We start from the raw sequence: 72,089 nt of genomic DNA, 5'->3' as shown, positions 1-72,089 counted from the left end.
AAAGGTGATGTATATATACAGTAAGTATTTTATTTTAACCTGAAACATATAAATGTACATTCATGAACCAGACTTCTAATGTGGAGCCAAAGGGTTTTTTGTTTTTTTTTTTTTTTTTTTTTTTTTCACTTTAAGTTCTCTGACTGGAGTTTCAGTACTCTTTTTAACATAAACTATACCCATAATATATATTCTAGAATTTCTAATGTTTATTTTCTTAAAGTAGAGTAAAACATATTTGTACCTTCTAAATAAGCTAAGCACAAAATCCTATTAAAATACATAATTCAGGAATTTATTAAAATTTTAAATATATAGATAAGTTGATAGAATGGCAAAATAAACATCAAATACCCACTGCCTAAATTAAACAACTGTTAACATTTTGTCATATTTACCTTATTTCTCATGCTGTTTTTAGAGCTGCATCTACATCCATTCATCTATCATCCATCTATACATTTTTTTGCTAAATATTTGAAAATAAGTTGCAGACATTATGACACTTCACCCATAAATACATCAGCATGTACCTCCTGAGAATAAGAACATGCCCCTATATCATTTTCACACCCTGAAAAGTAATGGTAACTTTAAAATAACATCTGATATCAAGCATTCAAATTTCCCCAAACATCGTAAGACTGTCTTTTAGAGTCATTTTTTTTTTCTCAATCAAGATTCAGTCTTGGTTCATGCATTGCATTTGATGTTATATTTTTTTGGCTCATAATTTTTTTTGATAGTGACTTTTGGAAGAGTTCAGACCATTTTGTAATATTCTGGATTGAACTGTTTTCTCATGGTACATGGCTTCTCTTCACCCTGTGATATAGTTTGGATATTTGTCCCTTCAAAACCTCATGTCAACATTTGATCCTCAACATTGGAGGTGAAACCTAGTAAGAGGTGTTTGTGTCATGGAGGTGGATCCTTTATGTATGACTTGGTGCTGTCATTGCAGTAATGAGTGAGTTCTCACTATATTAGTTCTCATGAGATCTGATTGTTAAAAAGAGCCTGTCACCTCTTCCCTCTTCTAATATTGGCAGAAGGTGCAGAGGGAGCAGATATGTCACATGGCTCCCTCTCTTGCTATGTGACATGCCTGCTCCCTCTGCACCTTCTACCATGATTAGAAGATTCCTGAAGCCCTCACCAGAATCAGTTGCTGGCACCATGCTTCTTATACAGCCTGCAGAACTGTGAGCCAAATAAACCTCTTTTCGTTATAAATTACCCAGCCTCGGGTATTCCTTTATAGCAACACAATGGTCTAAGACACCCTGAATTCACTGTAAACTGGATTAAGGTTATAAGCTCCAGTAGATTCAGGTTGAATATTTAGGACAGAATTCTTCACTGGGAATGCTATTTACTTCATATGGCACATCTTCTGCAGGTATTTTTGGCAAATAAATATAAGCATTTATCTTAAGTACATACCTAGAAATGAAATTTCTGGGTCATAGTATATACAAATGTACAGTTTTTTTCAAGTGGTCATATCAGTTATCACCCTTCAAATTCATCCTACAAACAGAGTTCCAGTGGTTCCACATCCTCACCAACATTTGAAATTGTCAGTCTAGTAAGTTTGTAATGGTATTGGATTATGATTTCAATTTGCCTTTCCCTGATGACCTTGAGTTTATTGTGTGCTTATTGTTTAATTAGACGTAAAGTGCTTAATTCTTTTGCTCATTTTTAAACTGGCATGTCTATCTTTTTAAATAAGTGATTTGTAAGATTAGACATGAGTCTGATTGTTGGTTATATATACTTTAAATATCTCCAAATCTGTGGTTTGCATTTTCACACACTGAATAGTGCCCTTTAATTTAAGAACATAATTCCTAATTTTAATTTACCCAAATTTATAAATGAATTCCATTTTGTTTAGTGGTTTCATATCCTGTTTCAGAAATCTTTGTCTACCCCAGTTATCATGAAGATATGTTATCTTATAAAAACTATTTTTTTCTTACACACTGAGATTGAAAATCCATCTAGAATTAGTTTTTCTTGAATATGATGTAGACAGGAGTCAATATTATTTTTTCCGTGTGACCAAAGCATTTTACTAAAAAGAGTACCCACTTTCCAGGGCTTTACTATATTCCCTTTGTCATAAATCATGTGTTCATATATGTGTATCTCTATCTGGACTTTATTTTGCTCCATTGGTTTGTCTATTTTTGTCAAGAATGTCATGCTGTTTTAATTACTGTAGCTATAAAACTCTTAACATCTAGTAGTATATGAGGTTTCAACTTGTTCTTCCTCCTTAAGATTGCCTTGGTTGTTGGGGGAGGAGGTTGCCTTTCCATAAAGCAACTTGATAATTTCCAATAAAAGCTACTGGATTTTCATTAAGATTGCATTGAAACTAGCTCATTTTGGGGAGAAGCCATAGTATCTCTCTGTATTTATTTAGATCTTGTTTAATTTCTCTTTATAATGTTTTGTAGTTTTGCTTAATTCACTATTGAATTTAGTATTTGCAGATTACTTGAGATTCTCTAGGTACACAATCATAACATATATGAATAACAGTAATTGCTTCCTTTTGTATTTTTATGCATTTTATTCCTTTTTCTTGCCTTTATTGCACATGCTGGGCCCTCCAATACAATGTTCAATAGTGGTGATACAAAGATGAGATATAATGATGATCAGTAGTATTTCTTCTTCAACCCCAGTCTTAGGAAGAAACTATTCAGTATTTTACCATTGAATATAGAGTTTTCAGTAGATTTATTTTATAGGTGTTTATCAAATTAAGGAAGTTCCCTCTATTTTAGTTTGCTATGAATCTTCTCAAGTTCTGAACTGATATTAAATGTTATCAAATATTTTTCTACATCTATCAGTACGATTATCTGATTTCCCTTCTCTTTTCTATTAACGAACTGAACTTTATTGGTAATTTTCTAATGCCAAATCAATTGTGCTTTTTTGAGAGACAAAAAGCAACCTGGTCTTGTTGTATACTTTTTTTTTTTTGTATATCATTTATTTATATATTTGGTTTAAAATACTATCATGGAACTTTAGATTAAGATGGCAGACAGGAGGCAGGACTAGCTTGCAGCTCCCGCTTGGAGAGGCAGAGCAGCGTGTGGAGACTCATATCACTAACTTTTGTGCCAAGAACTACTGCAGGAACATACCAAGAATACTGAGAGAATCCAAAGCCTTTTGAAGGAACTGGATCACCACAGCAGGCTCGCTGGACACCAAAAAACTGTGAGTCGGCTTGCTTTCTCAACAGGGAGGCTCATGGTCTGGGGAAAGTCCCAGCCGCCTGGAATTAAACTTGGTGCAATTGCGGGGCAGGGGGTGGTGGGGACACAGTGGGAGTGAGGCTGGCTTTTAGGACTGTGGGCTGGATGGGTGCAGTGTGAGGCCTGCGACTTTCCCCCACTTCCCTGGCGACCTGTATGACTCAGCAGAGGGAGGCATAATCCCCTGGGAATATAACACCCTTAGACTAGGAACCACAACCCCACCCCCAGCAGCAGCACAACAAGCCCTACCCAAGGAGAGATTGAGCTCAGACATGCCTATCCCCGCCACGACCTGGTGGTCTTTCTCTACCCACCCTGGTAGCCAAAGACAAAGGTCATAATCTCTTGATGGCTCTATGGCCCTGCCCACCACCTGAGAAACCTGAATACCTAACTAGGTGTCCCTAGGGCAAGTTTGCATCCTCCCTATAGGATTACAACTGATGTGCTCTTGAAAGCACAACCTCCTGGGTGGAGGCCAACGAACATAAAACCAGTGCATTAAACAAAAACACAACCAATGACCCTCACAGAGTCCACTTTGCTTCCCTGCTACCTCCACTGGAGCAGATGCTGGTATCCATGGCTGAAGACCTGAAGATGGATCACATCACAGGACTCTTTGCTGACACTCCCCGGTACCAGCCTGGAGTATGGTAGCTCCGCTGGGTGGCTAGACCCAGAAGAGGAAAAACAATCGCTACAGCTTGGATGTCAGGAAGCCCCATTCTTAGGGGAAAGCAGAGAACACCACATCAAGGGAGTACCCTGTGGGATAAAATAATTTGAATAGCAGCCCTTGAATTCCAGATCTTCCCTCTAACATAGACTACCCAAATGAGAAGAAACTAGAAAAATAATTCTGGCAGTACGACAAAACGAGGTTCTTGAACATCCTCAAAAGATTATACCAGATCACCAGCAATGGATCCAAGCCATGCAAATACACAGAAATTAAATAACCTGCTCCTGAATAATCATTGAGTCAAAAATGAAATCAAGATGGAAATTTAAAAATGCTTTGAACTGAACGACAATAGCGACACAACCTATAAAACCTCTGGAATATAGCAGAGGCAATGCTAAGAGGAAAGTTCATAGCCCTAAACACCTACATCGAAAAGCCTGAAAGAGCACAAACAGGCAATGTAAGGTCACACCTCAAGGAACTAAAGAAACAAGAACCAACCAAACCCAAACCCAGCAGAAGAAAGGAAATAACCAAGATCAGAGTAGAACTAAATGGAATTGAAACCAAAAAAACACACAAGATAAATGAAACAAAAAGCTAGCTCTTTAAAAGGTAAATAAAATTGATAGACCATTAGCAAGATTAACCAAGAAGAGGGAAAATCCAAATAAGCTCAATAATAAACGAAATGGGAGATATTATAAATGACACCACAGAAATACAAAAGATCATTCAAGGCTACTATGAATACCTTTATGCACATAAACTAGAAAACCTAGATGAGGTGGATAAATTCCTGGAAACATAAAACCCTTTAGCATAAATCAGGAAGAATTAGATATCCTGAACAGACCAATAAGAAGCAGTGAGAGTGAAACGGTAATGTAAAAATTACCAACAAAAAAAAGTACAGGTCCAGACAGATTCACAGCAGAATTCTACCAGACAGTCAAAGAAGAATTGGTACCAATTCTATTGACACTATTTCACAAAATAGAGAAAGAGGGAACCCTCCCTAAATCATTCTATGAAGCCAGTATCACCCTAATATGAAAACCAGTAAAGGACATAACCATCAAAGAAAACTACAGACCAATATACCTGATGAAAATAGATGCTAAAATAACTTAACAAAATACTAGTTAACTGAATACAACAACATATCAAAAAGATAATCCACCATGATCAAGTGAGTTTTATACCAAAGATGTAGGGATGGTTTAACATATGCAAATCAATAAATGTGATATAACACATAAACAGAATTAAAAACAAAAATCACATGATCATCTCAATAGATGCAGAAAAAGCATTTGACAAAATCCAGCATCCCTTTATGATTAAAACTCTCAACAAAATCGCCACACAAGGGACATATCTCAATGTAATAAAAGCCATCTATGGCAAACCCACAGCCAACATAATACTGAATGTGGAAAAGGTGAAACCCTTCCCTCTGAGAACTGGAACAAGACAGGGATGCACACTCTCACCACTCCTCTTCAACATAGTACTTGAAGTCCCAGCCAGAGCAATTAGGCTTTGAAAAGTCCTGATATAACAGTTCGTGAGTTCCACATAAATGCAAAAACCTTGAACAAAAGACTAGCTAACTAGATCCAACAGCACATCACAAAGATAATACAACACAATCAATTGGGTTTTATTCCAGGGATGCAAGGTTGGTTCAACATATGCAAATCAATAAATGCAACTCACCACATAAACAGAATTAAAACAAAAACCATACAATCTTATGAATAGATGCAGAAAAAATATTTGATAAAATCTAGCACCACTTAATGATAAAAACCCTTACCAAACTAGGTGTAGTAGGAACATACCTAAAAATAATAAAAATCATATATAAGAAATACACAGCCAACATCATACTCAACAGGGAAAAGTTAAAAGCATTCCCCCTAAGAACTGGAACAAGACAAGGATGCTCACCATTACCACTTCTACTCAACATAGTATGAGAAGTCCTAGCTAGAGCAGTCAGTCAAGAGAAAGAAATAAAAAGCATCCAAATTGAAAAAGAGGAAGTCAAATTATCTGTATTCACAGTTGGTATGATCTTATATCTAGAAAACCCTAAAGAGTCCTCCAAAAGACTTCTATATTTGATCAATGACTTCAGTAAAGTTTCAGAATACAAAATCAATGAACAAAAATTAGTAGCATTTCTATACACCAATAACAATCAAGCTGAAAATCAAATTAGAAATTCAATCCCATTTACAATAGCTGCAAAAAAATAAAATACCTAGTAACACATTTAACCAAGGAGGTGAATGATCTCTTCAAGGAGAACTACAAAACACTGATGAAATAATACACAGATGACACAAACAAATGGAAAAAGATCCCATGCTCATGGATTGGAAGAATCAATATTGTTAACATGACTATACTTCCCAAACCAATCTACAGATTCAACACAGTTCCCATTAAGTTATCAATGTCATTCTTTACAGACTTAGAAAAAAAACTATCCTAAAATTTATATGGAACTGAAAAAGAGCCCAAATAGCCAAAGCAATCCCAAGCAAAAAGAATAAAGCTGGAGCTATCACATTACTTTACTTCAAATTATACTATAAGGCTATAGTAATCAAAACAGCATGGTGCTAGCATAAAAAAAGACACATAGATCAATGGAACAGAATAGAGCACCCAGAAATAAAGCCACATATCTACAGCCAACCAATCTTTGAAAAAGTTGACAAAAATATAAACTGGGAAAAAACACCTTATTCAATAAATGGTGCTGGGAAAATTGGAGAGCCATATGCTGAAGAATGAAACTGGGCCCCTATCTGTCACCATATGCCAAAAACAAGTCAAGATAGATTAAAGAATTAAATATAAGGCTTGAAACTATAAAAACCCTAGAAGAAAACCCAGGAAAAATTCTTCTGGACATTGGTCTAGGCAAAGAATTTATGACTAAGTCCTCAAAAGGAAATGCAACATGACCAAAATGAGACAAATGGGACTTAATTAAACTAAAAAGCTTTTGCAAAACAAAAGAAATAATCAACAGAGTAAACAGACAACCTACAGAATGTCAGAAAATATGTACAGTTTTGCAAGGGATAATATCCAGAATCTACGAGGACCTCAAAACAACTCAAAAAGAAAAAATTTTTAAAAACCCCAATATAAAGTGGGCAAAGGACATGAACAGAGATTTTTCAAAAGAAGACATACAAGTGGCCAAGAAACAAATGAAAAATGCTCAATATCACTAATCATTAGAAAAATGCAAATCAAAATTACAGTGAGATACCATTTCACACCAGTCAGGATAGCTATTATTAAAAAGTCCATAAGCAACAGATGTTGGCAAGGGGAAAAAGAAGCTTATGCACTGGTGGTGGAAATGTAAATTAACACAACATCTATAAAAAACAATATGGAAATTTGTCTAAGAACTAAAAATAGAACTACTCTTCAATCCATCAATCCTGCCACTGGGTATCTACCCAAAGGAAAAGAAATCGTTTTATCAAAAAAGACACCTGCATTCGTACATTTATGACAGCACTAGTCACAATGGCAAAATTGTGGAATCAACCTAAGTGTTTATCAATAGATGATTGGATAAAAAACTGTGAGATATAAATATATATTATATTATATATAAAACATACACACACCATGGAATACTATTGAGCCATAAAAATGAATGAAATTGGCCGGGTGCAGTGGCTCACACCGGTAATCCCAGCACTTTGGGAGGCTGAGACGGGTAGATCACAAGGTCAAGAGATCCAGACCATCCTGGCCAACATGGTGAAACCCTGTCTCTACTGAAAATACAAATATTAGCTAGTGTGGTGGTGGGCACCTGTAGTCCCAGCTACTCGGGAGACTGAGGCAAGAAAATCACTTGAACCCAGGAGGCAGAGGTTGCAGTGAGCCGAGATTGCACCACTGCACTCCAGCCTGGCAACAGAGCAAGACTCTGTCTCAATTAATTAATTAATTAATTAATTAAATGAAATCATGTCTTTTGCAGCAACATGGATGAAACTGGAGGCCATTATCCTTAGTGACATGACTCAGAAACAGAAAGTCAAAAACTACATGCTCTCATTTACAAATGGAAGCTAAATAATGAGTAAACACAGACATACAGAGTGAAACAATACACACTGAAGACTGCAAAAGAAGGGAAAGTGGAAGGGGGATGAGGGATGAAATACTACCTACTGGGTACAATGTACACTATTTGGGTTACACTAAAAGCCCAGACTTCACCACTAGGCAATATATTCATGTAACACAACTGCATTTGTATCCCAGAATCCATAAAAGTATTTATTTTTTATTTTTTATTTTTTAGCAAAAAGAGTTTGTGAGTTCTGCCAGGTAAAGCTCCCATGAGAATAAGAATTTTCATAAGGATATGAATCTTGCCAGGTCTGTGAAGATGCTAATAATGTTCATTTCTATCACAGACAATTGATTTGAAACCCATACTTTTTAATGGAGTGTGCATTTGTATGATTTAGATTGGGTTAATTACAAGAGAAAACCCAACCTAGTAGTTTGAACACACAGGGTTTATTTCCTCATGCAAACATTCCGGGTCAACCATACAAGTCTAGTATTATAATTTCATGAATCTATCAGGAACCTAGGCTTTTTCCACTCACTTTGAGATTCTTACAGCATGGCTCTCATCTTCCTTATTCTAGATGACTGCTGTAGCACCAGTCATTTTGTCCAAATTCCATTCAAAACAAAAAAATAAAAAGGAAGGAGAAGGTAATATTCTTTCATTTTTAGGAATACCTGTGAGATGCTGCACACATCTCTTCTGCTTAAGTCCCATTGGTCATGCTTAGTTAGAAGAGGGATTGGAAGCTTTAATGTTACTCTGGGTAAACTGACTCAAATATGAGAAGTATGTTATTTAGAGACACAGAAAGAATAGATATTGGGTGACAATGAGCAGTGCCTACACAATTTTCTTGTTGGAATAGAGATTCCTCTTGGATTGCACAATAACAACCATATCTAACCTTACTCTAGTGTTTTAACATTCATATTTCATTATGTTATTAGATCCCTACAATAACTCTGGGAAGTATAGAAGGTATTGCGATATCCATAGGGGAACGAGCAAACTCAGTCTCAGCATGTTCAAGTAGCAAGTAAGTGGTAAATTCAGGGTTCAACTGGAGTCTTCTGGTGCTTGCTTCATTATCCAACAGCTCCTTGTAGGCAATAGGTATCAAAAGCAGGTCCCAGACATGCAAAGAGGAGACTAAGACTAGAGTCCTGGCATGATCTGGGCACAGAAGAAGTCCTCAGTAATAGTTAGATCCAAGGCCACTTTGTCATAGGATGAGAAAAAGAAGGAAAGGCATTTCCAGCACAAGAAGACAGGTCATTGTGGAGTCAGTGTATATTGACTCTGAGAAACTATGCTAGAAGCTGTCTCTGGTGTTCTGCCTTAAAGAAAGAGGGGGATTAGGCACACGAACAATCATATCAACAGAGGACTTCCACTTCCACTGCAGGCTGTAACAGGTGTCAACATCCCCACTGGACTGGTGTTACAGAAGGCCAAGTAGGGAGCCAGGACTTTCTTTCTATCAGCCAGTAACAGATTATCTTTCCTCCTGTTATGTCAATGGAGGCCACATAGGGAGACTGGTCCTTTACTTTCAACAGGAGGTAAAAAAGATCCCATCCCATCCTCATGGAGTTGACATCAGAGGAGACCTAGTAGAGAGTCACGGCTTTAATCACTGCTCAGGAGTAATGAGCCACCTTCACTCTCCAGACGGTGTCGGTAGTGACAACGTGAGAAGCAGTAAGGAAGCCCCCTTCCCTTCTCAGATGCGTGGTATCAGCAGAGGCCCGTGGAGAACTTGAACTTTCATCTTCACTCAGTACAAACGAGGAGCCTGTCCCCCTCCAGGTGTCAACATAGACTAAGTAGAGAACCCACGCATTCACTCAGATCTGGCAGTAATAAAGCGCCACCTCTCTATGCTTGCCAGAATAGTTAAAATACAGGAGTTAAACAAGATCTCCAGTCATAACATAATATCCAAAATGTCCAGGTTTTAATAAAAATCACTCATTACACCAAGAATTAGGGAGATCTTAACTTGAACGAGAAAATACAATCAACATATGCCAATATGAGATGACACAGAAGCTAGAACTATCTGACAAGAATTTTAAAACAGCCATTATTAAAAAAAAAAGCTTCAAAGAGCAATTATGAGCAAATGTTTAAAATACAAAGTCTCAGCAAAGAAATAGAAAGTCCCAGAAAGAAAATGAAAGATATAAGGAAAAAACAACAACAACAAAAATTTAGAACTAAAAATGCAATAACTAAAATTATTAATAAAATTAACTAAATAAATACAATTATTAGTAAAAACTCAATGGATGAGCCAAACAAGAGAATGGAGAGAACGAAAGAAAGAATCAGTGAGAACTTGAAAACAGAACAATCAAAATTATCCAACGTGGATGACAGAGATAGCAATAGACTGAAAAAAATTAACAAAGCTTAGAAATATGTGGGAATGTGACAAGAGGTTTAAAATTCATGTCATTTGAGTTCCATAAGGAGAGGAGAAAGAGGGTCAGGCTGAAATAGCATTTGAGAAACAATGGCTGAAAAATTTTCCAAAAGTGGCAAAAAAAATATATATATGTTTGTGTGGATTATATATATATATTTGTAGATATATATATATATAAAATACACACACACATACACCTACAGATTCAAGAAGCTTAGAAAACTTTAAATTGGGAAAATCCAAATAAATCCACGCAAAGACGTATTATAGTCAAGCCTCTGAAAAACAAGAGTAAGAAATATATCTTACAAGCAGACAGAGAGAAACAATGCATTACCTATAAAGAAAAACTATATATAATGACAGTACATTTCCAGGTCATAAAGAAGTGGCACAACAATTTTTAAGTGCTTAAAAAAAAAAAAAAGTGAATTCAACATTCTATATACTAAGAAAATATCCTTCAGGAATCAAGACATTCTCAAATGAAGAAAAAGTAAGAGAATTTATTGTCAACAGAACTACACTAAAAGAATGGCTAAGGGAAGCTCTTTAAACAGAAAGAGATTTACAAAAGAATGAATCTAAGAATATCGGCAAGAAATAAAGAACACAGAAAGGGGAAAAAGATGGGTAGATATAATATATTTTATCTTGAGTTTTCTAAATTGTGCCTGTCAGTTGAAGCAAAAATTATGTCTGATGTGGTTTTCATGTGAAGGAAATATTTAAGACAAGTATATTATAAATAGTGGGAGGGCTAAGGCATATAAAAGGAGATAAAATTTCTCCACGTTCCTCAAACTGATAAAATGTGCACAAATAGTGATTATATATATAACATATTATATAATATGTTATATATGTGATCATATGTTATATGTGACATATGATCACATATGGTGTGATATATATAATCACATATATATGTTATATATATCACATTACATATATATGTAATATAGTACCTAGAGCAGCCACTAAAAATCTGTACAAATATACATACTCAAAAATATTATAAATATGTTAAAGTAACCCACAGGGAAATGAAGACATAGTGACAGAAAACAAAGAGAACAGGCTGGGCGCGGTGGCTCATGCCTGTAATCCCAGCACTTTGGGAGGCTGAGGGGGGCGAATCAAGAGGTCAGGAGATCAAGACCATCCTGGCTAACACGGTGAAACCCCGTCTCTACTAAAAATTTAAAAAAAAAATTAGCCGGGCATGGTGGCGGGCGCCTGTAGTCCCATCTACTCAGGAGGCTGAGGCAGGAGAATGGCGTGAACCCGGGAGGTGGAGATTGCAGTGAGCCAAGATCGCGCCACTGCACTCCAGCATGGGCAACAGAGTGAGACTCCGTCTCAAAAAAAAAAGAGAACAAAGAAAATAACAAAAAATAAAAGACTTACGCTTTAACATAATAATTACATTAAGGGTAAATAGTCTAAATATACAAATTTTTAAAAACAGAGGCTTACAAAATGGATTAACAAAACATGACCCAATTGTATGCTGCCTAATAGAAAACTAATTTCAAATATAATGACATAGGTAGGCTGAACATAAAAGGAGAGGGAAGGATATATTATAAAAATATTAATCGAAAGAAAGCAGGAATGGCTAAGATACTATCAGATAAAGTAGATTTTGGAGCAAAGGAAATTACCAGGGACATAGAGTGACATTACATAATGTTAAAAACGTTAAGCCACCAAGCAGACATAGCTATCCTAAACCCACATACAGCCAACTCGTTTTTAACAAAGGTGCAGTTCAATAAAGGAAGGATAGTCTCTTTAACAAATGGTGCTGGAGCAATTCGATATCCATGGACAAAAAAAAAATTATGTAACCTGAAACTTAACACCTTATAAAAATTAACTCAAAATTGATCATAGATTTAAAACATAAAATTATAGAACTTTTGAAAGAAAACATAGGAGGAAAATTTTTAGGGCTTGGAGCTTTGTGAAGAGCTCTTAGCTACGACACCAAAAGCCTGATCCATAAAATAAAAAATTGATAATTTGGACTTCATCAAAATTAATAACTGTTGCTCTGTGAAAGACCCTGCCAAGGATGCTGAATAACTCAGACAAGGCTCACAAGCATGGATCAGCTCGGGGCACCAACCAGGAATGCATGCTGCAGCAAACCAGAAAACAGTTCAGGTAAAGGATGATGAACGCTGAAGAGGACCCAGATCAAGTCAAGATTAAATGTCTTTTTAGCTACTACCATAACCAGAAATTCATTGATTCCTTATTACATATTCATATTAAGAAATAAAACTAGGAAATGGCTTTCTGTCATCATACCATCAAGCATCATTTTCATTTCAAGAAGCCAAAGTAAGTTTAAGGTTTCAGTGTAGAAAAGAAGAAAGGAGGAAAAAAAAAATCCATTTGGCTTCTGAAGCAGAAGCAGACATGCACCATCATTCCTGCCCCTTAAGCTTTTGCCTGGAATGCAGGGTCCTGGGAGGAACTGAGTGCACAGATGATATCTGAAATGAATCATTTAAATGAAAACCCTTCAGAAGTTGACTTTGTTAAAACCAGTTCAGAAGGTTGTGGAGAGAAAGCCTATAATTAGTTTTTCTATAGTAACAGACTCTTTCTATTTTCTGTAAATATCAGTTGCCATATTTATACATTTGTAATTAAGTTACATTTTAATCCTAAACTTACTCCCTGTTACATTTTAATCCTAAATGTACTCCCTATACAGGAACTATTTAACTAGACCACTTCACACAAAACAAGTGTCCAACAGAAAGTATAAATGGATTTGAAGGAGGAGTAGGAGTGGGGAGGAGAGGAGAGTATAGAAAGTATGAAGCAGGGAATAGAAGATTGTGGTAGGGACTATTTTAACTCCAGTTAAACCCTTCCTTCCAACCAAAACATAAATTATTTAGCACCTATTATGTGGCAGTCACTAGAGATGTAAAGATGATACTATATTTCTTATTAAAAGAAAGTGAGATATTTTCCTTCAGCTGTTACCTGTTTTTTAAAAAGAAAAATGTTAGAGCTTTACGGTCAAGAATAATAATCAGTTACCTAACACTTGCTCTATGCCAGACAAAGTGTCAGCCCTTTCATTTGATCATCCAGTAGTGCATGCAAGGTAATAATTATTCGGCCAGGCGACGCGGCTCACGCCTGTAATCCCAGCACTTTGGGAAGCCAAGGCGGGTGGATCACGAGGTCAGGAGATCGAGACCATCCTGGCTAACACGGTGAAACCCCATCTCTACTAAAAATACAGAAAATTAGCCAGGTGTGGTGGCGGGCGCCTGTAGTCCCAGCTACTTGGGAGGCTGAGGCAGGAGAATGGCGTGAACCTGGGAGGTGGAGCTTGCAGTGAGCCGAGATTGTGCCACTGCACTCCAGCCTGGGTGACAGAGCGAGACTCCATTTCAAAAAAAAAAAATTATTCTCCCCATTTTACAGACAAGGAAATGGCAAATCAGGAAGGAAAAGTAGCCTGCCCAGACTTTGAAACCTAGGACTGTCTGAATGCAAAGCTCATATGAAGGGATCTTGTCTTGAGCTTTTCTGTATACCCCATAACTTATAGCATATACATCCATAAAGGCCTCCGTATTAGTCAGGATTCCCTAGAGGGACAGAACTAATAGGATATATATGGCAGTTTATTAAGTATTATCTTACACAATCACAAGGTCCCAGAGCAGGTTGTCTGTAAGCTTGAGGAGCAAAGAGAGCTAGTCTGAGTCTCAAAACTGAAGAACTTGGAGTCCTGTGTTTAAGGGCAGGAAGCATCCAGCACAGGAGAAAGATGCAGGTTGGGTGGTTAGACCAGTCTCGCCTTTTCACATTTTTCTGCCTGCTTAATATTCCCTGGCAGCTGATTAGATGGGGCCCACCTGATTAAGGGTGGGTCTGCCTTTCCCAGCCGGCTGACTCCAATGTTAATCTCCTTTGGCAACACCCTCTCAGGCACACCCAGGATCAATACTTTGTATCCTTCAATCCAGTCAAGTTGACACTCAGTATTAACCATCGCAAGTCCACGCCTAGTCAATGTGAACCCATGCACATCTCCTGAGATCATATATAGTCTTCAAATAAAGAAAAGAATAAGGTCATAATCATGCCTAACATAATACAACTATCCTTCCTACAGCCAGAAACACACCAATCTCCAACCCAAATACTATTACATAAAGTTAACGATACTTAAATGCTGATGTGAAGTCAATAAATCTTATGTCACATGATAAAGGAGAAAGGAAATAAAAGAAAGATATTTTCTTAGTACAAGTATATACATGCACAAACATATTTTTAACAAAAGAAAGAGAAAATACTCATGACAATTACAGTCCTCATTTCTGCAGCTGGTCACATGGTCGTAGCTGGTATTGATGACTACCTTTTTCTACTACCCATTCTGTATTCCCTTTGCCTTCAGTAATCACCTCAGCAGGTTGTGGCTTCTTTCCTGGTGGAGTGACCCAAACCTTCATTCCTGAAGAGTCTGGGCCATTTTAGTCCTGCCTGCATTGGGCTATTGTAGTTTCCCGTTGGCCTTAATCACAAGACATGGTAATGCTAAAAGATGCCCTAATGGATCTCCTGTATTCCATGCATACTCTTCCTTACCTCCATTGTGGAATAGTAGACTGATTTCATCTTGATAGTCCAGGTCAGTCACCACAGTCAATATTGTAACTCCCTTCCTAGCCTGTTGACTTAAAGATAGGATGAGCCTGAAATGTCCAGGTGGCAATCTTAACTTCCAGTTTAACACAATCATTGTTGTATCTCCTTATTGCAGTGTTCATCTCTCTGGAACTAAGACCTCTATGCCAGCAGAACATAATGTCGCAGGAGCAGCAAGCAAAAATTTTGCTAGTGGATCACTAGGGGTGATGGTGAGTGGTGCCACTTCCACTTCCACCCCCTGATTCTTGGACCCATGAATCCTGGCTATGGGAGAAACAGCACCATATATTGGATGCTGATTCAGTGCATACATAGCCTTTCTGGAGAACTTTGCCTCAGCCCTGCAAAGTATTGTCACCTAGTTGGCATTGTAATCACGACTTCAAAAGGCCATTCCAGCATTCTATCAATCCAGCAGATTCAGGATGATGGGGAATATGGTAAGACCAGTGAATTCCATGAGCATGAGCCCACTGCTGCACTTCTTCAGCCATAAAGTGAGTGCCTTTGTCAGAAGCAATGCTATGTGGAATGCCATAACAGTGGATAAGGCATTCCATGAGTCCATGGATGGTAGTCTTGGCAGAAACATTGCATGCAGGATAGGCAAACCCATATCCGAAGTGAGTGTCTATTCCAGTGAGGACAAACCTCTGCCCTTTTCATGATGGAAGAGGTCTAATAAAATCAACTTGCCACCAGGTAGCTGGCTGATCACCCCGAGGAATGGCACCATATTGAGGGCTCGGTATTGGTCTCTGCTGCTGGCAATCGGGCACTCAGCAGTGGCCATAGCCAGCTCAGCTTTGGTGAGTAGAAGTCCATGTTGCTGAGCCCATGTGTGACCTCCATCCCTGCCACCATGGCTACTTTGTTCATGGGCCCATTGGGCGATGACAGGGTGGCTGGGGAAGGAGGTTGAGTGGTGTCCACAGAATGGGTCATCTTATTCACTTCATTATTAAAATCCTCCTCTGCTGAGGTCATGCATTGGTGAGCACTCACATGGGATACAAGTATCTTCACAGCTTTTGACCAGTCAGTAAAGTTCACCTACATACGTCTTCCCCAAGTTTCTTTGTCACCAATTTTCCAATCATGCTTCTCCAAGTCCCTGGCCATCCAGGCAAACCATTGGCTACATCCCATGAATCAGCAGTATATAATTGCACATCTGGCCATTTCTCCTTCCATGCAAAGTGTACAACCAGGTGCACTGCTCAAAGTTCTGCTCACTGGGAAGATTTCCCTTCACTGCTGTCCTTCAGGAATGTCCTGGAAAGGGGCTGTAGTGCTGCAGCTGTCCACCTTCTGGTGGTGACCGCATATTGTGTAGAACCATCTGTGAACCAGGCTCTAGTCTTCTCTTCCTCTGTCAACTGATCATAGGGAACGCCCCATGAGGGCTTCGGTGCAGGCTCAGGGAGAGAAGGCAGGGTGGCAGAAGTGGAGACATGGGCATTTGAGCCACTTCCTCATGTAACTTGCTTGTGCCTTCAGGACCTTCTCAAGCCCAGTCATGTATACACCACTTCCACTGGCTGATGGAATGCTGTTGTGCATGACCCACTTTATGGCTAGATGGGTCAGAAAGCACCCAGTTCGTGACAGGCAGTTCAAGTCACATGGTGACTTGATGACTCATTGTCAAATGTTCAATTTCCACCAAAGCCCAGTAACAGGCCAAGAGTTGTCTCTTCCGCAGAAGATGGCAGGGCCTTCCTCCAAAATCCTATAGGCTTCTGCTGTGATTCACCTATAGGGGCCTGCCAAAGGCTCCAGACAGCATCTCTATCTTCCACTGACACGTCAGGCACCATTGGATCTGCTGGTTCATGTGGCCCAAATGGCAGAGCAGCTTGCACAGCAGCCTGGACCTGTTGCAGAGACTTCTTCTGTTCTGGATCCCGCTCAAAATTAGCAGCCTTTCAGGTCACTCGATAAATGAGAAATGTGTTGCCTCCAAATTCCAAATAGACCCACTAGGCATTGTGCCTTTTTCTTGGTTGCAGGAGGGGCCAAATGCAGTAGCTTATCCTTCAACTTAGAAGGAATATCTCAACAGGTCCCACACCATTGTACCCCTAAAAATTTTACTGAGGTAGAAGATCCCCGAATTTTAGTCAGATTTATTTCCCATTCTCTGGCACACAAATATCTCACCAATAAGTCCAGTGTGTTTGCTACTTCTTGCCACTGGTTCCAATAAGCATAATGTCATTAATGTAATGGACCAAATGATACCTTGTGGAAGCAAAATATGATCAAATTCTCTCTGAATAAGATTATGACACAAAGCCAGAGGGTCGATATACCCCTAAGGTAGGACAGTAAAGGTACATTGCTGGCCTTGCCAGCTAAAGGCAAATTGCCTCTGGTGGGCCTTATGGACAGGAATGGAGAAAAAGGCATCTGTCAAGCCAATGGCTGCATACCAGGTACCAGGAGATGAGTTAATTTGCTCAATCAATGAAAACACATCTGGTACAGCAGCTGCAGCTGAAGTCGCCACTTGGTTAAGCTTACAATAATCCACTGTTATTCTCCGAGATCCATCTGTCTTTCGCACAGGCCAAGTGGGAGAGTTGAATGGGGATGTGGTGGGAATCACCACCCCTGAGTCTTTCAAGTCCTTGATGGTGATGCCAGTCTCCGCAATTCCTCCAGGCATGTGATATTGTTTTTGATTCACTATTTTTCTAGGTAGAGGCTATTCTAATAGCTTCCATTTGGCCTCTCCCACCATAATAGCCCTCACACTACCAGTCAGGGAGCCAATTTGGGGGTTATGCCAGCTGCTAAGTATGTCTATTGCAATTATGCATTCTGGCACTGGAGAAATGACCACAAGATGAGTCCAGGGACCCAATGAACCTACTGTAAATAGGACCTGAGCTAAAACTCAGTTAATTACCTGACCTCCATAAGCCCCTATTTTAACTGGAGGATAACAACGATGTTTTGGGTCCCCTGCAATAAACATCAGCTCAGAGACAGTGTCCAGTAATCCCCCAAATCGCTGACCATTTCTCTTTTCTCAATGCATGGTTACCCTGGTGATAGGCTGGAGGTCTCCTTGAGAAAAGATGGGAGAAACATTCACTGCATAAATTGTCTGTAATGTAGTGAGGTCCTTCCTCAAGGGAACCCAGCCTCCCCTTCATTCAAGGGGGTTCTGGGTCTGTAAACTGGCTCAAGTCTGGAAATTGATTGAGGGGCCATGATTCTCTGTTTTTATAATCCAAATTAGTCTTTTGTCCATTCAGCCTAGAAGTTTTCTGTTTGTATAAATTAAGTAGGAATTCAGTAGGCTTCCTATCAATTTCACTTCTAGGAACACCGTGAATGATTAGCCAATGCCAGAACTCTACATGAGGCAGACTATTCTGATTGCCACTTTGCCTCTGCTGTCCATTATGGTAGCTATGCCTACCTTGCCTTTGATGGTTGAGTGCCACTACTTGGCCCCTGCCACCTTGGGATCCAATTATTCCCATTGTATTTAAATTTTGTAGTTTGAATGACTATGGTTCCCACGGTTAGATCTGACATACAGAGAAGAACAATTACAGGGCTCTTCAAAGATGCAAGTGCTGTCCTCACAAATCTATTTCACAAGGCATCAATCAAGGGCATATCTTTTGGACCCTCCCAGCCGGGATAAGTAGGTCTAAAGTGACTAATCCACTCCATCATCTTAATCTCCCTAAGCCTTTGGATCCCTTCCTCTACATTAAACCAAGGGAGATCAGGCATTCCCAGCTCACTCACAGTGGGCCATCTTCTAATCCATCTAGTTCATATTTCAGCCAACCAAGTAAATAAACTATTAGAAGCTTTTTTGACTTGCTGAGCTGCAACATTAAATGCAGGGTCCCTACTTAGTGGGTCCAAATCAATAAATTCAGCCTGATTCAACTCTATGTTCCTTCCACTATTATCCCACACCCTTAGTATTCATTCCCATGCCTGTTCTCCAGATTTCTGTGTATATAAATTAGAAAACTCAAGCAGTTCTTTTGGAGTGTAGTGCACCTCCTCATGGGTCATACTCTCAACCTCACCTCTGCGGGCCTGCTGGAACTTTAGTCTAGTTATAAGTCTAGAAGCAAACAGGGGTGTTGGCACATTATTTTGCCTGGCAACTCCCTCAGGGGAGGCCAGCACTGTTGCCTCAGACAGCACAGAGTTTATCTCCTCAGACAAAGGTGGAAAGGATGATGGCAGCATGGGTCGGGGAGGGGATGTTGCCACTACTAGGAATGGGGAAGCTGTTCCTTCTGGCAAAAAAGATTCATCAGCATTTACAAACTTAGTGTCTTCAGCTTCATCAAGGTCCTCCCACATGTCCCCATTCCAAGTTGCAGGGTCCCATTCTTTTCCAATCAGTGCCCTCACCTTAACAGTAGACACCTGACAAGGCTGTGTATGCACCTTTTGTTGCAGGTCAGTCACTTGCATGGTAAGAGCTTGTGTCTGTTTTTCCACAATTTCAACTCTTTCTCTATAGGCAATAGACTCTCACTTAGGGCAATCTTAGCATATTTGAGGCTCAGTATCTGCTTCTGAAGCTGGTAGAACGAATCCCTGAGTTCATCATTTTCTTTTATCACTTTGTCCACTGAACTTAGGGGTAACCAACAAGCTTCATTATGTTCCTTGGTTCTCCACACATGGCCAAAGGTATTATGTATAGAGTCAGTAAACTTCTTGCCTCTCATGAGCATCAAATGCGTTTATTTTGCATAACTCTCTAAACAGTTCATGCCAAGGACTATCAGTGTACTCCATATTATTAGAAGTCAAGTCCTTAGCATTTTTGGGTCTAATCATATTAAGAAGCCAACTCCAGAAACCCCAAAACCAATAAGAGAACTCCATCCTTAATATTCTGTTCCTCTAAAACCACTCCTGGTACCATAATCTGTTTTAGTAAGGGTTCCCTAGGAGGGTAGAACTAATAGGATATACACACGCGCGCACGCGCGCACACACACACACACACACATATATATATCCTATTAGTTTATTGAGTATTAACTTACACAATCACAAGTTTCCACAATAGGCTGTCTGCAAGCTTGAGGAGCAAGGAGAGTCAGTCCAAGTCTCAAAACTGAAGAACTTGGAGTCCTATGTTTAAGGGCAGGAAGCATCCAGCATGGGAGAAAGATGTAGGCTGGGAGGCTAGGTCAGTCTTGCTTTTTCACATTTTCCTGCCTGCTTTATATTTCCTGGAAGCTGATTAGATGGGGCCCACCAGATTAAGGGTGCATCTGCCTTTCCCAGCCCATTGATTCAAATGTTAATCTTTAGCAACACCCTCAGAAACACACCCAGGATCAATACTTTGCATCCTTTAATCCAATCAAGTTGACACAGTATTAACCATCACAACAGCCTCTTAAAACTCTACACTAGAGAAATCTTCCAAATTCCATGAGTAGCCATATTTGCTGAGTGCTGGGGACTTATTAAGGTTCCAGCCTGAACGGAAAATTGCAAAGGGCAAGAGAGTCAGAGCTGAGAGAAGCCACCCTCCTTCCTAGTAGTTACCACCTTTGTAATCCCAATGGCTACTGAGAGTCTCCCCTGCATCAGCTCACCCAATCTTCCCAGCAGTCCTATGTGGTAGGTGCTGCTATTTCCATTTTATGAACAAGGGAACCAAGGTCCAGGGACCTTGGCTAACTTGCTGAAGTTGCTCAAAGAGTAAGTATCAAACTCTGGGCTTAAAGAGAGAGAGTATGGTTCAGCGCTTAAGTTCTTTACCCTGATGTTAACGTTGCTTCACATTTAACCATTCACCTGACTACAGGGTGCAAGCCTTCACCAGCATGATCTCATTAATCCTGACAACAACCCTAAAAAAGTCAGTTCTACATTTCTTCCTTTTTATAGTAGAAAATTAAAGCTGACTAAGGTCAGGCGATAAGCTGGAGGTTCCAAGGCAGCAAGTGTCAAAACCAAAATGTGAAGCCACATTTGTCCTCTGAGCCTGGCATTTAGACCACTTCAAAATCCTACTTCCCCATGTATAGAGATTATCCCAGAGCCGTTAGGTGACTCAAGTGCTTAAGACTTAATTTGCAAGGAACGAGAGGCAATAATGTCTTCCTTGACGTGTTTATTTGTTAGGATCCTGATGTGGGGTACTATTGCCTGGCTATGTCCTGGCACTTAGGAAAGGGGCCACCTGTTCAGCTCAGCATATTATGTGTTGTGTGATCACGCCCTTTCTGCTATGTGTGAGACATGCACATGACCCCTCCCACTAAGCCTGAAAGGCAATCTGGCTTGGTGGAAAGTACATGATACTTGGAGTTGGTCACTCAAATTTAAGAACAAAGCTAGATTTCTTTTGCTCACTGCTGTAAATCATAATAGATAAACCCTTATATTCTAGAACAAGACTGCCTCGGTTCAAATCTGCTCACAACTTACTCCCTTTCCACTCTGCCTCTCTGTGACTCAGTTTCTTCATCTGTAAAAAGTGGTTGATAATAATAGCATGTTTATCTCATGGTTATGAAAACATAAAAAAAAAACATGTGCAAAGCCCTGGGGACAACCCTGGCCCGGGGGAACCGCTGGCACTGAATGCCCCTCCAGTCTTTATATGGCCCCTGGAAAGTAGTGCTTGCTCAGTGCGTATTTCTAAAATGTGGGAATTAACCAGAGCCTGTTTCCTCAGCTATAGAGGAGAAGCTACGTCTACCTTCCTCCTGCAGCTGGCTTTTGAAGATTGCCCCAGTGAAGCATTAGAAAAGCAGCTGGGACCTTACCTGATGTGTAGTTGGTGCCCAGCAAGCTTTCAATGACCCACTTATGATTTCAGCCTCAACTTACTTTTCAGCAAAGTGGGCAGCCTCATGAATCCTCCCTGGTGTAATAATGGAGGTCAAAATGGCTGTGTAAGCAATGAAATTTTGTACAAATGTAACTAACATCCCCCACCCCTTCCTTCTCCACTAGCACCACTCCCCTCCGATCACTCCCTCCCTCCCTTTCCGGTTGGAAACTGCCCTTCTGTTTCCTGCTGCTTCCTTGCTTCTCCCACCCTCTGTTATTCCCTAGCTGCTCCTGGCCCCTCCTGCCCGCCCAGGACAGATCCTCCAGGCCCAAGAAACCTTCCAACTCCTCTCCCCTTGCCCACTGAGCTGCTGGCAGGAAGCCCTTCCCTTCTCTCTCCCCACCCTGTTCCCTTTGGTAACACCCTGTATACATGGGGATTATTGCTCTTGGCAGCAGGTGTCCAGTTGTCAAAGAGATAGATTGGTCTTGGCCAGGAGGAGGTGGGAAGGCAGGTAAGGAAATGAGACCCAAATGGAAAAGATCCCTTGGCCAGGAACTTTAAGAAACGAGGAGGGTGTGAATGGAAGCCTCTGAACCCAGAAGGGTGCGAGAAAGCAAATTACAGATATTTATCTGGGGTAATCTAGATTCACCAAGGCCCAACTTTTTACCCAGACCACCAACTACAAGCAGGATCAAAAAAGGTGCCAAGCTAGAGAGTAAGGGGGAAAAGCAAAGGTAAAAGATCACCTACCCAGAAGATTCATTTCTAATTACTTTTGCATTTGCATTTTCTGCTTGCAAAATATAGTGTAGGATTGTCATGAAGATTAAATTAGTTAATTACTGTAAGAATAAGGACAGTGCCTGGCACATAAGTAAGTACCATGCAAGTATTAGCTAATTGTGTTGTTTTTATCATCAGTCATAATAATAATGCATCAAAAGTTCTGAACATGGAGATCACAGATTTTGAAGTCAGAGAGACTAGGTCTTAAATTCTACCTCGTCCACTTCTTGGCTCTGAAAGCTTGGCCCAAGGACAACTTCTCTGTGCCTCAGTTACCTGGTCTTTGACATTATAGCAATAATACCTTCTTTGCCTTGCCTCGGATGGCCCCTGAGAGCTATTTCCTCTCTACCTGCGTCTAAGTTGGAGAAATACAATTAGAGGAGACGTGACCTTGTACAGTAACATTCCTGCCCATTGTCCAGAGTCTGTGGGAGTCCAGGGCAGCTTCCAGGACATGAGCCATCTCTCCCTGACAGAGGGGGTGAGGGAAGAGTAAGATTGTCAGAAAGATGAGTAGGAAGGGGTCAGTAAGCATGCAGTGTGGCTCTGGGTTCTGGAAAGAACAGAATTTGGAATCAGAATATCCAGGTCAAATGGCTCTACCATTCACCAGTTGTGTGGTTTTGGGCATATGATTTGGTCTTCTTGAGCCCCAGCATTTTGGAGGGAATCAAATGAAGAAGTATATATAAGCCTGGAGAATTAGTCAGGACTCTCTTGTGGGCAGGGGACAGAAACAATCTCAAACTAGGTTAAACAAAATAAGGGACTGCATTGACCCAAGCAAGAGTCTGACTGAGGCCGAGTTGCCAAGTCCAAATTACCAGGTTCCCTGCCCCCTTTGCTGAGCCCTTCCTCTAACTTACTTTCCTACAGTCCTGAGTTCACTCTCCCTCACTCCGTTTTGTTCTATGTCAGTCCTCAGTTGTTGCCTTCACAGAGTTTATTCAATTTCCTTTCGCTGAAGCTCTGTTTACTTTTGAAGATGCATGCTTTCATTCCACACACCCCACCTCCACCCTCCATAAACTTGGTTCCATGGAAAAGGCAAAACATGGAAATAGAAACCTCATAAACCCCTTGGCCAATACTTTGGCAGATTTTCTTAGAGTTTTCAAACCCTAACCTCTGGTCATTTGCAAAGTTTATTCTTCCAGGAGGTCAAGCTACACGCAGTGGATGTATATTTTGAGTCCAAATTCCTGAGGGCACCTTTTAGTAACTAACATTTAAACATCATCTTTTTAGGAAGTTTCTGGAAGGACAATCAGATGCAGGCTAAGAGATATGACATACCACTTGTGACCCCAGATTCCACTCTGGAAACTTGACCTCAGTCTCCCTGTTGAGCCCTTTTCACTTTTACTTCCTAGTCCATGCCTGACCCACTCCTACCCCAAAAAGCACACTATGCAAATAAATCCTGTGTTTCTAGCCATGAAAAGCTATTCCAGGTTCTCCAAACATAGCATGTGTCCTCACCCCTATCCCAATGGGAAACTGATTCATCCTTCAACTCCTAGCTCAAGCACATCCCCCAGGAACATTTGTCCCTTTTCTCTGGTCTCAGGACACTTTGACTAAACATATTGTACTGTGGCCATTTGTTTGTCTGCTTTTCTTTCTGATTATGAACCTTCAGGGTCAGAAACTATCTTAGTCATCTACTTCCCGCAGCACCTGGTGGAGTACCTGGTACACAATAGATGCTCAAGGAATGTGTGAAAAATGAAATGCTGGAAAGTCTGGGAGGTTATTTCATGTGAATGGGCCTCATATCTCATTTAAGAGCTACTGGTGGAGCTGTCATATTCTTCTTATCTACTGCTGTGTAACAAAACTCCCCAATATGCAGTCACTTAAAACAACAATCATTTTATTATCCCTTTCAGTGTCTGTGAGTTAGGAATTCAGGAAAGTCTTGGCTGGGGGCTCTGGCTCACGATCTCTTCCTTTGGTTACAGTCTGACAGTGGGTGAAGCCGGAACAAGGCCATGCCAGAGCAGCTGGTAGGTAGAGAGGCTGCAGCATAGGTTAGCATCCCTCTTTGTGGAGTCTCCAGTCCTCTCCATATTGTCTCTCTCCGTTGGCTACTTGGCTTCCTGGCAGCATGGCGGTCTCAGGGCAGTTGGCCTTCTTGTATGAAGACTGGAGATTTCAAGGGTGAATGTTTCGGTGAGCAAGGCAGAATCTGAACCACCATGTATGGCCTAGATGCAGAAGTCACCTAGTGTCACTTCCACTGCTCTCTGTTGGTCAAAACAGTCACCAAAGCCTGTCCAGTTTCAAGGCAAGGGGACACAGACCTCTCTCTGGGAAGAGTGTTACAGAATTTGCAAATGTATTTTAAAACTGCTGCACTTAAATGCAATGTGGACAACAAAAGGACATCAATGGAAAAACTGGTGAAACTGAATAAAGTCTAGAATTCAGTTAATAGTAGTGTATAAATGCTAATTTCTTAGTTTTGATAAATACACCATGGCAGTGTAAAGGATTATGGGAAATTGGATACTAGGTATGTGAGAATGATTTGTTCTATCTTTGCAACTTTTCTATAAGCTTAAAATTATTAGGAAAAAATTTAATTTAGGCCAGGTGCAGTGGCTCATGCCTGTAATCCCAGCCAAGGATTTAGGAGGCCAAGGCAGGAGGACTGCTTGAGCCCAGGATGTAGAGGCTGCAGCGAGCTATGATTGCACCACTGCACTTCAGCCTGGGTGACAGTGAGACCCTGTCTCATAAAAAATAATAATTTTAAAAGAGAATGCTCGTCAGGCGCGGTGGCTCCTACCTGTAATCCCAGCACTTTGGGAGGCCGATGGGGGTGGATCATGAGGTCAGGAGATCGAGATCATCCTGGCTAACAAAGTGAAACCCCATCTCTACTAAAAATACAAAAAGAAATTAGCTGGGCGTGGTGGCGGGCGCCTGTAGTCCCAGCTACTGGGGAGGCTGAGGCAGGAGAATGGCGTGAACCCAGGAGGCGGAGCTTGCAGTGAGCCAAGATTGTGCCACTGCACTCCAGCCTGGGTGACAGAGCGAGACTCCATCTCAAAAAAAAAAAAAAGAAGAGAATGCTATATTTATCCTACTTCCTACTCTGAGTACTAATAGAGAGTTAAGTGGTCTTAAAGAAACTGTGTACATGCTGTCACTAAGAACCAATTCTGGTAAGCTCTCCTATTCCACTCAAGCAGGATTTGACACTGCTTTCTTTCTGCCACTGGTATATACCTCTACATTTGCACTAACCACAATGTTCTATAATCGTCTACCTACATTCCCATCTCCCTACTAGATGCTGTGTTCTCTGAAAGACATTTTCTTACATGTACTTCTTGTCCACAGTGCCCAGGACACTGTCAAAATAATATAGTAGTTTGAACCACGTGAAAAAAATGCCAGTTTTGTGGCTCAAAAAGAGTTGCATAGTAGCAATTAATCTATAAACAAAATGGAATGGAATGGAATTTATTTATATTATTCCATGCTTTTGCTCAAAGGAAATAACAGAGTCCAACATCCCTGAAAAAAGAACTCTTCCAAAACAATAAATATTGACCCATGTTTTTCACTGGGAATTCCACAAAGACCTTAGGGTTTCTTACCCATTGGCTTCTGGAGTCCTCTCTACTGTCGTTTCCGGAGCCAACGCCTGTGCTGGACTGAGAAAGCCTGCCTTGCTCTAGTAGGCCAACAGCCAGAGGCTGTGGGGCCTCCAGACTCAGACACAAACATGCAGGGTGGGTCCCTGATAGCAGGGTATCCAGGCCCAGCAGGAAGGCAGCCAGGGCACTGCTGAACAAGGGGCTGCAGGAAGAGGAGGAAGGAGGAAGTCCTCTTGGCGACAAGCCCCACCCCTTTTCCATGTCCCAGGAGGTTAAGCAGATGTCATCAGATAAATTTTTCCAAGCCTGAATGGAGGCTCTAATTGAATTCAAACAGGATCTCATCACTGCCACTTTCTTTCTTCCCTTTTCTCATTGTAAACTTAAACTTAAGAGTCATGGCAGCAGCCCTGGAATAGTTTCAGGTTGTGTGTCACCCTGCCAAGCCCATGTGAACAAGAAATGGCCACCAAAAGGACCAAGGCAATTCAACAGACTCAAGCCTGCTGCACAAATTCTTCAAGGATGGAACTGAGACATGGCCTCAGGCACATCCAAGGGGAGAAGGTGGGGATCAGGGCTTGGTGGCCAAAGGAGTCCTGCCAGCATGATGGTTTCCAACTTGTTGCTGAACCAGATCCAGAAATGTGTTGCCTGTTTCTCTGTTTATGAATTATCCTTCCCTGAACAGAACAGCTGGGGCATTTTGTTTTCCATTCTTTAAACATGGCTGGGTTTAGTCCTTTCCAATTTCTTGTTCTCCATAGTTTAACACACAAGGCAATAAAATACAGAGCCATTTTCTGTGGTATTTAGTTAATGATGCAGTATCTGGCAGCCTCTCCTCCCTCACCAAAGCCATCCTTGGGAAAAGTTCTCATTCAAACACTCAAGAAGTTGTTTTTAAGCAGTGAATCCCAAGACTTAAACATTTTTGGGCAATCTGGTTCTTATTTTAGCTGAAACTGGTTTATTCTCCTCAGAACAAAAGAATGCCAACAATTCGGCGGTCCTTCACGCTGCTACGTCACCAGCCAGAGCCTTCCTGAGCTCTGAGAAACAGCGCAGTGTGGCTTCTGGAGATTGGAAATAGAGAGGACTCCTGATGGTTTTTTCTAGGCATATGTTTTTAATTGATCTCATTCTTTATTCTATGGAACATCCAGCCGGGAGTATATTGAGCTCAACATACATCACTGCTGAGAGCGTCTGGGGCCAGATGCAATCCCAGAGTTGCGAACCACCTTCCAAAGGCAACAGGGATGTGGTCAATACAAGGTGAACAGGGAAGGCTTTTTTGTTCAATATGAGGAATGCAAGATTGGATCAAGGGTTTAGATGCAAAAGAACCTGCTTGAAGAGCAGCCCTACAGTCTGTCCTTATCTGGAGACCACAGGCATCACATGTGATCGGTAACATCACTGAGAAATCTACCTGATGATCCATTAAAAAGAGTGGGAGTCCCCAAGACTTCTGGATTTTATCACAAACCCCAAATGGGCCTGCCGTTTATCATGATATCTCAGTCTTTGGGAAGTATATCTCTTGACGGAAGAATTCTTACTGTTTTAGGCCCCTGTCCTACAGAAGATGACCCATTGTGAGTCACTTTATTTAGCCTCATCCTAACTTTGACTTTTTTCCTCCCCTCTTCTTCCCTCATTCGGTTGGCTGACACATAATTATGTTGTACTTAGATGTGTGCCTGATTATTTTGGGGTGCTGGAGGATACAGCAATGTATCTGTCAGGATGTGCTAAGTTATGTCGCAGTAACAAACAATGTCAGGAACCTAATGTCTTAAAACAACAAAGGTTTATTCTCCTTGAGAGTTTTTGGAGGGCTCTGATCTCACAAAATCCTTAGGCAGAAAACCAGGCTGATAGAACGTCCAGAATTTCTGGAACGTCGATGGCTGCCGTTGAGGGCAGGAGGATTTCAGGCAGTCAAAAGGCATGAGCACATGAGGGAGTTTCTGGGAGAGGTTCCTCTAATTGTGTGGTCAGTTAGGCCTCTCGGACGGGGTGACTGTGAATTAAGCCATGGAGTATGAGAAGGAGGTAGACTTGGGAGGATCTGGCGGAAGAGCATTCCAAGAGGGAGCATCAGTGTCAAGGCCTTGTATTAGAAGCAGGCTTGTTCACAACCCGTGAACACGGCCAGTGTAGCTGGACCATGGTGAGTGATGGAGAAAGCAATGGAAGATGTAGCCTGCAAGGTGACAGAGACCAGACTCTGCTGAACGTCACAGACCAGGGCAGGGAGTTAGAGCTGTTTTCAAACTCTTTATTTTGTCTGTATATTTAATCTCAGCAAGCGAAGCCCATCTTAGCTTCTAGGGAGATCAAGCCCTTGCAGAGCTTGGCCCTCTGCTGAAATGTCCTCCTCCATCGTTCCTCACTCAACTCACTCCAGTGTCACTCCCTCCAGGAATCTTCCCTAACACCTCAGTCTGATGAAACGCCTCAGTGCACAGGTACTATTAATTATGTGTTTGCTCTGCACAACTCCCCACTCCATGACACAAGTTCCTTGGGGGCAGAAACCAAGTCCCTAGCTATAGTGTTGGACTATGGTAGGTCCTGAACTGATGGTTATGAAAGAATGAATGAATGAATGAATGAATGAATGCATACATGCATGAATGATTATGCTCTTGCACCTTGTGACATTAGGCAGTATATGGAATACAGGTAAGTGGTAAAATGCTACATACCTATCATCATTACCACTGCATGACCTAGACAAGGGCATACCTTAGAGAGAGTTTGATGAAGACTCTCGAAATTGATTCAGAAGAGGCCTAGCTTACTTCAAGAAAACAACATAGAAGACATCTAAAAGCAGGAAGGTAAAAAGGATATGTTGATATATATTCTATGTACCAATAGGCATAATCTATTCTGTTCACATTGTCTCATTTAATTTTCACAATACCCCTACAAGGTAGAAAACTAAGACTCAGAGAAAAATTAATAACGTACTAGAGACCCACATAGTAGATGCTCTATAAACATTTGCTGCTATTATTATAATCAGCATTATTATTATTATTATTACTGAAAGCGGGGAGGAGTTTAGGGCAGTATATTCCACACAAGGGGAACAATATGTTCAAAGCAGAGATCCCAAGTCAGGAGTGCTCCAAAAACAGGGAGGAGGCCCCTCGGGCAGAAACCCTTCGGCTCTTAGGAAGTCTGGGATCCTTCTAAGAGATGCTGATGAATACCACAGACCTACTCCCCAGAAATGTGTACATACACACAAAGTTCGTACAGTTCTTCAAATTTACAGACACACAAAAGCTCATCCATGAATTTCAGAATAATGAATATTAGTAATTTCATACGAATTATCTCATTTAATCCTTAGAGCAACCCTAAGAGTTAACCACTACTGTAATTTCCTCCTTTACAGACCAGGAAACTAAGCCTGAGGAGTTAGGTAACTGCCATAGATCACACAAAGTATGAGAGTAAGAAATAGTGCCAGGATTTGAACCACACTGGCTCTAGAGGAAGTGCACTGCCCCCCACCACACCATGCCTCGAAAGTCCCAGCCTCCTTGCAGCCTACTGAGCTCCCCTCCCTCCTGCATCCAAAGAAGAGACTTGCTCTTTCAAGAACAGATTCTGACCAATCAAACAAGTGTGGGCCACCAATATGGTTTGGTTCTGTGTCCCACCCAAATCTCACCTTGAATTATAATAATCCCCATATGTCATGGGAGGGACCCAGTGGGAGGTCCTTGAATCATGGGGGTGGGTCATTCCAGTGCTGCTCTCCTGATAGTGGATAAGTGTCATGAGATCTGATGGTTTTATAAAGGGGAGTTCCCCTGAACATGTTGTAAGATGTGCCTGCCACCATGTAAGATGTCCCTTTGCTCTTCCTTCCTCCCCAGCCATGTGGAACTGTGAGTCCATTAAACCTCTTTCCTTTATAAATTACCCACTCTTGGTTATGTCTTATTAGCAGTGTGAGAATAGACTATTATAGCCGCCTATTCCTCTCACCTGGCATCTTGAAACCAAGGTTTCTTCCCAGCATGACTGAAAACACAAACCACTTATTCCTACAAACATCCTGGCTCAGAAGCAATCTGTTCCAGAGTAAAACCCATGCAAACCCTTCGGAAGAATGAGCTGCCTCATTCAAGCGGAAACTTCCTCTCCATCAGCCTCCTCACCCCCTCTTTGGAGGAATGTGCAGAAATTCCTTTTCCACCTCAGGATATCAGATATACCCAGGGCTTAAGCCCTCACCCACACTACACATTCAGTTATGCTCCCAATCCTTCTCCATTAAGCCCCGCAGTATAACAGAATGATGGAGAGGAGAGGCCGAGAACTCAGGGAAGGTCTTACACCAGCAGAGACAGGTAGCATGCCCACAATTAATTATATACATTTATTGGAGAGCTGGTAAGCAAATCAATGTCATTGATGATTTATTTTCTAATTTGCTTTGAGTATGCACCTCATTAATCAATAACAGAATATGGCATTAAAGCATTGGTGTTAACTGTCAGCAAAAGGCAGCGTACCAATTCTTTTAATTAAAAGAATGTGTGTGGTGAATATGTCCATGTGTTATATTAGATATGGTACGTTCTAAAATTGCTTTTTCACATCAAAAGCAATGCTAGGAGTTTGGAAGAAAACAAAGAACTGTAAATTCACAGTAAGCAGCAAGAGTCCTGGCATTCCTGGGTAATGTATGGTAATTTGACACGTAGCCTCACCCAACAGCATTCTGGGAACAGAGATAATGTTCTCTGGTTCCAGGCCAGACTGAATGAATTCAGAATAAGAGCCATGGCTGTCACTCCATCAGAAAGACATAGAAAACAATGAGATGAGGCATCTTACCCTTTTAGGTACCAGACAAAATTGATTCTATGTTTCCCAAGGAAGAATATATGGGATGTAGAAATTAAGCGTTTACCCAAAATTAAGACAGTCATGGTTAGCAATGTTTTCCCTCTCCCCCAAAGTTCTGAGGATTAGATAATTTTCCTAGGTAAGAAGTCAACAAAAATTAGTATTAAAAATTACACTGCTTACCTGGATGAGGAAAAAAGAAGCCATTGCAATATAGGATGAATTTTTATTTCAGACTTGCCTGTGAATACCATGTTATTAAAATGGATGGCAAAGGGAAGAAATATACTTTTAAAAGAGGAAGCTTATTATGTTTGTGTAGGGACATCCATGTCTCAAGGAGAATATAGACTGCTAGCCAATTAGTACTTCCAGCCTACACGTAATCAAGCTTCCACAAAGAAGCTGTGGGTGAGAGATTCTATGGGTGACTGGGTGTGAATACAGGCTTCGTCAAGTAGATAAGGGGTGAAATTCTGACTCAACTAAATAGCAGTTGTGTGAACTGGACCTGAGCACTGTAATCTCCCGCTGTATCAGTTTTTGTAAATGTGAAAGATGCAAAGGGCATAAGAAAAGCTATAATTTATAGGACAGTTGTAGGACGATAAAAGATGTTGCTTGCAAATAAATTAGCAGGCATGGTTATGCCTTGACGCATATTTATGCCCATTAAATGGTAAAAACAAAAGAAAATACAAGAAAACAAACCTACAAAAATCAAGAAGGGGGCAGGGAAGGGAGAAATGATGCACCTTGCAAAGCCACACCACAGAGGTAATAAATTAGTGTGCATGCCTGAAGATAGAGAAATTTATTGGAGTTGTTGGATTGGAAGAAAGTGGGATGGTAGAGGTAGGGAGTGGTGACTAAGGGAAAGAGATCAGGGGAGGGAATGAAATTGCTGCATAGTGGCTGTGTGACCTTGGGCTGGTCGCATCCCATCTCGAGCCTCAGTTTCTAGGCAGTAAAAAGGAAGTTTTGGGCTAGATCATCCCTGTGTCATTTTTGTGTCCCTCCTAGCTCCAAAGGTCTAGGAGTTTGTCAGCCAGAGATCACAGTAAGTGGAGAACTTCCTGGCCTCCCAAGATAATGTGTTTGTGGTGCCCCGTGTTTAGGTCAGTGTTAGCCACTCATTTCTTAGACTAGATTCCTTTCTCACTCCTCAAATCAACACTATAAACGGGCCAGGAGGACCAGAAACATGCTGTTCTCGAGTTAGAATAGATGCTGTATTTGGTTTCTTTACTGATCAAGGCATCTGAGACCCATTTGTATGTGTTGTGTGTGGTAGAGTAGGGGGCACAGAGGGAAGGGAGAAAGTCCACAGTCAACCTTGCAGGGTTGTCTCATTATTCTCAGAGTTTCGGGGGTCATATGTCCTACTTCCATGTCAGACAGTCCTGCGAAGTGTGTGACCCTGGATAAGGCACATAGCCCTTCTGTGTCTGTTTCCTCATCTGTAAAACAAGGTTACCAATACCTACGTCATAAATTATATGGAGCATAGAGGATGTTTATTGTGTAATATACCCAGTACCCCCTTTTATAAGACTTCCTCCTGCATTTCATCTTCTGGTTAGTAGGAAAACTACCTTGTTTAAGGTGACATCCCCCTGCTACACAGCAATGCATCCGTTCAGGTTAGCCCCCAACCCAAATTGGGCCACTCACAGCTCTTCTCCTGGGATTTAGAAACTGTAACAATGATTTGTAAATCTTGAGTGATGCTGGCTATCGGTTTCTGGCCACATGGCCTAGAGAAGCAAAGGAGATTAGTCTGCTGAGACTGAAACAGATGCATGACCACACAGAGAGGACTAGGGACAAGAGATAGAGACCTAAACTGGCATTACGTCTTTTACTCCAGTCATTCTTGAAGCTCAGCAGTTTTCCTCGCCTTGGGTTTCATGAGTTATTCAGTAGCATTATGTCCTTTGTATGCTAGTTCAAATTGGATACCTGTCATTTTTAACTATATTGTCCTTAATCTGAGGATGAAGTGAAATAACACAGGAACGCACCTAGTATACAGTAGGGGTTCCACTAATGTTAGCTCCTTTTCCCTCCTCTCTTCTGGTTACTCCATGGGTTGTAGAAATGGGAGGCTCTAATAAATATTCAGCAACTAGCTATGCCTCTGTTCCCTCACACATTCTTTGCACCAGGTGCTGTTGAGAATGGCAAGAAGAAAAAAAATAAGAGAGAATGACAAGAAAAAGTAGGTAAGGCAAGAGAGGTAGCTGGCAGGGACTTCTTAAGAAACCACCTTGCCTCCCCTAACTCCTTGTTCACACTCTTCTCTCTGATTGGAATGCCCTCGTTACCTTCAATCGCTCTCTGTCTAGGGAAGATCTCTCATCTTTCTGAGGAACATGGCACCCTCCCCAAGAAGTGATTTATGTTTCCTTCGATAGATATGCTTCCTCTCCGATTTTCCCCCACAGCAGGTTGCATTTCTCTTCTGGCACTTGCTTCATCCTAACTTGTGCTATAACCCTGCCCTCTAGACACCCCCTCTAGGGTCCAAGCCAATGTATCCAACCACTGGCTCCATGGCAAACCTGGAACTCGCGATGCTCCCTGCAGAGTATAGTGGTTAATTGCTGGAGAGAGACAATCTGCTCCATCATGCACCATCATGGATGAACTTGGGCAAGTTACATAATTCCTCTCTGCTTCAGTTTTCTCTTTATGTTAGAGATGGAGATAATAGTATTCACAGTTGGATCAGTCCCCTAATAAGGCTCTGGGGATGCTCTAATTCTTTCCTTTGTGGCACATAGAACAAACGTAATGAAGTCGTTAACTAGGATTAACATTTTAGTACATACCTTCTCTGTTAGAATATGAGCTCCACTGAAACAGACACCTCATCTACATCATTTGCTGCTTTATTCCAAGTTTCTAGGACTTTGTTGTGTGGGTGGAGAAATGAATGAATCAATGAACACATGAATGAATTAAATACTCATCATAGTCTCCTGATAGATGGTTATTCCCTGGAGGAAGAATTGCATCTTTCTTATCTTTCTGTCTCTCACAGTGCCTAATGTGTAATAGGCATTGGACATGAAAGAGCGTCAAGTTGATAGGCCAGATCCCTAGAAGGGCATGTACACCAGGGAGACCTCTCTCCATAAATCCTCAGTGTGTTTCAAAGGTAGATCAATTGTCTTTCTGTTGCTTTTGTCTCAGCTTCTGCACCCATGGAAGCAGAGTTAATTGTCCTGTGACATGCCAACGCTACATCACCAGACCTCAGCCTGTCAGTTTAGTACCTGGGGCAAACCTTGTCTAGTTCCTATGACCTCACTGAGCAAAATGATGGGGCAGGGTGGACCCCACCCTCAATTTACCTCACTGGTATGAACACACAGCAGACATCAGAGTTTGGATCGTCCTTGCTAATTCAGTGGAGTTGCTGCCTCAGCCACACTCACAGGGTTTTATAAAAGATATTTGTGTTGACTTACACTATAGGCCAATGCTTCCAGCAAACCCACCCCAGGCATACTGAATCTGGGAGTCTGGACTGAAAGTACATGGATGTTAAAATTTGAGGTCTCTTAAAATTTTGAATCTGCCAGATCCAAAGGATTTGGAAGTAAGTTGCTGTTGATTATTCTCTTATATAACTATATAAAGTACTGAACTTGAGACCTTCAGAAAGCTTAAAAGATTTCATAAATACAAAGGTATAAATACATGACTGTAGATACACTTTCATTGAAATATGCATTCATTGTCTATCAGTATAAAACATGGGGCTATATGTGACCAGGAACACAAATACAGATATGAATATGAAACAAACCCAACTCCCAATGATCCTGCTGACAAACAGCAGAAACGGTATCATAATAACTTTTATCAATCAAAGTGTTTCTCCACACATATGACAGAAAACACTAATTCATATTGGCTTTAGTAATTTGAAACCATAGGAGCAAGTCCAAAGGTGGGGTAAATTTCAGGTTGGGGTGATTTTGTGGCTGACAATATCATGGAGAACCCAGATCCCTTCTATTGCTCTACTCTGCATCTTCAGTGTTGGCTCTGTCCTTAGTCTGGGAAGTTATCTAAGTCCTCTCTGCCAGTTCCAGATGGAACATGTCAGGACACGACAATTTCCAGAGGCAAAAATGAGGCTATCTCTTCTGTTTTCTCCTCACAGAAGAAAGGATACCTTTCCCATCTATTTCTTTTAGAAAGTCTCCTTTCCCATCTATTGTCCACATCTGGGTGACATTCCTCTCCCTACATCAATGACTGATAAAATGGTTATGGGACAACTGTGGTGAGGATGAGGATTTATTCCTGAGGCTATAGATGTGGTCAGTGTTCCCAGAATCATGTGGGAGAGATAGAGATCAAAACATAATCGACGGTCTGGAAGTCAGCAAAAACAGGGTGGATAGATGGCAAGAGGGCAACCAGCAATATCTGCTAAAATATTTAACACTAGCCTGGCAATGAACAGTATACAAATCATTTTCATACACATGATCACTTGAATATAAATTCCATAAGCTCAGGAATTTTTGTATGTTTTGTTCTAGGAAGTATCTCAAATATATAGAAAGTCTCTGGCACATAGTAGGTACTCAAGAAATATTTGTTGAATGAATGAAATCCTAGCTGCATCATTGCACCCTCATTTTACAAATGTGGAAACAGAAGTGGAGAAAAGTTATGAGGATTAGCCAGTCACCTAGCTATCAAGTGTGAAAGAAAGATCTGAACTTGTATTTGCCAGGCTCCAAATCCAATGCTTATTTGAATCACTTTGGCCTAGCTCTCTTATTTAATAAGAGGTATAGATAAAGTGTTTTGGAATTTCCAAAGACGTGGGTATTAATTCTTACTGGGAAAGCGTTTAGGTTGGTGCAAATGTAATTGTGGTTTTTGCCATTAAGAGTAATGGTAAAACCCGCAATTACGTTTCCACCAACCTAATAGAAGACTTCATGGAGAAGGCATGAGTAATTTCTACATGGAGTTCTAAATGCCCATTCATATGGATAATAACAACACAACTCTTCCTGAGTGGGATCAAATCCAAAACTCTAACTTTCAATGTAATGATTACAAGCACATAACTTGTATATGAGCATAATATAAGAATTTTTCACATTTTTATTTTAAATCTTTGTGTTATTTTTGGCTACTATATTTAATAGAAACTGCTGGATTTCATCAGCTTCCACCTTGGTATGTCAATATTTACCTGAAGTTATAATGTGAAATTGGCCTCATCATCTGGAATGGTGTGCCTGGGCCACTTCATTCATGAATACAGTATTCAGCAATTATTTACTGAGCACGCTGTGGGTCATGCAACGTTCTAAATGCAAAGACATAGCAGAAAACAACACTGACCAAGCATCTGCTTATATGCTATGACAGGTAGTGGTGTGAGCACTGAAGGGAAATGAAGCAGTGGAAAGGGATAGAGTTCCAGATAAATGAAATGGGGAATCAGAGGAGAGAATGCTTTTTTATACACAATGATTACAGACTTACAGCCTTTCAGCTAAGGTAGCATTTAGCAGATCTGAGTGAAGTCAGGGAGTGAACTCAGCAGACAGTGGGGTGAAGAACATTCCAGAATGAAAGAACAGGAAGCGCTAAGTTCCTAAGGCAGGAGAATGCCTGATGTGTTTGAGGAAGAATGAGGAGGTCAGTGAGGACAGAAGAGACAAGGGGGTAGAATGACAGCAGAAGGTGAGAGGCTCCCAAAGCACCTGGATGAAGTTTCACAGGCCTTGCAGGCAAGTCTGTGAGAGGGATGGTGGAGGAGTGTACATGCTCCTGCAAAGCTGCTTCACTGAATTCCATCTAGGGGAAGAGACACAGCAGCAAAGGCCATCACATAATATCCACATACACGAATGAAGTCACCCCCAGCTCAGCCCATGAGAGAAGTCATGGGACACAGTGGTTATCAGGCTGAACTTGGGGTCAGAATGGCCTGCTACGGAATCCAGTTTTCATCATGTACTTGCTATCACATACTGGTATGGTCTGAATCTTTTCCCAAATTTCATGTGTTAGAAACTTAATCCCCAATGCAACAGTATGTAAAGGTGAGGCTTTTGCGGAACTGTTTAGGTCATGGGGGCTCCAACCACATGAATGGATTAATACTGCCAGAAAAAGGGCTTGCAACAGTGACGTTCTCTCTCCCTTGCTGTTCTGCCATGTGAGGACACAGAGTTCGCCCCTTTTTGACCCTTCTACCTTCCACCATGAGATGACACAGCAAGAAAGTCCCCATCAAATGCAGAGGACTTGATCATGGACTTCTCAGCCTCCAGAACTGTAAGAGAATAAGTTTCTGGTCTTTATAAATTATCCAGTCTGTGGTATTCTGTTATAGCAACACCAGATGGACTAAGACACACACTTTGTCCCTGGGAAAATTATGTAAACTCTCTGAGTCTCAAGTTTTTCATCTTAAAATGCAATTGTCGTACCTACCTTACCTTGTTGCGAGGACTCAGCAAAATAATGCATGCAAGCAATTAAAAGAATGTCTGGCACTTAGTAATTGTTCAATTAAAGCTCATTGTTGCATTGCTATTACCATTATTATTACTGTCATTATTTGTTTGTTTTTATTCAGCATAACAGACACACTCACTAGGTTAGGATCTCCCCAAGCCAGGCTAAATACTCAAAACCAAAAGCAGTCTTCTCAGCAACCTAAACCACTTGCACTTGCAGAAACAGCAACTATATTCTTTAGTGAAGGTCTGGCAGCTGCACAAGGCAGCTGAGAATCTGGCATCCCTTCATGTCAAAGAGCACAGACCAGTCTGCCAGAGGCTGGGGTGGAGGGGGAAGAAGAACAAAGCATCCTCTTTCACAGCCCTTAGATACTGCCTGGGAGGCCACACCTAATAAGTGCTTTCAGGTCTCTCTTTCTCAGCATCCTGAGAGCAGACTGTTTTCCCTACTGGTTCTTCAAGGAGCCAAATATGACTCATCCAGACTGCACACCTGGGCCTGTGGTTTGGGCCATGGCAGAGGGCAAAGGAGGGGAGAGCTGCTGTCAAGCCTGGGATGGGTGTGGAAAACCTTGATCTGAGTCAAGGGACACTACAGCCCCAAGGCTACATGACTGCAAAGTCCTCTTGCCTCCCTACCACAATAAAGGGGGAGCCATTTGCCTTTCTTAAACTGGCTCCAACAAGCTTCATGTTGGGGAGGAGAATGACCATGTCCCCGGAGCAATCAGGGTATCAGGCAGGAGGGAACAGAGGATGGGGCAGGTATTACAGACACAGAAGGGCTGGGCTCTGAAGGATTGCTCTTTGGCAACATGTTGAGGCAACGTGGAGGCAGAGAAAGGTGTCTGTGCTACTTCCTCTATGACTGAAATAAATGAAAGCAAATATATTTTGTTGCCATTGCACCATACAGTTTAAAAGCACATTTCTTGGGCAGTCTTTTATTAAAACCTTACTTACTGTGCATCAGACAACCCAAATAATTCCCCTACTCTTCTCCCCAGTGGGGACTACCGTTCCTGCTACATTAAGGCTCAGTCCTTCCCTGGTCTGAAGCCAATCCTGACTCCTGGTGGTTTCCTTTTAATCAACTTTAACAAATATCTGAGACCTCCTGTGACAGCCAGGCACAGGCCAGGCAGCAGGGATTCAAACGTGCAGAAAATATGAGCCTCTGTTTTCAAATATTTTGTAGTCTGTCCTCACTCCTTACAGCTGCACTCCTCCAACCCCACAAACCCACACCGCCCCATCCAGTAGAGTATAATGTTAAGCTCTGAAGTCAACTTTAACACTATCACTTATCAGTCATGTGACCTTAGGCAGGAAATGTGTTCTCTGAGAAACTGTTTTATCATCTGTGAAGTGGGAATAATGACTCTTGGCCTGCCTACCTCAGCATGGTTGCTGTGGATTCTTTGAGACAACAATCACCAAATACTTTTAAAAGAAACATTATACAAAAGCCAGATGCTAAAAAGGGCTTGCAATTCCTCAGGTGGCATGAATAGCAAACACGTGGAGGCTTCAGGCATGATGGGATGCCCTCTCCATTAGGAGGCACCAATGTGAAGGCTCTAGAAACCCACAGGATCCTTCTCAGCTTTATTCCAAAGTTAAAATTAAATTCTCTGGCCACACTCAATGGACTAAAAGACCATCTAGAACCAAAGCTAGTAGCCCCAAACACCCACGTGGCTTCCTTCCTGGCTCTCCTCAAGTGGCTTGTTTTTACTGGAACTCAGTTTCCTCTTCCTGCCTGGAAAACTTTGTTTATAGAAATTAGCTCTTAAAGGAAAGCAAAAAAGAAACTTTTTTCCACAAACCAATCTTGGATTTTCACCAGGTTGCAGTTCTAACCTTAACCAAAATAGACTGTGACTGAACATTTGTGCTTGGGGGACTCCATTCCCCATTTGTCTCCCCAGGAGATAACGTGCTTCGTGATTATCAGCAAAAAGCAAGCTGCATGGATGCCTCCACGGGAAAAAAAATAGAGAAAAATTATTTTTGGAAACTCCATCCTCACTACACTTATCTTTTACTACTAAGTTCCCCCAGGCTATTCTCTGCCACCTTATCCTTGTCTAGAAGTTTGGAGATCTCTCCATTGCTTCTGCTCATCCAAATCAAACATTCCTTCAATCCTTACCCTTTTACCTCAAATTGACCCATCCCTACCTTATGGTCCTCGAAATAGATCCTCAGCCTTTAATTTCCTCACATGTAGTATGAGGATAGCAAAAGCAGCACTAGCCTGTACTGCCAGAGCACTATTTGCCACATCCTAATTCATTTCATCCTTGAAAGGAGGGGCAGCAATGCCTACCTTCGTTTTACAGATGAAGACACTGAGTCACATGGACATGGAGCAGCAAGAACTCTCATTCATTGCTGGTGAAAATGCAAAATGGTACAGCTATTCTGGGAAACAGTTGGAAAGTGTATTGGTCTGCCATAAAAAACTGCCTGAGACTGAGTAATTTATGAAGGAAAGAGGTTTAATTAAGGAAAGATATATAACAGTTCTGCATGGCTTGGGAGGCCACAGGAAACTTACAATCATGGTGGAAGGTGAAGGGGAAACAAGGCAGCAGGAAGAAGAAGTGCTGAGCCAAGGGGGAAGAGCCCCTTATAAAACCATCAGATCTCATGAGAACTCACTCACTATCATGGGAACAGCATGGGGAAAATTACCCACAATTCAATTACCTCCACCTGGTGTCTCCCTTGACATGTGGGGATTATGGGGATTACAATTCAAGATGAGATTTGGGTGGGGACACAAAGCCTAACCGTATCAGACAGTTTCTTACAAAACTAACTATACTCTCACTATACAACCCAGAAATTATCTCCTTGATATTTACCTAAATGAATCAAAAATTTATGTCCACACAAAAGTATGCACAGGTATGTTTATATTCACTTTACTCATAATTGTCAAAACCCAGAAGCAACCAAGATGTCTTCAGTGGGTGAATGGAAAAACTGTCATCCATCCAGACAATGGAATGTTATTCAGCACTAAAAAGAAATGAGCTATCAAGCCATGAAAAGACATGGATAAAATTTAGATGTATATTACTAACTGAAAGAAGCCAATCTGGAAAGTCTACATGCTGTATGAGTCCAACTCTATGACATTCTGGAAAAGGCAAAACTTCTGTTATGGCAACTAGGAATGTTTAAAATGGTAGTTGCTCTATTAGCTGGGTCCTTGGGCAGAGCCTCCCTTCAGGCTACAATAAACACGCAGCATGAGCAAAGAAATGACATGTTAGTGTGTTTTAAGCCAGTTTAGAAAAGAGCTTGACAATTTCTTAAATATTAAGCACACACTTACCATACAATTTTGCTTATCCACACACATATGTGTACTTTTTTTTTTTTTTTTGAGATGGAGTCTCGCTCTGTCTCTCAGGCTGGAGTGCAGTGACGCGATCTTGGCTCACTGCAAACTCCGCCTCCCAGGTTCACGCCATTCTCCTACCTCAGCCTCCCGAGTAGCTGGGACTACAGGTGCCCACCACCACACCTGGCTAATTTTTTGTATGTTTAGTAGACACGGGGTTTCACTGTGTTAGCCAAGATGGATTAATCCAAGAGAAATGGAAATATACGTCTATGAAATGTGTTGTATACAAATGTTCATAACTGCTTCATTTGTGATAAGGTTTGGCTCTGTGTCCCCACCCAAATCACATGTTGAACTGTAATCCCTAGTGTTGGGGAGGAACCTGGTGGGAGGTGATTGAATCATGGGAGCAGACTTCCCCCTTGCTGTTCTTGTGATAAGAGTTCTCACGAGATCTCTTGAGTGTGTGTATCACATTCTCCTTCATGCTCTCTGTCTCCTGCTCCACCATGGTAAGATGTGTTGCTTCTCCTTTGCCTTCCGCCATGATTGTAAGTTTCCTGAGGCCCCCCAACCATACTTCCCACACAACCTGTGTAACTGTGAGTCAATTAAACTCCTTTCCTTCATAAATTACCCAGTCTCAGGTAGTTCTTTATAGCAGTGTGAGAACAGACTAATACAATTTGTAATATCCAAAAACTGGGAACAACTTAAAATGTTCATCAACAGATGAACAGATAAGTGAATATTGGTATAGCCATACAATGGAATGTACTACTTAGCAGTAAAAATGAAGGAACTACTGATACATCCTCCAACATGAACGAATTATACTGAGTGAAAGAAAACAGACAACAAGAGTATCTACTGTATGATTTCATTTATGTAAAATTTGAAACAATGTGAACTAATGTATAATGGCAGAAAACAGATCAGTGATTGCTTGGGAAAGGGGGAATGAGTGTTGAGGGGCCTACAAAGAGGGACAAGGAAACTTGTGTGGCTATGAGTTCGTTTATTTTTTTTCTTTGTTCCCTTGAATAATATGTGGTTTGCTGTATTATGTCAATTATACCTCAGTGAAACTTGGGGAAAAATCAGGAAACTAACTAAACAGGCAGCGCTGAAATGATTAACATAGATTTTCAAATAACTTGGGCTGAAATTAGAGCCCTACCATCACCTTGAGAAGATTTTGTCCTCCTCTACCACCCTTCTAAATTCCCCTCATTCTCACCACCACCTTTTCCGGCTGTGGTATCTTAGTGGTGTCATGACCTTGGTACTCCTTCCCAAGGCTTCCTTAGTCCTAGTCACCATGCACCTTTCAGGCCTGAGTTGTTGTAACATCAATTTACCATTCAGGACAAGCTACATAACTTGAAGGGCTCAGTGGAAAATAAAAAGATGGGTCTACCTTAGTCCACTACGGAGGGATGCTATAACAAAATACCGTAAACTGGGTGGATTACAAACACCAGAAATGTGTATTGTACAGTTATGGAGGCTGAGAAGTCCAAGATTAAGGTACATCTTAGTCTGTTTTGTGTTGCTACAACAGAATACCATGGACTGGGTAATTTATAATAAATAGAAATTTATTAGCTCACCATTCTGGAGACTAGGAAGTCTACATCAATGTGCCAGCATCTGACAAGGGATGTCTTGCTATGTCATCCTATGGCAAAAGGTCCAAGAAACACAAAAGGGCCAAACTTACCCTTTATGTTTGGGTAAGTTATATTTACCCTTTATATTATAATGGCCATAATCCCACCCATGAGAGTTCTGCCTCATGGCCCAATCACACTTTCAACAGTGTTATAATGGCAACTAAATTTCAGCATGAGTTTTGGAAGAGACAAACATCCAAACCATAGCCAGGTGTCAACAGGTTTGGTGTCTGATGAAGGCTTGCTTCCTGGTTCATAAATGTCACTGTAACTCACATGGCAGGGATGAGGAAGATCTTTTAGGTCTTTTATATCAGGGCACTAACGACATTCATGAGGAATTTGCCCTCATGACCTAATCACTTCCCCAAGGTCTACTTCCTAAAACCTTCACCTTGGGGATTAGAATTTCAACATATGAATTTTTGACAGACACAAACATTCAGACCATAGCTGAACTCCTTGGGAAAAAAAAAAAACCTAAGAATTTCAAGATGGCTGGAGCAGAATGTTAAACCAAGTGTGAGGCCCTTTCAAGCATGGGGTCCCATGTAACTGCACTGGCCACAGGCTCCTGAAGTCAGCTCTATTTATAGTTACAATTCTGCAAGAGAGGACCAAGGGACACCCACACTGATCTGGGTTCCCCATGTATTCTTTCCCATTCCTATTACTTAACAGCAGCCCCACCTTCTCCTAATGATTAGGGTCAATAGCCTTGCAGAACAGTGACCTCTCTTTTCACTTGCTGGGACTCATACTCAAGGAGCTCAAAGTGCCCTGGTGAAAAGCCATAACTAATAATTCACTGGGGCTCTTGCTCTGTCTTCTAGTGAAAGTCCACCGTTTTTGGGACTATAATCTTCAACCCTGAAAAGCCCAAAGCTAGAGAGGTAAGAAGCACAAAGTCCCCCAGTGGGTTGTTGGATGTAATGGTAAGTGGGAACACTCATTATCTTCCCATGGTTCCCATTTGTTCTTCCTGTTGGGAAGGTGGTGACATATAAAGTTCATTGAGTCAAAGAGTGTGCCACATCCAAGGGGATGGACCACATCTTCACAGACAGTTGGCTCTTGGCTGGCCCTTTAGCTCTCCTTTTAGCAGGTGGTCCCACTGCTCAACTAGGCTAACATCTTTCCTGTGGTGGGTGTGTGTGGTTAGTGGCCTACTACCATATCTCTTCTGCTGCAAAGTAGATCTTACAGGCTTGAGGGACTGCCAGCTGGTAGATCAAAATCTGTGCTTAAACCTAGATAGTGGTGATGAGTAAGGCTTTGCCAGGTGGAAAGACAAACTCATACCAAGAATACACATCCATTTCGATGAGAAGAAACCAGTGGTCCTTCAACATAGGTTTGAAGGGGGCCAATCCAATGTTCTCAACTTGCCACCACATGGTCAGTTTGTCCCCTCAAAAAATAGCTCCACATGGGACTTTGCCTGGCCATTTTGCCTACCTGTCTATTTAGCGTTCTTCCATGGGGAATGCTTTCTGATGATGTTAATCTGTGACACAAAGACCTTCACACTTCATGCTCACCTCCATGTTTTCTTCCATAAGCCTCTATGCCAGGCCTCCTTGTCCCCAATCTTTCAATTGTTTTCCCTTCAGGCTCCTGACCACACAGCCAGGCAATTTGCCAGTCTCCATGAGTTCATCTATTTTATAACCTCTGGCCATTTCTCTTTCCATACAAAGTAGATGAACATGTTTGCCCCCTACAAAGCTCTGCCGATTGGGAAATTTCTCCTCTCTCCACAGTCTTTTAGGGCAGAGGTCCCCAGCCCTAGGCCCACAGACCAGTACCAGGCTGCACAGCAAGGAATGAGTGGTGGGCAAGTGAGTGAAGCTGCATCTGTATTTATAAGTGCTCCCCATCACTCATATTACTGCCTGAGCTCCACCTCCTGTCAGATCAGCAGTGGTATTAGATTCTCATAGGAGAGTGAATCCTATTGTGAACTGTACATGTGAGGGATCTAGGTTGCATGCTCCTTATGAGAATCTAATGCCTAATGATCTATCACTGTCTCCCATCACCCCAAGATGGGACCATCTAGTTGCAGGAAAACCAGCTCAGGGTTCCCACTGATTCTACATTATGGTGAGTGGTATAATTATTTTATTATATATTACAATGTAATAATTATAGAAATAAAGTACACAATAAAGGTTATGCACTTAAATCATCCCCAAACCATCGGAAAATGGAAAAACTGTCTTCCACTAAACTAGTGCCAAAAAGGTTGGGGACCACTGTTTGAAGGCCACCCTTGAGTAAGGCTATAGTGTAGTGACATGCGCTTTTGCTTTTTCACACATGCTGAGCCAATCTCACTAATAATTCAACTTGGATTCTTCCCTCCTCCTTTAGCTGATTAAAGCCTTTCCCCACCCAATCATGGCCTTGAGGTAACAGAGAGGACATTGTTACAACGGTGGTCCATGCCATGGGGGTCTGGACTACCTGTTCCTACAACTTGCTTATGCCATCTACCCTTCTTTGTGCTCTACCTTGACTTTACAACTTCCATCTTATGATGGATCATTGCTAGGCTCACTCACAATTATGACTTGGTACATCTGACAAGACCCAACTCATGACAGACAATTGAAGCCTCATGATCACCTGGCGTTCCATATGATCCAACATTCTGTTTCTATGAGTGTTGAGTGGCAAGCCAGGAGTTGTCTCTTCAAAAGCTACATGATTATCTGCTGCAGATGGCATGGCCTTGCTCCATAACCCCAGATACCTGTGTTGTAGTTCCATCAATAGGGTTTGGTATAAATTCTACATTGTAACTTTTCCCTCCATGGATACTTAAAAAACTCTGGAGTCTACTGGATCATAGGTCCCAAGGGTAGGGATTCTCATACCATAGCCTGGACCTACTGCCAAGCCTTCTTCTATCCACAGCCCATTCAAAGCCTTTGGCATCAGCCAGTATATGGACTAGAGCAGCATCCCTAAGTATAGAATATGCTGCCTCCAAAACCCAAAGAGATTCACTAGGCTTTGTGCTCTCTTCTTTGTAATAAGAGGTTCAGTGTGCAACAATGTGTCTTTTACTTTGAAAAGGATACCCCAGCGTATATAATACACTGGATATCTAAAAACTGTATGGCTGTGTCAGACCCTGGAGCTGAGCAGGGTTTATCTACCACCTCCAGGAGCACATGGATCTTACCAAAGTCTCTGGTGCTCAGCCACCTCTTGCTCCTACAGCCCAATCAACATAATGTCATGGATGTAACAGATCAATTTATGACCTGGCCTCTGTATGCCCAACCCTAACACAGAGGGTGTGATGACCCTTCTGTCACAAAGTGTTCAGACACTCTGTTCAATCCTTCTCCAATGTCTTAGTGGCCCCCTCTCCCCAGTGCTATGGGTTGAACTGTATTCCCCAAAAAGATATATTGAAGTCCTACCCCCAGTACTTCAGAATATGACCTTATTTAGAAATAGGTTCACTGCAGATGTAATTAGTTATGATGAGGTCACACTGGAGTTGAGTGGACCTTTAATCTAATGTGACAGGCATCCTTATAAGGAGGAAAAATTGGGCACAGACACAGAGGAAAGACAGTCACTTGAAGATGGAGAAAGAAATAGGAGCAATGCTGTCACAATCCGAAAAATACCTGGGGCAACCAAAGCTAGAGGAGGCAAGGAAGGATCCTCCTAAGGAGAATTCAAAGGGAGCATGGCCCTGCTAACAACTTAATTTTGGACTGCTAGCCTCCAGAACTTGAACCAATAAATTTCCACTGTTTTAAGCCATCCAGTTTGTAGTACTTTGTTCCAGCAGCTCTAGGAAAGTAATATACCAACTAAAGGCTCACAAATGCCTTTAGGCAATAAATGATGACTCATTATCACTTCATGTGGTGGCAGGGCCTATCCTCTTGGGTACATGGACACCTCTTCAGTCAATGTGTGCTGGGTCTGAAACTGGCTAAATTCTAAAAAATGGATGAGGGATCGACTTCATTTAACTCTACTTACAAGCCTAGTAGCCAGAAATTGAGGTAGAAAGAGATCCTGAGGGGTGACTTTCAAGGAAGATGCATCCATATCATGTCCCAGCATGAGGCATAGGGATGCCAGCTCTTAATAGGGTAAGGTAATGGCCTACTTCTGCAGGCTTAGAAGGTTCAGAGAAGTCCAGGAAGTACAAATCCTGAGAGGAATCCACTCAGTTGTCTCCCCGTCCTATGTCAGGGTCCTAGTTTTCTCTCAAAATGGGCTCAGACTGGCATAACAGTCAGTGTATACCTTGGTTGGGTGTTTAACTTTCTTTAAAGTTCAGCTACTTAACTATCAATTTCTGGTTTGGTCTTCTGCTTTCTCCATCCTCCCATGCAGGAAAAGAGAAATTCTTTGTCTGCAACCAAAGAGGTCCTTTGGCTTTCACTCCTGGATTTCAGTTGCCTATTACATGTCCTTCACTGTTCATTATCTTTCTGTAGCTAATCAGTGGCACTTAGCAATTCTCATCCAATATCATTATCTTTATAGCAAATGCTCCCTCCATGTATCTCAAGCACCTGACACAAATGTTGGTGCATCTGTATCCACTGACACCTACCCCAATTCACTACCAGTAAAAGTTTTAACAACTGGACTCCCACTCTACGCCAATGTTATCTTTGCTCCACCTACTACTGATGATGGGGTCCTCACTGCCAGTTAGTTTGAGTGATTCGGTTTTGAAACCCTGTCATAGCTCTTGTTTTCTAAGATGACTTTTAGTAGCAACTATGGCAATTGCGTTCTCCTGAAGTGGACAATGGGACAATGTTTGGCAAACAAGATCTGTATTAGGGATCAATCGTGTTAAAGGAAGTGGGAGGACACAGAATTGGTCAGAGGGGATAGTTAAATAAGGATGCAAAATTCATCAAAGCCTTGACCAACCTATCAGAGACCTCTAGAGAAAATTTTCCAACCATAATTGTCTCAAAATGGGCCAAAATGGCCAGGTCTTTTTATCCCTACTTTGTCCAATTACCGGGTATGGGAAGCCTCAGGAAGACCATGATATCAAGTGAGGCATGTCTTTGTAGTTAAGGCAGGCCTTGAGGGAGCAGATGGCTAGACACTATCTGCTGACTGGACTTCATGCAGTTGAGCAACAAATCCTCTCTTAAAAGGGATTCTGGGAAGCACATCTCCATGTCTACCACAAAAGCCTCAGCTACCACGTAAGCAATTTGAGTGTCCTGAGGTCACCATGCTGTAAGGAAGCCCAAAGTAGTGCATGCCAACAGATCACATGAAAAGAATCTGAGACTACAGGAAAAGAGAGTCGTTTGGCTAGCTCCCAGCTGTCCTAGTCCTCCATTGTTTCAGATTCTACCACTGTCAGATTGCAATCGCATGAGTCCCCAAGATGGAACTACTTAGGCTTTCCTGAATTCCTGACCTCCTCAAAATCTTATTCTTATTACTGCTGGGGCTTTGTTTTTGTTGTTGTTGGTGGTGGTGGTGATTTTCTGTCTCTCTATCTCCTTTCTCTTTTCATAGTGCTCCACATACATGTATATCAGGTCATTTGATATTGTTCCATAGCTCACTGGTGCTGGGTTCATTTTCTTTTCTCTCTCTGTTATTTTATTTGTGATAACTTCTGTTGCTGTGTCTTCCACTTCATTAATACTTCTTTTCTGCAATGTCTAATGGGCTGTTAATCTTAACTAGTGTATTTTTCATTTCAGGTATTTTATTTTTCATGTCAATACATTGGATTGGGGTCTTGTTTATACCTTACACTATTCTTTTTGATCATGTTCATTTTTCTCTACTTTCTCCATCATATGGAATGTATTTATAATAGCAGTTTTAACATATTTGTCTACTAATTTTATCATCAGTATCATTTTTGGATTATCTTCTATAAATTGATTTTTTTCCTCATCATGGGTCATATTTTCTCACTTCTTTGTATGCCTGGTATTTTTTATTGGACACTAGACATTGTGAATTTTACATCATTGAATGATAGATTTCTTTTTTGGGTATGCTTTAAATAATTTGGGACTTTTTCTGAGATGCAGTTAAGTTACTTGGAAACAGTTCTATTTTCTCAAGGATTAGTCTTTAGGTTTTCAGGAAGAACCAGAAGAGCCTGTTGTCTGGAGTTATTTGGCCCCAAATACTAAAGCAATACTCTTCTGATGACTTTACATGATGCTCTACATGTTTAGAGGCCTTTCCACTCTGCTTAGTGGAAACACGAACTATTCCCAGACCTCAGGCCTCCTGTGTGCTACAAGAATTATTCCACATGTCTTTCTAGTGCTTCTTTTCTCAGTCCCTATACTTTCCTCACACACATGCTCAGAACACCTAGAGGGAAACACATCAGAGACTAGAGGGAAACCCTCTTCTGATCCCCAAAGTGCACTTATTCTCTCACCAACCCCCACCTCATCTCCAGGACTCTCTGCCCCAAGAATTCCATCTGCCTTGGTCTCGCTGAACTCCCAACTCTCATTTCTCAACTCAAGAAGACTCCTGGGCTCGGTGTCAGCTTCTACTCCCTATGCTTCCCCCTGAAATCTTTTTCCAGGCAGTAATTTAGGAAAATCATTAATTTTTCTTCTCTCAGAGATCACTGTCCTGAGTTGCCTGCTGTCCAATGTCATGCACTACCATTGTTTCACAATTTTATCTGTTTTTTAGTTGCTTAACATGATAAGCTAAATCCAATACCTCTTAGTCCATTATGACCAAAGGTAAAAGTCCTCTCATTGTTACTTCAATGCTCTTCTTTTACCTTTCTGTGTCACACAATTAGTACTTGGGTTGGCCTCAATGCAATCAGGCTACTTTCTGTATGAGAGTCAGAGCTAGGAGCCATGCAGAGACCCAAATGTTCTGCCTGCCTAGTTTCTCATGTATCATTAACAGCTCATATTTTGCATGTTCTTGGACATGTATTCCATAGTGGAACTTTTGGCCAAAGGCACTGAAAGCAACATAACCTATACCAACTATAGGTTACAAAATATTTTCAGGTTCTGGCATAGCACACATACTTAGCCCTTGTTCTTATTGCATCAGTGAAGAAAGATGTATGACCTTTTTTGCTCATCGTTTTTCATGAACCCAGCTCTCCTATATAAGCCTATGCTTCACGTGTGTGTGTAGTAGATTGTGGGGGTAGGGGAAGTGTATATACATGTGCATGCTGGGGCTGGGGAGATAGTTGGCAGGAAATCAAGGCAAAAATTTTCATGCCACCTACCATTTTGTAATCTACCTTATGACTTGCACAATGTGTCAAATGACTTCAAATACATTGTGACCTTTAATCTTCACAGTTACCCTGGAAAATGAGTGCAATTCTTATGCTCATTTAACAGATGAAGAACCTGAGTTCAAGGGCAAGTTCCTCCAGGTCATTCAGTAGATCTGTGATGAAGCCAAGTTTTGAACACCTATTTATCTCTCTTAAAAGACTTACGCTCTTGATTACTATCCTCCTCTGGATTTTAAACTTTTACTTCCCATATTGCCTAGAAGGATGGTAAAAATATACCTGGGTCTATATCAATGCTTTTGTCACTACTGAATGGTTAAGATAGATTATTGTCAAACATATTTAAAAGTAATTGTGTTCTTAGCACTTCACTCAATCACAGTGTCTATCACATAATAAATGTTTAATAAATATTTTTGTTTTAACATGCAACATGGCAACTATCTAAGGAAAACATACTACTATAGAGTGTGACTTCATTCAAGTTTGATAGTAGGTTGCATTTTTGTATACCTGTTTGCAAGTTTTTTTTTGTTTTGTTTTTGTTTTTTTGCCTCTTTTAATATAGCTTGCTGTTTTCATTATAAGGAGAGAGAAAGCATAGCTGAGTGAGAAAAAAAATACTTTTTTTGAACATTTCTTTCTTAACCATGGCAGTCTAATTACTTAGCCCAAGAGGCAATAACTTCACTATCACCTCTGCACAGATCAAATGTAAAGTAATTCTGAGAGAACAAACAGTCTCCTGAGTGTGAACAAATCCAGGACAAGGAGAAGGGAAGTGAATCTTGTTTTTGCCTCTCTAGTGTCCATTCACCTTTATCATATTATCTTAGTCTGTTTTGTGCTGCTATAACAGAATACCACAAACTGGGTAACCTATAACAAACAGCTATTGATTGGCTCACAGTTCTGGAGGCTGGGAAGTCCAATATCAAGGTGCCAGCATCTGGCAAGGGCCTTCTTGCTACATCATAACATAGCAGAAGGGCAAAGAAAGGGCAAGAGAGAAAGAGCAGGAGGGGTCAAACCTACTCCTATGATAACAAACCCACTCCTGAACCCAGTTCTGGGGTAACAGTGTTAGACCACTAATGAAGGCAGAACCCTCATGACCTTAACACCTCTTAAAGGTCCCACCTCTTAATACTGTTACAATGGCAACTAAATTTCAACATGAGTTTTGGAGGGGACAATCATTCAAATCAGAGCACCTGTCAAGGATATTCTAATTGTTTCATGGAGAACTAGCCCTCCCCCACTCTCAATTTATAGCTTCCTGGAAGGTCACCCCATCCTCTGTCACCAACATCCCAAGATCCGGAAGTAGGCATGTGGCCCTAATATGACCTTTTGATTTATTACCCAGCCGCGTGGCACAGTGAATTATTCTGTAAGGATTTGTTTCATTTTATGGTTTTGCTTTGTTTTCCTTTGTTTTTGAGATGGAGTCTTGCTCTATCACCCAGGCTGGAGTACAGTGGTGTGAACTCGGCTCACTGCAACCTCCACCTCCCGGATTCAAGTGATCCTCCCACCTCAGCCTCCGTGTAGGTGGGGTTACTGACGTGTGCTACCACGCCTGGCTTATTTTTGTATTTTTAGTAGAAACAGGGTCTCATCATGTTGGCCAGGCTGGTCTCAAACTCCTGACCTCAAGTGATCTGCCTGCCTTGGCCTCCCAAAGTTTTGAGATTACAGGTGTGAGCCACCATGGCCAGCCTCATTTTGCTTTATCAGAGCTAGGCCAATATGACTTAATCCTGAAACCATCAGTGAAAATAGTAGAAAAGGAGCATTTTTTTTTTTTCTGGAGTGGAATCTTATAAGAGGGAAGCCTGGAGCTGCTAACAGCCATCTAGTCACTCCAAGAGGGAGCTGGCCTGAGAAAGTCACCAATGCAGAGAAAAGTTGTGATTTCTAATGCTACCATTTAGGCCCATGAGAATGGGGGAGGGTTAGTTCTCCTTAAAACAATAGAATGTCCTTGACAGGTGCTATGGCTTGTCCCCTTCAAGACCTATGTTGAAATTTAGTTGCCATGGTAATAGTATTGAGAGATGGGGTCTTTCAGAGGTTCCACCCTCATGAGTGGACTAACACTATCTACTCAAAGTTATTTAGGTACCCTAACAAATTTCCTTTTATGCTCAAACCAGTTTGAGTTTCTATCATTTGCAACCCAATAATCCTAAAGAGAAGAGAACCAAGATTTATCAACAACACCTACTATGTCCTTCTTGCCTTGGGAACATCTTATTTAATTATCACAACATTCTTAAAAAGTATATATTAGTCTTCCCCATTTTACAATTAAGAAAACTAAGACCCACAAAAGTCAAGAAACTGGGCACACAAAACTAGAAAGTATCTGAAGTTGGATTCAATCCTATGTCTTCCTGGCTCTAAAACCTAGGTCCTTCCACAACTGAATACAGCAGGAGCAAATCTTTGTGATAAATGGCCCTTTCCAGTGAGGTGTGTGGAAACCACACTAAACAAAGGAGACTGATTCTTTTTTTTTCTTTTTTTGCCTGGCTCACCATACCTTTCAGCATGATCTTGAGCATATTTCTTCTCTGAATCTGAGGGTTTTGTTTGTTTTTGCTTTTGTTTTTTGGTATATGAAACTATAGGGTTCAGAATAGATGATCCATTTCCAAGTTCTTTTCAGCCCTAAAAATGTACAATGTCAATTCTTGACTATTTTCTTGAAATTCCCAAGTTAGGTACTAGAAGAACCACACATCGAAGCAAGCCAATAGGCAAAGATTCCCTCAGCAAATCTTCTCTCCTAATTTGGGCAAATGGGTGAGGTATGTGTAATTAAAACTGCAAAAATAACAAGCTTTCAGCCAAGCTCTACTCTTACTTAACCATACTCTTGGGGGTTGATTTTAGGAGAAGCAGCGGATGTAGAACCCAGGGTGGAATTTGGCCTGATATGTGGATTCTTATAACTTCCAAATGATGTAAGTGCACTTATTTGAGAGACTGAGAAAGTGCTGAGTTTAGTCTATTCACCTCCATAAAGAAAAACTGGAAACCACTGGACTTGGGCCAGCGTCGACCAATGTTATAAAGCTAAGAACACTTTTGGCAGGGCAAAGCCATTCGGGGATGATCATACCTAATTGATGTCGATTTATGGTGTGACCTTTCCTTCTGATTAATGGTTTGTTCTAAGATAGAGAATACCAGCCCCATTCTTGCAACTGGCTCAGAGAAAATGGAACTGCTAAAGTTTCAGCATCTGTTGATCCCAGAACCACTGAGGTTGTAGAAATTGCAGCTACGAGGGGTCGATGAGTTAAATTCTCATTCAGGAGAGAGTCGGAAAACTATTGAAAAAATTATCAAGATAATGCAACTTGAAATAGAGTTTTGGTTCTAATTATCCAGATAATGACTTTTCTTTCCCGTGTGTGTTTGCCAGAGAATTGGCCTCTGTGAGGGGTTCTAGGCAGAGTTTTGATTATATTAAGATAGTGTATGATCAGGGGGCCCAAGAATAGTAACATTCTACCCAGACCCAGTCACCTTTTCCCACAGGGACTTCCTAAGAAGACAGAGTATAGTGGGTTACAGTGGAGTGGGCTCAAGAGTCAGGAGGTTCAAGCTCTTGCTCCATCACTCACCAGCAAAAAAACTTTGGGCAATTTTTTCCATCTGGACAAAAAGGAACAATAATGATACTTTCTTACAGGTTTGTTAGGAAGATTAAGTAAGTTAACTCATGCAAAGTACTCACTGTTGACCAAATAGCAGGCACTCAATAAATGTGAGTTATTAACACTGACGATCCTATGCACTTAAGAAATAAGATCAAATGAAAACAAGATACAACTTCATTTTTCAGGACCAATGACTGGTATAACGAATGTGGAATTCTGGTAACAATAAGGACAGCTTGCAACTTAGTCTAAGTATCTGCAAGAGCCTCTACCTCCCAACTGAAACTCTTGTTTGTTACCACCATATGATTTTAGGGACCAGAGTTTTCATGAGGCCATTTAAAAAAAAGCATTCAAAAAAAAAAGCAAAAGACAAGGACAAAGTAGTCAGACACCAAGAGACCTTGTCTCAGCCTAGTGATACCACATCACAGTGGCAACAAGAAGCAGAAAAGAGGGGAGACACACAAGTACTTGACATTTAAAACACAATGGCAATATCCATTAGTAAATATGGCTCAGTTTATATCCTAGAATTCAGCCAATCAGGAAAGCAACTCCTTCTCATGTAAAGAAGGACAGAGAAGGATCAGGAAAAGCAACAGAAAGGGAGTTAGACAGCCTTTCCCCACCCAAAACCCCCTGGCTTCAGTGATTCTCAAAATGTGGTGGGTGAACCATCTGCATCAGACTCACCTGAGATGCAAATTCCTGGACTTTCCACAAACACACTGAAACTGAACCTCTGGGGTGGAGATCAAGAGTCTGCATCTTGGGCCATGTGCAGTGACTCACACTTGTAATCCCAGCACTGTGGGAGGCAAGTGGATCCCTTGAGGTCACGAGTTTGAGACCAGCCTGGCCAACATGGCAAAACCTGTCTCAACTGAAAATGCAAAAAACAACAACAGCAACAAAAAATTAGCCAGACATGGTGGCAAGGGCCTGTACTCCCAGCTACTGAGGAAGCTGAGGAAAGAGAATCGTTTGAACCCGGGAGGTGGAGGTTGCAGAGAGCCAAGGTCGCGCCACTGCAGTCTTGCCTGGGTGAGAGCAAGACTCTGCCTCAAAAATCAGAATCTGCATCTTACAATTTCCCCAAGTGAACTATGAGAACCATTTGTCTAATTCCTAATTCACTGTGAAGTCAATGAACAGTGGAGGCAGTACTGTAGTGAGGGAGGGGCTAAAGATCTGGCAGCCACTCCCTGCAGTCAGGGTGGAAACAGCCCTGGGCAGCTCGCTCGGGTGTTCAGCCATCAGAGCATCTGGACACCTCAGAGGGATTGCCTGCATCTCTCTTTCCTCATCTGTGACCATAGAGAGGCAGCTCTCTCCTGACCCTTTCACGCTGTTTTTGTGAACATAAAGTGAGCTGATGTGTAAAAAAGCTTTTAAAACTTATATAACCTAAGGAATTATTTATTCCTATGAATTCAGAAATAACCAGCCTTCCCTACTTCCCCTGTAGTTATGGGGAATCAGAGGTTTGTGTTTTCCTCTCAACAGGCTCTCCACAAAGATTATATTCACCAGATAATTGCAGACTTCATTCTATTCAACTTGTGGATCCAGTCCCAGGATGGATGCCCATAACTAATGGGCAAAAACACTTTTAAAGAAAAATCTATCTTCTCTCCCTTAATGTTATTAAAAGTCACTGCAATTTGATGCTACAGACTTCCATCTTGAGCTCCAGGCTTGGGTATTTCCACCTGGATATGCCTCTGCTCAACCCTGCAACCTATGTGTGACCCAGAATGAACTGCTACGTTTTCATCCCAAATAACTGGTTTCCTCCTCTTGAGTTCCTCATTCTGAGGAATGGCCTCGCCATCTTCCAGCACCTCTAACTCAAGAATCCATTGTCAACTTGGGCCCCTCTAGATCCAGTCACTCTCTCCCTGGAGTTTCTTGCTTACATAATCTTTCTTTTCTTATCCTTCCACTACTGTCTTCATTATGGCCCCCATCTATCACCACTTTGGCTCAGGTACCTGGCTGTGCAGCAGTAAAAATGTAAAGTAAGGTCTAGAATGTCTGCTCAGAGCTGAGTTGTTCTCACATAAGTGAGCCTTACATAAAAACAAAAGACATCATCTATTTGGATGGGTATGTGCTTGATGGCTAACAAGACTGGGGAGAGGATTTTAGAGCTCTCCTCGCTACGGAAGCTCTGCTCTGCTTCCACACTTAAGGAAGCTTCCAGCACAGATTGAGAGCAACATCTGTCCTGGGAATTCTGAGATGCACTGAGTGATTTGGCTTGTTTATTCACCATCACTGCATCCTTTCCTGAAAATAAACTACATTCCACAGAGATCTTTGGGGTTAGATTCTTGTCCATGACAACTCTCTAAGGATTCAAAACAGGAAGCCAGCAGGAGCTGGTGCACAAGGGAATCCTTGAGCCCCTATGCTAGCCCTGGCCCGCCTCCTTCTGGACTTCTGGTTGTGGAAGATGAGAAACTCCCTTACTTTAAGCCATCACTGGTCAACTTTTCTGTTGCTTGCAACCAAATGTGACCTTGTCTGAGAGTGAAAAGATGGAGCTGAAACTTAAGCCCAAATCTGTCTGACTGGTCACACATATTCTCATAACTGCTTCTCATACTCTATTCTGTGGCTTATCTGAGGCAACAGCTGTGCAAATGGAGAAGGAAAAAATGATATGTCCTAACATGCCAGAGAAGGTTCAAGCTAGCAGCTGATATTCTGCAGCCCCTGCTTCCAGGTTTCCAACCCGGATGACTACTCTGAGAGGCACCATCCACAGCCAGCCAACCGCAACTTTAGGATAACTTTAAGCATTCTGGGAGATAATTCTGCCACGTTTGGGGAATGGGGTTAGAATAAGACCCTGATTTGGTTTTTACAGCCTGCCAGGGGCTATTCCTTTCCTTTGACCACTTCTTGGGCTGTTAAACCTCCAGCTTGGCCTCAGGAAATTTTATGAAACCAGAACCTCCATAACTGAAGGCACAGCCTCCATCAACATTTGAATCAGATGGCCCTTCCACTCTGGGTGACAGAAAGGAAAGCTCTTTGCCTTATGCCCTGTGCCCTAGGAAACCAGCAACCCTCATCTATTGTGATCAGTGTTTGTATCTTGTAACTAGAAAAAATGGATACAAACAAAAACATAAGGTGGGGAGTTTTGTACTAATCAGAACCTTGCTCCCGATCATCCCTAAGGCATTAGAATGAAAGAATATAGCAGAGGAAAAGTGGGCTAGAGGGAGCTGGTGGGGGAGAGCAGCCAGCTAACAGCAAAGGAATGCACCATCAGCTTTGATCAGGTTTGACAGGGCATCCGTCCTCTGCAGCAGGTCCCATTCTCCAGTGTTTACATTTGTCACATCTCTTTTCCTTCCAAACAAAGGATGCTTGACAGTCTGAGTGGGTAATTTGCAAGGTACCAGAGCTCCTCAGCCATGCATACACATACATTTTCCGATGGGTTGAGGGCAAGTGGAGGGCAGCAGCTACATTTTGAAGACAATGAGGCCAATACCCCTGAAATGTGCCCAGTGCAAAAATAACATCTTGCAAGCCTTTATCTTCATTGTGCAAAACTAAATTAATGACTCTTTCACCCAGTATGGAGGCCAGCATGTATCAGAGCCCAGGACTTCAAGAATGAGGCTCAAAATATATATGCAGGAAAATTTAGTGATTTTGACTCTCTGCCCAGACTAATATACTTCTTAAAGTTTGCAAAATTTTCGTTTCAGTTTCGGTTGTCTATTATGCAACTTATCTATTGCATGAAAAATGGGTTTTCATTTCTCCCCTCAGGTGTTTGGAGCACTTAGGGATCTGCCTCCATGTCTTGTACTAGAGCTAAGAAGGGCTACATGTGAATGTGCATGCACATGCCTGCATGAGTGAACTTTGACTGCCTGACGAGCATGGGGTACAAGGCACCACTGAACTTTGCATTCTTGATTAGAGTTTTGGCTACAACCGCTGGGCCTGATTCAGTTGATTTCAGTTTTGCAAATACCTTCAAACTGTTGATCAGCTACATTTTTGCTTCTAAGCAGACCCACCATAGGAATACCAAACAAACTCCCTTAGTTTAGCCAATCAGCATATTTACTGGAAACTGAACAATTATTGTCCTGAGTACACACAAGACATGACCAAGACAGGACACAGGCCTGTAAGGTATGACAGTATAAGAGAGACAAAATAAGGCAGGGAGTCTTCAATGGGCCTTCATAGACTGTTAGAATAGGAACAAATGAGTATTGTGGCTTACGAACCCTGATATGGTTTGGCTGTGTCCCCACCCAAATGACACCATGAATTGTAGCTCTCATAATTCCCATGTGTTATGGAAGGGACACAGTGGGAAATAATTGAAACCTGGGAACAATTTCACCCATACTGTTCTTGTGGCAGTAAATAAGTCTCACGAGATCTGATGGTTTTATAAAGGGTTTCGCCTTTTTCTTGACTCTCATTCTCTCTTGCCTGCCGCCATGTAAAACATGTCTTTTGCCTTCAGTCATGATTGTAAGGCCTCCTCAGTCATGTGGAACTGTGAGTCCATTAAACCTCTTTTTCTTTACCCAGTCTCAGGTATGTCTTTATCAGCAGTATGAAAATAAACTAATAAAAACCCCTAAATTTGAATGAAGTTTTATGTATACATGCATGTGTGAATTTTTCCTGAGAATGACTCTTTATCTTGTACCAGATTCATGAAAGGATCTGGGAGACAGTAAAATGCTATGAGAGAGAGTACTGCCTAGTGGGCTCTGGAGATAGCTGGCATGCTTGAGCAAGAGATTGAATCTCAGTAAACCTTGGTTTCCGCATTTGTGAAATAAGGACAACAATATGAACTCGCAATGATTACATTTTAAAATGCTGACCAGGTATAGTGGCTGAAGCTTGTAATCCCAGCACTTTGGGAAGCCAGGACAGATGGATTGTTTGAGCCCAGGAGTTTGAGACCAGCCTGGACAACATGTCTCTACAAAAAATACAAATACAAAAAATTAGCCAGGTGTGGTACACATGCCTGTAGTCCCAGTTACTTGGGAGGCTGAAGTGGAAGGATCCCTTGAGCTTGGGAGGCAGAGGTTGCAGTGAGCCAAGATTGCACCACTGTACTCTAGCCTGGGCAACAAACCCTGCCTTGAAAAAAAAAAAATTAGCATGGTACTCGAAATATAGTAGGCCATCAGTACATGTGAATATGTGAGCTATCATAAGAAAAGAGGCAAAGATAAAGAAGGAGAAAATAAAGCATTGGTGCAGTACATTTTCTAGGAAATACCATACTTTGTGGGTCCCAAGTGCTCTGTGGCTTAGGAAATCAAAGAAGGCTGCTTGGATGAAGTGAGGTAGGATTTTGCCCTTAAATAACAAAGAGGGTATAGATTGGCAGAATGAGTGAGTGTTAGGGTTAGAGCTAGAGTGGGGTAAAGGTTAGAAATAAGGACAGAAATAGGGTTAAGAATTTGGTTTAAGGATACATTCAGGTTTAGTTTTACAATTAGAGATTAACTTTAAGGAAGCAGTAATATTGTCACACAGAGAATTAGGACAGTCTAGCCAAATACACGGTGGGAAGGAGAATTGACTAGGGCAGATGGCCCATGGTGCTTAAAAGTGAGTGATAAATTAGACAGCGAGAGTCTTGAATCAAATCCAGCAGTTTCTCCAGAGTGTTGGGATACAGCAAGCTCCATCACACACTGGCCTTTTGATGTAGGGTTGCACAAGGCAATCCAGGTTAATGCCATGTGCTCGTTAATACAAGGACCATGCTTTATTCATCTCAGTCTTCCCAGTTCCCGGTCCAGTGCACAAAACATAGTCAGTGCCCAATAAATACTTGCTCCAAATCCAAGCTGAAGAGGACTCCTAGAAACGTGGAAGGCAAAAACTGTCCCTCCACAGCAAGTGCTCCATTATTTCCCCTGCATTTATCACTCTACTCTCTTTCCTAAAACCCTATTTTCATTGCTTCTAACTGGGAGAGAGAAGAGAGAGTAAGGGGTGGCTTCTCTTTAAAATCTTCTGCTTCCCTTTCTAAAAATTGCTTTTGAGATGCAAGTTTATACAGTGAAACAAATAAAGAAATAATGATCTTTCAAATACAGGGTCTGCTACCTCTATGTCTGTGGCCTTGGTTAAGTCTTAAAACCTCTCTCTGGTATGTTTTCATCATGTTTAAATGTGACTGTTATTGACTGCTCCATTGAACTATTGTGAATTTAAATCGTATAGCAACCAAGATAGTCACCATTTCTGGTGCTTTTTATTTATTCCTAAAGCTGCGTGTATCCCTTTTTCTTTCTGTATATCATTTTCCTTCAGACTAAGGAATTTCATTTAGCACATCTTGTCATGCAGGTCTGATGGCAATAAATGTGCTTAGCTTATCTTTCTCTGAAAATGTCACTATTCTGCTTATATTATTGAAGGATATTTTGCTAGGTATAGAACTCTGTATTAACTTTTTTTCTCCTTTTCACACATTAAAAATGTTATTCCATTGTCTTCTGGCTCTTGTGGTTTATGATAAGAAGTCAGCAGTCAAATGACTGCTAACTTCAATTGAAATATTTTCTCACATATGTAATGTGCCTTTTCTTTGACTGCTTTCAAGATTTTCTCTTTGTTTGTGATTTTCTATAATTTGGCTGTCATGTGTCTAGATGTGATTTTTATTTTATTTATCCTCTTTGGGTTTGTCCTCTTTGGGTTTGCTGAGCCTCTTGAATTCACAAATTTATGTCTTTCACCAAACTTGGGAAGCACACAGCCATTATTTCAAGTATTTTTTCTGTCCCATTTCCCCTTTTCTCTTCTTCTGGAATTATAATTATCCATATTTAAGATTTATTGATATTATCCCATGGATCTCTGAGTTTTTATTTATTCATCCTTATTTGTTTTTTCTTCCCTTACTCAAAGTAGATGATTTTTATTGATCTATCTTTAAGTTATTGACTCTTTCCTTTATTATCTCCATTTTATTCATAAGCCCATCCAGCAAACACTTATTTCAGATAGTGAGTTTTTCAGTTGTAAAATTTTCATTTTTTTATGTTGACTGTTTGTCTGATGAGATTTCCTATTGTTTCATTTTTTCCAGTGCATTTTTTCTTTACTTCATTGAGCATAATTATAAAAAAGCAGCCTTAATGTCCCTGTTTGATCATTCCAGTGTATGGATCATCTTGGGATTGGTATTTGTTCATTTATTTTTCCCTTGAAATTGGGTCACATTTTCGCGGCTTGTTGAAAGTTGAGAAGTTGCCTGATTTTATCCTGGTTACTGCAAATTTTATGTTGCGAAGACTCTGAATTGTGTTGGATTCCTTAAAGAGTACTTATCTTTTTATTTTAGCAGGAAGTTAAATTGGTTATATTCTGGCTGTGAACTCTATTATGTGTTAGTTCTGACTGCTTTCATTCTGCCCTTTTCATACAAGGTTTCTCCTAGGCACAGAGATAGGCTCATTTCCCTGCCTTTGTTTCAGTTAATGTTGCCATATGACTGAGTTCTAAGCAATAGAATGTGAGTAGAAGTAAGGTGTACCCCTTCCGGACAGAAGATTCCACATACCACCTCCCATTTTCTTTCCCTTCCACTAGCTGTTGTCCATGTCCCGAGTGATCACCTGTTGCAAACGGAAGAGCTTCTGGCCGCCTAGATACGTAGTAGACTGTGATGAGCAGAGCCCCACAACTCTGATCATTCCTTGCTGCCAATCCTGGACTGGCTATAGACTGTGAGAACAAAATAACTTATACTCTGCTAGTCCACTGGAATTTGAAATATGATTGTTAGAGAAATTATCCCACTTTAATTAATATAAGGTACTTTAAGAACTTATGAAGGAGAAAGTAAGATCATGGTTAGAATTGGATATTTTAAAATGATATCCACATTAAAGTAGTGGTTAGAGCAGTCAGTGTGGGCGAGGCCTCCTAAGGAAGACAGAAGAGTAAGAAGAGCGAAGGATTAAGGCTGGAGCTCCCAAACACCCTGACTTTTAAGAGTTGAGCAGCGAAGAGGAGCCACAAAAGAGACTGAGAAACAATGACCAGTGAGCTGAGAGAAAACACATAAGATGGTCAAATAAGCAAAGCGTAGCAGTGACATAAGAAAGAGAGAAATCACCCATGGTGAATAGCAGAGAGAGACTAAGTATGGTAAAGACCAAAATGGTCCATTGGATACAGTAGTATGGAGGTCTTTAGTGATCTTGGTGATAATAGTTGCAATAGTGTGGCAGGGACAAAAGTTAAGCTGTAATACATTGAAGAATATTTTCTTAAAGTAGATATAGCAAATATAACTAATTATTTGGAAGCTTTGCAGTAAAAATAAGATTGGAGAATAAATTCATGACCAATTAAGGGAGGTATTTTTGTTTTAACATAGGAGGACCTTGTACAAGTTTAAATACTATTAGGAATTAGCCAGTGGGGATGGAGATGTTGATGCCACAGGAAAGAAAAAGGGAATGATTTAACAGAAACCATATAGTATCTGATTGGCTTCTAAAAGGGAAAAGAATAAACGTTGATTAAATGACTACTGTGTTCCATGCACTACTCTAGGCACTTTATGTTATTATTACTTTTACTCTTCCAAAATATTTCCTGTCACTATTCCCCTCTCTCACCCCACTCTAACTACAACAGCCTGCTATTCTTTGGGCATACCAAGCCCATATTCTAGCCCTGGACTTTGGCACTTAGTGGTCTCTCTGCCTGAATATCTTCCCCTATATCCACATGACAGCTCACTCCCTCATTTCCTTCAGGTCTTTGCTCAGATACCATCTTAGAGAGGCTTTCCCTGGGCACCTTGTATGAAGTAGCAACCACACTCCTACTCTCTTTTCTGCTGTCTTCTATTTTTCTTCGTAGAACATACTAACACAGTAAACCGTCCATATCCATGGGTTCCATATTAACAGATTCAACTAACCATGGATAGAAAATATTCAGGAAAAAAATGCAATAAAAACTACAAATTTTAAACACAGCATAACAGCTATTTATATAGCACCTAAATTACATGAGGTATTATAAGTAATCTAGAGATGGTTTAAAGTATATGGGAGAATATACACAGCCTACATACAAATACCATGTCATTTTATGTGAGGAACTTGGGCATCTGTGGATTTTGGTATCTATGGGAGTTCTTGAACCAATCGTCCTTTCATACTAAGGATGATTGTATTAATTTATCTATTTAATGTTTACATTCTCACCCAGATACCACCAATACCTGCCACTTTCTGCCCAGAATATAAAGTCCATCAGGACAGGAATCATCTGTTATTTTCGTTGCTGTATCTCTAGTGCCTAGAAAAGAGCTTGGCTCTGTGCTGTGAGACTCAGAGAGGTTGTGTAACTTTCCCATGTCACACAGCTATTGGGTTGTGGGAGCCAAAATTGGAATCAGTTCTCTTTGACTTCAAAGTCCCTGCTTGTGTTTCTATCCTACACTAAGGTGGGTCAGTCTCACATTACACTTCTCAAATTGGTTGATATGACTTCTTCACAGCTAACAATTTTTCAGTCAGAAAGTTTAAGTCATTCCCTCCCTGAGCCTGTTCCCCTGGGAAACAAGACATGACTTTAAAGTATTTAATTTCCATTGAATTAACAGTAGTCTTTAAATGAAATAAGTTATCTCTTCTTTACATGAAAATATTAGATTCTGTAAAAGAGACCTAGCATGAGAGATATTCTAGTCTAATGAAACTTTAGGATTGCATTTCTAATTTCTGTGGAAAATGACATTAGAATTTGATATGAATTACACTGAATGTGAAGACTGCTTTGGTAGTATGGACATTTTAACCATGTTATTTATTCTAATCCATGAACATGAGATATTTTTCCATTTATTTGTGTTTTCTTTCATTTCTCTCATTAACCTTTTTTAGTTTTCAGTGTACAGATCTCTTAGTTCCTTGATTAAATTTACTCCTAAGTGTTTTATTTGTTTATGCTATCAAAAAGGAGTTTTCTTAATTTCTTTTCCAGATGATTTGTTGTTAGTGTGTAGAAATGCTACTGGTTTTTGTGGGTTAATTTTGCAACCTGCAACTTTACTGAATTTGTTTACCAGTGTTAACAGTTTTTTAACAGAGTCTTCAGGGTTTTCTATATAAAAGATAATGTCATCAGCAAACAGAGACAATTCCACTTATAAACAAAAAAATAAAATTCTAAGCCCTCTCAATTGACTGATGGACCCCCTCTCGGCCAAGGGCATTCCAAAGTAAACCTGAAAATATAGTTCAGGTGATGATGGAAAGTGAGGGGTTGGACTTGCCTCATTATCCCCCTTCTCGTTGGAATTTAGGCACAGCTGACCTGCTTTAACATTAAAACAGATCTTAAGACCAACAAAGCAGACTTTTTATAGTGATAAGATACCAAATTCCATCCTGGCTCTAGTATAGCATCAGATGATGCTATACTATTTCTGAAAGAAACTGAAGTATTGTACCCCAAAGTACATTTCTTCAATACATTTTAAAATGGACCTGTGAAGCTGTCTCTTGTGGGAAAAACCTACATTATGTAGAGAATCCCCTTCCCTTTCCAGATCTTTTCCTGAACCAAGAGTGAATTAACTGAGAGTCTAGCACCTTTTAAAGTCTGATAAGACACATTTAAAATCTATTCTCTCTGAAGCCTGCTACCTGGCAGCTTCCTCTGCATAATAAGAACCTTGGTCTCCACAATTCCCTATCTTAACCCAGACACTCCCTTCTATTGATTCCAGGTCTTTAGATAATAACTTAACTCTTTCAACCAATTGTCAGTCACAAAATCTTTGAGTCCACCTATGACCTGAAAGCCACCCCACTTCAAGTTGTCTTGCTTTTCTAGACTGAACCAATGTACGTCTTACATATATTGATTGATGTCTTATGTCTCCCCAAAACGTATAAAACCAAGCTGTAGGCTGAGCTTGGTGGCTCACGCCTGTAATCCCAGCACTTTGGGAGGCCAAAGTGGGTGGATAACTTGAGATCAAGAGTTCGAGACCAGCCTGGCCAACATGGTGAAACCCTGTCTCTACTAAAATACAAAAATAATCCAGGCATTGTGGTGGCTGCCTATAATCCCAGCTACTCAAGTGGCTGAGGCAGGGGAATCACTCGAACCCAGGAGGTGGAGATTATGGTGAGCCAAGATCATGCCATTATTCTGCAGCCTGGGCAACAAAATAAGACTCCGTCTCAAACAAACAAACAACAACAACAACTAAAAAACCAAAAAAACCCAAGCTGTAGCCCAATCATCTTGGGCACATGTTCTCAGCAGGGCCTCTGGGACTGTGTCATGGATCATTGGTCATCATATTTGGCTCAGAATAAATCTTTTCAAATATTTTACAGGATTTGACTCTTTTTGTACAGACATTTCTTCCTTTTCTGTATGGATGTCTTTGTTTCTTTTTCTTACCTAATTGCTCTGGAGAGGACTTTTGGCATAACATTGCATAGAAGGGGTAAGAATGGACATTCTTGTCTTACTCCTGATATTAAAAGAGAAGTTTTCGACTTTTCATCACTGAGTATGATGTTAGTCATGGGCTTGTCATAAACAGCCTTTCTTATGTCAAGGTACGTTCCTTTTATGCCTATTTTTGAGAGGTTTTTTTTTTTTCAACCATAAATTAATATTGAATTTTGTCAGATGATTTTTCTGCATCTGAGGTGATCATGTGGTTTTCATCCTTCATTTTGTTAATATGGTATATTACAGTTTTTCATTTATGTGTGTTGAACAGTCCTTGCATTCTTGGAATAAATCCCACTTGATCAGGGTGAATGATCTTTTTAATGTGCAGCTGATTTTTGGTTTGTTAGTATTTTGTTGGGGGTTTTTGCATCTATGTTCATCGGGAATATTGGCCTATAGTCTTCTTTTCTTGTGATGTCGTGTCAGGAACTTAACTATGAAAACCAGCAGAGCAAAGAGTTGCCAAATCAGGTTAAAATTTATTTCTTCAGTTACCAAGGGGAAAAACACATGTGTATAGAGCCCATTTATTTGTATCAGAATGAACTTAAGAAGAAGCAATTTAAGGCCAGGTGTGGTGGCTCATGCCTGTAATCCCAGCACTTTGGGTGGCCAAGGTGGGAGAATGCTTGAGCCCAGGAGTTCAAAATCAGCCTGAGCAACATAGGGAAATCCTGTCTCTGCAAAAAAATTTTAAAAATTAGCTGGGACTGGTGGTGCATGCCTATGGTGCCAACTACTCAGGAGGCTGAAGTGGGAGGGTCACTTGGGCCTGGGAGATTGAGGCTGCAGTGAGCTATCACCACACCACTGTGCTCCAGCCTGGATGACAAAGCAAGACCCTGCCTCAGAAAAAATACAAAAGAAGAAGAACCAATTTATACTTAACAATTTTCTAGAATAAGCTAATGAACCCTGCTTCTAAGATCTTACACATCAGAGTACCAAGGACAAAGAGGCAAATATAGAGTAGATAAATTGAAATATATTCATGAAAAAGTACACTTCTAAATCTGAAGTTTTTCAAATGGACTCATACGCATTGTCTTATTTGATCTTCCAACTTTTTCTGATGCATGTGTCATATCTGTTATTCCTATTAAATCAATTTTTTACAGTTAAAGCTTAGAGAAGTTACTATCAATAAGTGGAAAATTAGGATTTTGATCCAGATATTTCAAATCTAAATCCTATTTCCCTGAGGCTCACCAGGCTGCTGAAAGCAGTTGTATATATAGATAAGGTAAAATATTTACTCTAAGACTAGAATGAGTAATTTAGTATCAAATGGAAATGGGCAGTGCTATTGGATGTTCATGTTTACATAAGGTGAGATTGAACTGACTGGAAATACACCTATGTGTGCAGTGTGCATATGACGTTTGTGTATATGCATATATTTTATATACGTACACACACATATATACGTGTTTGTGTTTGTATTATACTTGGGACTACACATATATGCAGTTGGGCAAGTCTTAAAATAAGCACGAAGATATCATTAGCTGATTTAATGGAGCAGAGATGAGTGAGAGAAATTTGGGAGAAGAATCAGAGAGCAAAAAGGAAAGTAAAAAATGAGAAATACTTTCTGCTGCCAGTCAGTCCATTCAACAAGGATCTAAAGAGTCTAGCACTCAAATCACTGTTACCTCCACACCCATAGCAGAGCTCATTCATTGATCAGGGCAGTCTTTCTCACTAGCTTGGATACAACCACAGAGTCCACCCCAAAAGTGCCCCAAGCAGCCATTACCAATGGATCAGAGAGCACCTGCAAAGCCTCTCCAACACTGCCCTGGGAGGCACTCACTGACTTTACTCTCAACAGTATTTTAAATTGAACTCAGTGGACTACAAGGACCTCCCATTTAGATTCATTCATTCAGTCAGTCATTGAGCAGTTAATATGCCCTTTTCTAGGCTAGTTTCTCTTTTCTGGGTCTTAACTTACATGCCACATCCTCAAGGAAACTGCTTCCTGACCCTGTTTATGGTATAGTGGCCCTCCCATTTCATTATCTCATCATCTGTTTTCTTTCTTTTTTCACATTTTGTTTTGGTGGGGGGGTACTGTGTTTTCTATCTCCCTCACTAATCTGAAACAGAGGATGTGCATGTCACAAGCTCCATCGTATTTTTAGCATAGTACTCAGCACACAGTATGTTTTGAATAAGTACTGATTCAATGATGAAACAGATGAAGTAATGAATAAATACTCAGTGCCTGACCTCAATTGGCTCACAGTCGAGGGCAAGAGGTTTTTTTGGGGGGGTTTTTTGTTTTCTTTTGTTTTGTTTTTAGAGATGGAGTCTCACTCTGTCATCCAGGCTGGAGTGCAATGGCGCGATTTTGGCTTGCTGCAACCTCTGCCTCCCAGGTTCAAGCAATTCTCCTGCCTCGGGCTCCCAAGTAGCTGAAATTACAGGTGCATGCCTGTAATTACCACACCTGGCTAATTTTTGTATTTTTAGTAGAAACGGGGTTTTGCCATGTTGACCAGGCTGGTCTCAAACTCCTGACCTCAGGTGATCCACCTGCTTCAGCCTCCCAAAGTGCTGGGATTACAAGTGTGAACCACCGTGCCCAGCCAAGAGGTTCTTATGCATGCAAATAAATGACACTTTCAACACCATCAACAAGCTCAGAGAGCACACTGAGCAGAGGATTATGAGAGAACAAGAAGAGGACAGCTGGAAGGCTTTTCAAAGAGATGATACTTGAAGGTTGGGTAGGGAGAAGCAAAGCAAAGAAGTGAAAAAGAATATTCAAGTCCAGAAGCAAATTTAAAACTATGACATCGAAGATGAGCTATGCTTGAGTGAGGCTGAAATAGAGAAGGCCACAGTGGGGTGGGGATGGACTAGTGGCCAGTTGGGAGGGTACTAAGGCAGGGGGCCGTACCAAGGAGGGCTCCCAGCTGCTTGCTTTTTCTCTCCCCTCTTGCCAGCTCCCACCTTTCCTCCCCTCCAACTGTCTGGCCAGGAATCCCATTCATTTTCGCAACGAACTTGCTGCTCTTTGGTAGACAGCCTAAGCCCAGAAATGGAATAAGATTATCTTTGTGTTTATTTTAGTCTCACTTTAAGGATCTTATCTCTAGCAAATCCCCCATTATGGTTCACCATAGCAAGACATATAGGAAGAGCCACTTTTGCAAAAAATAAAGGTCCAATGATTTTCTCCAACCCCATTAAACTGTCATGAAGTTATGCTTTATTTACCAATGCAGATTCATTGCTTGCAGTCCATGGGCCCCAAGGCAGGAGGACAGAAATGAAATCCTGAGGTATACAATCGTTTTGGTGTCTGGACTTTGGGGGAAAATTTTTCAGGGTTTTATGAAGAATTAGCTTTCATACTAAACTTTATTAAACTTTATCACTGAATTCTTTCCCTTTGGAAAGGGCTTTTCAGCTATTAAGCCTGGAGAACAGCCCACGTCGGATTAATTCCAAATGAAATGTAGTGGAGGATCTGGAATCCTCTGAGCACAGACACATAAGTCTCATTAAATGTGTATAGATGCTCGCAACAAAGCCCAGCTCAATTATATCCTGAGAACGGCGCTCAGAGAGACTGACAGGGCTGAGGCCTGGCCAGGGGTCTCCCGGGCACACACAAAGAAGCTTCAGGGAGAATGCAGGCATCTCTCTCCCCCATGAAAGTTTCTTTGGCTAATTGTAAAGGAAAAATTACTTGCAAGTGCCAATTAGCCTCACTTCTTTTTGTCCATTTTAATTTCATTCCCCTTATCAAATCAAGATCTGTGACAGCTTAATCCGAACTCAAACTCTGGGTCAAATATTTAGAGGCCAAAAGTGGTGAAGAAAAATTCCAAGTGAAACCCCAGGCTGGGACCCAAGTAGAGAACTAATTCACCTTGATGAAATAATTGCATTGCTAATACCTTGAAAGAAAGAAAATTATTTTCTCAGACAAAAAGAGCTGACCTCCCACTTTCACCCCCTACGCTCTTCCTGAGAAGCAGAAATCATCAATCCTCAACTGGCAGCAATAGAGAACAAATATTTGGGGTCTCTGTTTTGATTTGGGGGCTTGGTTGATTTGGGTCCTATTTTCAACAGCACTTTTTCCTTAAAACGTAGCAAATATTACACCGCTAACAGGAAATCTACTTATTCTTTTCAGAGGCCAAATAAGCTTGAAGAACATACATTCTTAAGGCGTGTGAAGTTTGCTTTTGGCACAGAAAGCGATCCAGAAAGTCATGCAGAGAGAGCAGGACTACGTGGTTGAGAGCTTCTTGGAGGCAGAATGAATCAAGAAAAGTTCTTTAGCTAAATCATTACTGAGCTCTTTGTGGACACTTAATAAATGGTACCTATTAGCATCTGTCTTTAACTCCCAGACCTACAACTTTTTCCTGTTTTAATCTTTCTGGAATTTCAGTATGTCTTATCATTAAAATGTTCATTGACTGAGTGTAGTAGTGTTTCTTTCCTTTCTGAAAAGCTATTATTAAATTGAGAGTGAATCTTGTAATAGGGTATACCTGATTATTAAAGAAATACCATTATTAATACTGTCATACTTGTTATCATCATTATTTAAAGTTAAGAAATGACACAGAGAGATATCTCACGGGAGGGGACTTTGATGAATTAGTAAACGGACAATTAAATGACCAGGAAGGACCCTGAGTACAATGTTTAGGAATTTGTAAATTTGTGGTCTGTAATGTTTAATGCTTTCTGAGCAAGGGAGTGGAACACCTACAGACATTTATAATAGTGATATGGAAGGAGAACAGAAGAATGAGATGCTGGAGAAAAAAGAATAAAGACTATCAAAAATGTCCTGATGAAAGCTAAGAGAACCTGAGCTACAGTAGTATCAGCATTCAGACAAAGAGACATGGCAAGGTTTGTGGGATTTTCGGAAGGTAGAAAGATCATAATTTGATGACCCACTGATGTTGACAGCCTGCCTTGATTTCCCATTTCACACAGAAGCGAGTCTTCTTATGTAGTATAAAGATCAAAATGCACAATCTGACTGGGGCTCCAGGCCATGAGTCTGGCACACATTTTACATTTTAAAAGCCCTGTGTTCTGCAACTCACACTAAATCTCTCAACCATCCAACCTGGAGCCCATAGAGCACAGCAGGTATGCCAACACATGAGACATCCTTGAGGCCAGAGAGAAATGGGTGCTCATGAAGCAGGGAAAAATCTTTAAGGTAGTATTGCTGTGTCACAAGGAGGAGATACCTAGAATGATATGTAGAAAGCTCTGCCTCCACTGAAACCTCACCAAGGACAAGATCACATCTGAAGTTGAGGAAAGTTATCAATGCTCAAGGAATTAATTATATAGATCTAAACTATAGTAGAAAAAAAATCACTCCATGGTTTATTGTGTATTTCAAATAAAATTCAGATGCACAGAATGATATGTAGAGGACTCTGCCTACACCAAAACCTGATATATGAATTCTGTAAAGTTGCAAGATACCAAATCAACATGCAAAGATTAGTGGCATTTCCATACACCAGAAGTGAACAATCTGAAAAATAAACCAATAAAGCAATCCCATTTATAATAGCTACAAAAAATACCTAGGAATTAATTTAACCAAAAAAGTGAAAGATCTCCACAGGGAAAACTATAAAACATTGATGAAAGAAATTGAAAAGGACACAAAAAATGGAAAGATACTTCATATTTATGGATTGGAAGGATCAACATTGTTAAAAAGTTTATACTGCCCAAAGTGATCTACAGATTCAATGCTATTCATATCAAAATCCCAATGACATTCTTTACAGAAATAGAAAATAAAATTCTAAAATTTATATGGAACTGCAAAAGACCCAGAGTAGTCACAGCAATCCTGAGTAAAGAGAACAAAGCTGGAGGCATCACATTACCTGAATTCAAATTATGCTACAAAGCTGTAGTAACCAAAACAGTATAATACTGTCATAAAATCAGACATATAGACCAATGGAACAGAATAGAACACCCAGAAACAAATCCATACATCTACAGTGAACTCATTTTTTTAAATGGGTGCCAAGAACATACATTAAGGAAGGGACCATCTCTTCAACAAATGGTATTGGAGAAACTGGATATCCATACGCAGTAGAATGAAAGTAGAGCCCTATTATCTCATCATATACAAAAATCAAGTCAAAATGAATTAAAAACTTAAATGTAAGACCTGAAATTATGAAGCTAGTAGAAGAAAACTCTGGTAAAAGGCTTCAGGACATTGGTCTGGGTGAAGATTTATTGAGTAAGACCTGACAAACACAGGCAACTAAAGCAAAAATGGGCAAATGAGATCACATCAAGTTAAAAAGCTTCTGCACAGCAAAGGAAACAACTAACAAAATGAAGAGACAGCATAAACAATGGGAGAAAATACTTGCAAACTCTTCAGCTGACAAGGGATCCATAACCAGAATGTATGAGGAACTCAAACAATTCAGTAGCAAAAAAGCAAATAATCCAATTAAAAATGGATGAAAGAGCTGAATAGACATTTCTAAAAGGAAGACATTCAAGTAGCCAACAGACATATGGAAAAATGCTCAACATCACTAATCATCAGAGAAATTCAAGTCAAAACCATGAGATATCATGTCACCCCAGTTAAAATGGCTTTTATCAAATAGACAAAAAATAATGAATGCTGGAGAGAATGTGGAGAAAGGGGAATAGCTTGTACACTATTGGCAGGAAGGTAAATTAGTACAGCCTC

This window comes from Papio anubis, chromosome 9, assembly GCF_008728515.1.
Source record: "Papio anubis isolate 15944 chromosome 9, Panubis1.0, whole genome shotgun sequence".
Taxonomy (NCBI): domain Eukaryota; kingdom Metazoa; phylum Chordata; class Mammalia; order Primates; family Cercopithecidae; genus Papio; species Papio anubis.
Note: the sequence above shows the minus strand (reverse complement) of the source record.